Below are 69655 nucleotides of genomic sequence, written 5' to 3'. Positions count from 1 at the left end.
AAGGGGTCCAACCCGCTCCAAACCAGGCTGACTCCCGTGGTCTTCCAGGTGGCCGAGCTGCCAGCCAAGGAGGATGCTGAGAGCCGCAAGACCCTTCTGCTCCTGCCGGAAAGAAACCACAGTTTCACACCAGGTGCGAGCGTTTGGAGGCCAAGGAGGAGGAGAGCCGCGGGGGCTCGCCGTGCCCGCAGCACCCGGTGCCGTCCCCCCATCCCCGCAATGAGGGACGCGGCCCCTTCCCGCTGCCTTTTCCGTCCCCTGCCAGCTGATGGCTTGTCCCGTGGCCAGTGGGACAGAGCTGCGCTGCTGCCTCCAATTAATATTTTATGCCTGCAGCTCGGCCAAGTCCGACCAGGCGTCCGAGAGAGAGATCTTCAGCTGGCCACAAGCATCTCCCCCACTGCTCCAGCTCCCTGCATCACCCGCTGGGCTCCTGCCATCAGCCTGGGGCTGGGGGAGAGCAGGCGTGGGGACAGGGAGGATGGAAAGGGCTGAAAATGCTCTCCTGCACCTGGAACAACTCGGAGGCATCTCTGCCCCCTGTGCCCAGGCACCCCAACCCGGGGGGCTGCTTTCCACCTGGCTCCGGGGCCCCTTTGGACCATCCCGGCTGACGGAGGGGAACTGTGCCTGGGCTCGCCGGGACCCAGCACGCCGTCAGTGCTAACAATAGCGAGGAAGAGCTGGCTCCCGCTGGCGCCGTGAATCCTGGGCAGCCGGGCTCACCACCCACGGCACAAAAGCAATTAAAAGTTGCACACAGAGGCCACTGTGAAGAATAAGGGCACGTAGCCATGTCACTGCTGCAGCGTTCACGCCTGTCACACCAGCGGAGCCGGTCCCGGGGGACGCAGCCGGGCCGGAGATGCTGGGGTGTGCCGGAGAGTTGCTGGTCCGGTGGGGCCGAAGCCTGGGCAGCCGTCAGGAGTGGGTGCAAAGGGGGTCCCGTAACCCAGCCCCAGGCAGACCTTCCTCCTCCACCATCCTCTCCGTCAGCCGCGGCTCGGCTGCTCCCAGCCCATAAGACCCGTGACCAGCAGAGCATCCTCAGTGACCGTCACAGCATCCTCATGGAAAATCCCGCAGAGAGGCACAGAAAGCAAAGCAGCCGGCCAGGACGATGCACACTGGTTTGCAACCTGGGTGCAGGAAGCCCTCCCATGTCGTGTGTCCCCCCCGCCATGCAACAAGCATGCAGCGCGGGCCCCGGCGTGACCCATGCGGGGGGCTGTCTGCGGAGGGGGGCCCCGGTCCCCGCAAAACCCCGTCCCCCCTCCTCCCCGCCACAGCCCATTGTATAACATGGCCGAGCCGTCAGGCCGCATCTCGTCAGCCCGTGCGGCCGGTTCCCCCCGGAGAGCCGGCGGCAGCAGCTGCCAGCACGCATTAGGCAGCTCTGCCTGCACCCGCCGCGGCGGGGAGGGTGCAGGCAGGGGCAGAGTGGGGAGAAAGGGCTCCGCTCACACGGGACACCCTCCTTTGGTCCCCATGGAGCATCACCCGCTGCCCACCCTGCCGCCCTCCCGGCCCCAGGGGTGCCGGCGTGGAAGGGGGGCACCGGGGACCACCCCCAAGGAGAAAGGGTGAGTCGGTGGCGGAGTGGGACACGTCCCTGAGGATCCCCACGGCTTCCGCCGCCTCCCTCGCCAGCTTCGCTGCTACAGCATCTTCCCAGCCAGGAGGCTTCATGGGTGGTGGGGGAGAAACGCCGCTCGCTGCCGGCTGAGAGCTCTTCTGCCGCAGAGGAGCCCACCGCCCTCCAAAAAACAGCCGACCAACCCAAAAGGAGCCGTCTGTGGGAAGCGATGCTCCGAACCCCTTTTCCTGCCGGTGGGTTAAACACCTGGTAATGCACCAGCGCGGGACAGCGCGGGAGAAAAACCCACTGCCACAAGAACTGTCAAAATAACTGATTTGGGATTTCCTTCAGCAACCAAATAATGATAAAAAACAAATCATTTTGAGCAACCGGAAGCAAACAAGAAACACTGCAAAAGCAAACGCTGTTGTCTCCAAGAGGGTAAACAAACAAACACACATTAAATACAGCCAAAGAAAAAGCAAAGTTTATTTGGGGAAGGGAAAGTTATCTTTTAAAAAGTGTTCCATATAGCTTAACTTGATCTCCCAGTTTTGACTCCAAAGGCAAAGCCAAAATCCTATTTAAAAAATGTCAAAGTGAGACAGTTTTATATTTTTAAAAATCCATTTTTTTGGCCACGAATCCAGAATGTATGAATAGTTTAGGCCGGTCCAAAACTGCATATTTTTGTCGAGCAAAGCATTCATTGGAAATGTTTCACCCCGCTCTGCTAGAAACAAAAGCGGCTGCAGTTGAAGCCGCTTCCATCGTCCGTGCTGTAAGCGGGGAGGAGCTGGGCAAGGGAGCCCCAGCACCGGGCAGTAAATCGGCTGTTTACAGCCCCTTGCGCGTCCCTGAGCGAGGAGGTGGGTAGTGACACAGTGAAGGGGGCTGGTGGGAAATTTTAATATATGTGATTTATACGGCAAAAGCATTTCTTTAAAAACCTGCTGGCGGGGGAGGGAGGCGGGAGGCAGAAGGATCGCTTCGCCGATGGCCAGTTGCTTTCCCGGTGCGGAGGGTGAGAGCCGGCGAGAGCCAAGCACCCCGCAGAGCCCCCCCCACTGCCACTGCCCCAGCACCTCCCAGCTCCTGGGGTGATGCTGGGAGCGCTCCCGGCTCCCTGGTCCTGCTCTGGAAATCTGGCGAGACGGAGCCCACGCGGCCGAACAGCCTGCTCGCTCCTGCCAGCGTCCCACCCGCAGCGCGTGATGCTGCAGCGCCGGGGGGGACCACGACCCACCGAAATGCCCACCCTGGCTGGCATTTGCAATGGGTTTTCGGCACCGGCTTTGTGCGGCTGCCTGAGCCGGGGGGGAGGCTGGGGGCAGGCGACGACTGGGATGTTGAGGTGCTGCAGGAGGACGGAGCGGGGCCACCCCACCCGCAGCGGGAACAGCCCTGGTGCTGAGTCGGGATGCCGCAGAGCATCCAGCTAACCCACGCCAGCTGCAGGTCACGGGCCTCCATCTTCCCTTGCCCCTGCAAATTTTACTCACCCTGGGGCTCACAAAATCCCCTCTGTGCATCCAGCCATGGTACAGCAGGATGGCGGGGGCATGGGCCGGTGCCCACCACCCTGCCCGCACCGCTCAGGGGATTCTCCGTGGGCCCTGGCCGTGCAATGTGCATGGCTGAACTCCCTGAAAGGTCCTTTCTCTCCCATTGACGCCGGCCACGGCTGATTTTGTCCCGTCACCGCTGCACGCAGGCCGTCCCCACCGGGCACGCATCCAGGCTTGCACACAAGCCGGCAGTGCCGCGGGGAAGAGCAGAAGGAACGCGGGGTGCAGGCAACGCCGGAGCATCTCACCGAGGCAGGGCACGCCGGGAAACCCACTGCCGCTCCTGGGAAGACTTTTTGGCTGCTGCCAAGCCCTCTGTCCCATCCCCAGCCGAATGATGGGGCTGCCAACACCCAAACTGCATTCACGGGTGGGAGCAAAGCCCCCCAGTCCCTCTCAGCCTGCACGGGGGTTCCTGCTCCCACAAACCCACCTCCAGCAGCTGGGACCACCTGGGAAGGTGCAAAACCAATGGTGGCAACACATAAAACCCGCAGGACGTGGAACAAAATCCATCTTTCTGACCCCCAGGCTTCACTGCCTTGGCTTGAGCTGCAAGATCCTTACTGCCCGGGTGTTTCATTGGGGTGCAGGATGAGCCCCCCAGCCCTCAGCTGCCCCCAGGCACTGCGCACCCCACGGACACCCACCCCTTTGCACCATTCGGCATCCCCGCCAAGGCTGGCCGGGCTCATCTTTCCCTTTTATTAAGAGCTAATTATCCCTCTATTAGTTTGGGGAAGGATAGTGGCGATGTTTGTAAAATCAGCATTCATTAACCCTTTCACCCCAGCCTGGGATTAATTTCCTGCTGACCCCGTGCTGGGCGATGCGCGCCCAGGGGGAAGCGCGGCCGGCCGGCAGACAGTGGGGCTTTGTTCGGCCGCGCAGGCTGCGGCTGTTGACGGAGTATCGCCTTACGTGTCGAACGCTCCAGCCCCACTCCCGGCATCCAAGAGCAGCAAAACCCAGCAGGCACCGGGATTTATTATTGGAAGTCCGGGGAGGGTGAGGAGAGGCGTCAGGCTCTGGCAAGGCTGCGGCCGTGGGTTCGCGGGTGGGAGGTGGGAGCGGGCAGCGTGGGGAGGGGGACGGGTAGAGCCGAGGGGCAGCGGCAGGGCGGCGGGGTCCACGCACCCCCTCCCTGCCTGCCCAGGGCTGCCTTCTCCCGCTGGGACAAAGCTCAGCCCTCCCCATCCCTTCCCTCTAGCACAGCTCCGGCTTTACAGCTCAGCCCTCTTCGTGATCTGGCCACTCGCTGCTCGAGGTTCCTCCCCAGGCTGGCCTGTTAAGCACATAATTAATGGCCGACACCTTATTACATTAAGCAGCAGGATGCCAAAGTTTGTCACGCATCTTTCTTACAAGCTGCTTTTTCATTTAGAGCCAGTCCAAAGCAATCCAGGGACAGGAGCTGCCATCCTTGCAAGATCCCGCTGCCCTGGCACAGTACCGGCACATGGAGCGAGCTGGGCATCAGAGCCAAGGTCACACGAAAGGTGAAACTGGGCTGCCCACAGGTAATGGCTGAAAACCCCTGGTCAGGGTGCCGCCGGCACGCACCGAGACATCTCTCCTTGGGAGAGCACGCCACGCGGCTTCCTCCCACCGCCCTGCCCTGCGCCGTGCCCTCCTCTCCCCATCACTGCTCGTGGCCGCAGCTGCTGCCAGGCGCCGTCTGGCATTCATCCATCCATTTCTCGATGGCCCCAAGGCAGCGAGGAAGATTGCCCAAGGGGAAGCTCTGGCGTTGGCGGGTGATGCAGTGCTGGCCTGCAATATGCACAGGCAGCTCTGGGGATCAGTGGTTTGGGATGCTGCGGGCACAGACCTGGGTACCGCTGCCCAGGAGCTGCAGGTTCGGTGACAGGAGAGCACGGTCCCCGGCGCCTGCTCCTCAGACAGCTCCCATGCCCGTGGCCGAGCACCAGGACCACGGCTGCCCTTGCAAGAGCATCATCCCAGGGGCAGCCAGGGAAACGGCACCTTTTTTCTCAGGAGGAAGCCTGTGCCCAGATTTTCCCATCCGAGATGGGCAGCACCAGTCTTTGCCTTCCGCCCCAGAGGGAGCCCCGGCTTTGCTCGTGGAGAGGGACCCACAGCCAGCCAAACCCCAGGGGGTCCCAAGGTACCCGGGCAGGGCAGCGAGCAGCGCTGGGCACAAGCCACCTGCCAGCAGCCCGGGCAGCCCCCCCGCCGTGGGGCCAGGGTGGTAGGAAGCCTCCTGGTGCTTTCATCTCATTAATGCAAAAAGGAAAATAAACCCCGCAGGCAGCTGCCTTTGTGCTCCTGGCTCTGGCCAACACCGCTGCAAAAGGGCATTTCCCCGTATCCCTCCCGCAGCTCCATCCATGCCACAGCGGCTTTGCCTTGCTGTGAGAGGGGAAGGACAAAGACCCTGCGGAGAGGAGGAGAAGCCCACCTCCAGCAGGGACACGTCCCGGGCGCGGGGAGAAGCCCTTTGCCTCTTGCTGCTGGGCAGGGCTGGCACCCCACAGGCACCCCATCCCCTGCCCCATGCCTCGGGGCCGGCCCCACACCAGCCCCCCAGCAGGATTCAGGGCTTTTTCCACCCCACGCCAGACACCAGAGGGGCCACGTCCCCACCTGAGGTCCCCCGTGCCCCCGACCCAGGCAGAAGAGAGCAAAGCCTCCCCAGCCCCTGCCCTTTTGAATCACCGGCTCTCTTTTCTTTCTGGCTCAGCTACCTTACAAAGACCCCAGAGCCACAGCAAGAGCCAATTTCCAGCAGGAACCTGGCGCTGGGCTCACTCGGGAGGATTACACCAGGCTGCAGGAATTAAGGGGGGGAAGCCTGGCTGAAACCAAAGCCTCGCTCGGCCCTTCCCAGCCGGGGCAGAGAGTGCGGGTCCGAGGCAGGAGGCAATCGCTGGGACGAGGGCTGCAGGAGACGCGCTGGGCATCACCCCAACACACAGCTCTTTGTCGTGGCTCTGCCCAAATTGCATCCCTGTGCTCTGGGCGCTGGCCTTGGGGATGCGGGAGGTGGTAGGAAAGGCTCACCCGCATCTCTCCACGGGGCGGGATGAAGTGATGGGTGCATGGCTCACGTCACCCCCCCCCAGGACACGTCCACCCTGCAGTCACGGTGCCCTTATTCCCCTGGGTCCCTGGGGACAGGTCACTGCTATACAGGCAGAGGAGCAGAGCGACCAAATAAATGGGGTAAACCCCCCCGGCGGGGTCCCAGGCCGGCTGAGAAGCAGGATCCCCCCCAGCTCGCGGGGTGGCCGCCGCGCTGACATTTCACATTTACCTCTCATCCTCCGTCAAGACAAGAAAAAGGAAAAGCTCTGTGTTTCCTTCAGACCCTGTTCCAGCAGCTGGGGGACCCTCTCCAAGGGTTGTGTTTCAGTAACATTAAAACCTTGCACATAATTAATTTACGTTTGCTGTAGAGCAATACTTGTATTCATTCCTTTTTAACGAATGAAAAACTACTGAATTTGTCCCAAAGCTCCCTGTTTTGCTGGGCCTCATCCTGCTGGAAGAAAGCTCCCTCCCTCCTCCCTCCCTGGCTTTCCAGCACCCTCCCAAAGGTCCTTTGCTTTTCCCAGCCCTGCTGCCCCTGCAGCCCAGCCCTTTCCTCCTGGTTGTCCCACCAGGCTGCTGGCAACCCCAGGGGGAGGTCGTGCACAGGAGCCCCTGCACGGCTGCATATGTCCCGGCTGGCTGGCTCTCCCCTCCCCGTGCACAGCATCCCTGCTGGGATACGTCCAAGGAAGAGCTGTTTCAGGATGCTGGAAGCCCTGCCAGGGGAACAAGGCTGCAACCATCCCCCTGGCTTCGGGCCTGCCGGCAGAGAAAAAAAACCTTGGCAGCACGTGACGCCTTTCTTAGAGCACTTGAGATCAGCTGGTTTTAGCTACAGAAAACTGCCGGTCCTTTGTGTCGAGCCTGGGCTGGGCTTTTTCCCCCGTCCCAGATTTGCTCTGCCTTGGGGCACAGATGGCTTCGCTATCACGAAGGAGGGTGCTGCTTGCTGGTCGCTGCACATAAACACGGAGCAAGCGCTGCATCCCGACCCACCGCCTTGGCATCCTGAGCCACGTCCTCCTCCTCCTCCTCCTCTTTCTCCTCCTCCTCCTCCTCTTCTCCCACGCGGAGGGCCGCAGCACATGGTGCAGACCAAGCCAGCGGCAGCGGCCAGCCCTGGGGCAGGGTCTGCTGTCCCCCATGCCCCGGCACCGTCCCCACTGCCCGCGCGATGGGCCGGTGACAAACGGCCCTCCGGTGCATTGCCGTTATTGCTCTCATTACGGAGCCCGCGGGACTCGTTGCATACCACGACAGCCTAATGGATCTTCCAGGCTCCTCTCCGTGCGAGCGTGGAAACCAGGTGCAGCCGCGTCGGTGGATGCCGCAGAAACCCTGGCTGTGGGAAAAGCCCATCGCATCGACCAGGGGAACCTGTTAGTTATTTTGGATATACTACAGGGAAAACAAGGATAAACTTCCCAAACCTCATTGCAGCAGCTGGCCCAGCCAAGGTTTATTAAAAGGGATTGCTGTTATATAGCCTCTTACAGGCTGGGGTTTTTCAGATGCTCCCCTTGGAGTGGAAATGCCGGAGAAGGAGGCTGAGCGGGCTGGGAAGGGCGGCTGTGTCCGGGATAGGGCTGCAGCGAGGGGGGGGAACAGGGTGTGATAACGGAAAGGGAACTCGGAGCAGCCATAAGAACTGGGGCTCCATTGCCCTGCTTACCCTCGGTCCAGCCAAGACCCAGGACAACACAGCCGAGGCCGGGATGAGCAGGGGACTGGAGGCACTGGTGCTCCGGCTCTGTCCCTGCTGCCTCCCGGGGCCGGCTGATCCCATGGATGTGCAGCAGCAACCGCTGCTCAGGGCCTTGCAGGGAGAGGGAAGCTCCAGGGGAGGCAATGGCTCGACAGTGCTGGAAATAGCAGGAGGAGGAGCGGTGCAGTTGCGAGAGCACCCATCGAAGCACCAGTGCCACCGGCACAGCACCGGTGCATGGAGCCGCTGCTGCAGGCTCGGTCCCCCCAGTGCTCCTGCCTCCCCTGCTCGCACCCCCCGGCGCGCCGGGACAAACCGGACGATCCTCGGGAGGCGCCTATATAAACGGAGAGATCAGAATACACCAAAAACATCTGAAAAGCATCAAGTCTCTCTCTGCGGTCTGCTTTCCATTCGGGGAGGCTGCTGCCAGGTTACATGGACCCGCTGGTATGCACGTCTGTGGCCACGAGGCCAGAGGTGGCCCGGGAAGCCTTTGCTCTGATCTCCCCGTCCAAAACAGCCCGACCCTCCCCTGCAGCACAGGGATGCTGCGGGGGTGCAGCGTGAGACGTGATGCTGCAGCCCCAGCGCAGGGACCTGCGCCCCGAGCACGCATCTGCCCTGCATCCGACGGCACCTCCGGCAGCTTCAGCCGGTGTCCCGGGGGCTGCCCGTTCCCTGCCTGCCCGGGCTGCTCCTGCTCTGCGTTCCCCACGCCAGGGCTCAGCCCGAGCCCCGCAGCAGCCCAGCTTGATGCCCCATCTCCAGTCAAGCCTCGTCTCAAACCGGCGCTGGAAGTGCTGCAGATCTGTTATTCCCTGGCCACCCACCACCGCGGCGGTTTGAGCTTCCCATCATTTAACCAGGTTGTACAGGTGCTTCCCATACGGGCTGCCCCTTCCACGGAGCAGAGCAGGCACTCGTGGGGTGCCACCCTGGCCATGCCACCCCGCGGGTCGGCTCCTGCGCCCCAGCATCCAGCCTCCGCGCAGCCGCGGCTCGGGGTGCGCAGCCGTTGCAAACACTCCGGCTCTGCTGACCTGGCAGCCGCTTCAGACCCGAGTGGGATCCAGCCAAGGGCGAGTTAATAAACTTGACAGAAAGCTCCTTTATGTTAAATAATTAAAATAACTTATCCAGGCCTGATGGACGTCCAAAAACATCAGCAGCTTTGCAGCTGTAATGAACTTTCCAGATCTGGAGGCTCCCAGGCGAGATCCTGCCGATCCCCCTCGCTACCAGCCGGCCCTTGGGAGCAGAGCCACCACGTGCTCGCGTGCCCTCGGCTCCCGTGTCCCCGTGGGCACCGGCACCCGTGGCTCGATGTCCTCTCCCCACCACAGCCAGGCGCGAGGATGCTCCCAAGCAAAGCCCTTCCCAGCCCGGGTGCTTTTGCAGGACCTTGCACCAGGGTGCAAGCAGGAGGGGAGCGTGGCGGCTCCCCCAAGCTCCCTGCAATGGGGATGATGCCCCACGGGACCCCCCTCGGCAGCAGCCTCGGGACTCGCAGGGGTAGGGGGGATCCCGCGGGTCCGAGAGGGTCTGTCCCACCTGGCCCCGCTGTGGGTGTCCCTGAGCCCGTGCCGGGTCCCCGGCTGGACCCAGACGGAGCAGCCCCGGAGCCGGGGGAACCTGCTGCGCTCCCGCTCCCCGGCCGGGTGCCGGGTTACGGAACCTGTTAAAGTACTTTTCTCCTCCTCTGGCAGGTCCGAGCAAGTTTGGCGCTTACAGTTTTACCCTTTGGGCATCAGGGACCAGAGAAGCTGTTTAAAATTAAAAGCATTATTTAATTCACACTGGGATCAAAGCATGCAGAGAAGAAGGGTTTTCAAACCAGCAAACCACATATAAGCACGTCCGTCACACCCAAAGGCCCGCTCCCCCCACCCTGACCCCGATCCCAAGCAGCCCCTGCTCGCTCCTACAGACACCTTGGCATGGGCCCCGTGGCTCAGGCTGCGCCCCAAGCACCTCCGAACCAGCCTGCTGCGTTTGATCTCCTCGGCCCACCTTGTCTCTCACCCCTTGCACGTTGGCCAAGAAGAAGTTCATTCTCCACCCTCTCTTGGTGCCTCGGCCACATTTTTCCTCCGAGACCCCATAAACCCGACCCATCCCTTCCTGCATCCCCGCAGTAACCGTGCAATCCAGCATCCACAACCCCTGATGGGACAACCTGGCTTGGCGCAGACACGGTTTACACCAGGCAGGCAGAGCTTCGACTCCTCCGTCCTCTCCTAGAGCAACTGCTGGGCAAGCTAGAGGGAAGCTGGCCTCGCTCCCCTCCTCTGGGTGCCCTGGTGCACCCCCATTTTCCCCTTGCCTGTTTGTGGAGGAGGCTCATTCCTACCAGCAGGTCACTAAGAGCCTTCCTCCTCCTCTGGGCTGGAGACTGGCGAGGCCGTGGTGCCCCAGACTCCCCACCACCACGCCAGTCCCCTGGGATCGGCAGGGAGGGATACCCAGAGGCTGCAGCCTCCGCCCGGGACCTCAGTGGCCGGCACTCACGCTCCCGCATCATCTTGAGCCCAGCCTGGCTGGCAGGCGACATCTTCCCCATCATCCTGCTCCATCCCCGGCACACATCCCACCTCCCACGTCCTGCATCCCGCATCCCACATTCTACATCCCAGATCCACACCAGCAATGTAGACGACATGTAACCGCTCCACCACTGCCCTTCCCCGGGATATTCCTTCTTCAGCTGTCCCAGGCTCCCCGAGTTGCCTTCATGCTACTGCTATCCCATGCTGCCGGACTGCCGCCCCGGGAGAGGCAATCCTCGGACGAGGCGTCAGCTGTAGCCGAGGGAACCAGGGAGAGAGGGCAGGGGAGCCGTCCTGTCCCTGCAGCAAAAAGGTGTCCAAAGTCCACCTAAATCAGAAATACGGGCTCCAGGCCGAGTAACGCGTCCGAACCAACCCGTCGAGCGTTTCCCATCCACACCCCACTTCTCATTCATAATGTATTGCATTGCGTGGTACTTTATAGCAATGCAAAGTGCCCTATGAAAGCTGGTTATAAAAAGCAAGAGCAATGACTGTGGTAGAGCCCATTTTGGAGCCAGCAAAAGCACCATCTGTTAAGGATTTATTACCATCCCATTTCCTAAAATGACTTTTTAATAACTTATCAAATGAAGGTACATTGAGGAATGACTAAATAAATATCAGTCACTAGATGGGACGAACATCACTGTCCTGCCCCATCCGCACACAGCTCCTGCGAAGCTCTGCCTGCTCCCGAGCGCGGGAGCAGCCCCTCGAGCTCCTGGGGGACGGGGACCACCGGGCACACCGCGAGCCCGGGGGCCGTGCCGGCACGGCGGCTGGGCAGGCAGCTCTGCTCTTGGGAGCAAGGCAGGTGGGCATTCGCCCGGGGGGAGCTGGTGGCCTCCGAGAAGCCTCCAGCAGCAGGGACAGAGTCATAGAATCGTAGATCCATTTAGGCTGGAAAAGACCTTTAAGATCATCGAGTCCAACCGTATCCATCGAGTATCCAACCGGACCCATCTGTGTCCAACCCCAAGTCCATCGAGTCACTGGGGCCATGTGAGCTGCTGCAGGTATTAGACAAAAATCTCCAAATTTTTAACGCTGACCAAAACAAACTCAACAGCTCCGTCTGACACCAGCAGGAAAAGCCGGCAATGAACTGCGCCAGCTAACTTGTCCCAGATCTCTGCAGACCAGGCTGCGATTTCAGAAGACAACGTGGGGCAGCAAAAAAGCACACAGGAGACAGCCGGGTTTCCATAGGAAAAAAACCCTTTTATTTAACAATATATCAGGTTCCATCACGGCTCCATGGAGTTCAGATGCCACAGAGCTGGTTACCGATGCCGATGATATGCTACTGGGCGGGAGAGCTGGGGAGAAGGCGAAAGGAATCAAAAAGAGGAACATGACACGAAGAAACAAAAGTCTGCGGCGCCGGGGAGAGCGGCCGACGGGACCCCGGCGCCCGGCACCACCGGAGCCCCACCGGCAGCCGAGGACGATCAACCAGCGCGGGATTGCCGAGCCCTGCTCCGGGACGTGCCCCCTGCAGCGGCCCGGGGAGGTGCTGGCACAGAGGGTCCTCGCTCCCTCCGTGCCCCGGCCGAAGCCCCGGCGTCCCCCCGCACCGCCAAGCTGCGCGGTGCCCAAACCGCTCCAGGCGCTCGCCGGCGGCAATTCCCGGCCCTCGGCCAAAGCCCGCCATCCCGCATGCCCTGCACCGGCAGCAGGACCGGCCACATCCAGGCTCCAAGTCCGAATCCACCTCTCGGCTAACGGCAGCGGAGGACGGACAGGGAAAACCTCGCAGCCTGGATGTTCCGGCGGTGCCGGCACCGCGGCAAAGGCAGCCGGGCACGGCGTCGGGGCAGCGGCCCCGCGGCTGGTTGATCGCGTGACGCGGGGCCGCCCGGGAACGCGGGGACTTTTCCCACCTCGGGACGCGGGACCGTGGCGAGGGTGCGGATGCGACGCCGTGGGATGTAGACGTGGTCACAGCTCTGAAATGTGGGAGCGCGCGACGCGGGTGTGCTGGTGCGCGGTGCAGCCGGGAGGGAGGGAGGACCAGCCCTGCTCCAGCACCTCCAAATCCCCCCCCCCAGGGGCAGCGGAGGCTGCGGCAGCCCCCCCTCACCCTCTGCTGATATAATGCAGATTCACAGGCAACTGCCCGGCTCCTGCGAGCAAGTGGGACTACAGGGAGCTCCCGGCTGCCCACGGGGAAGTGCCAGGCATGCCGGTGACACCGGAGATGGCTTCGGTGGGCACGGCCACCTCCCGGGGGCAGGGACCCCTGGCACTGCCCTGTATAAAACGTGGGGGCTGCTGAAGAGGAGCGAGCCACCCCCAGCCCGGGCACCAAGCAGAGATCGGGCTACCGTGTGCTTGCGGTTGGCAACTGGAAGATGGGGAAAGTTGGGGAAAGGGATCTGCAACAGCAGCAGCTCCGCGGGTCTGGAAAAGTGGATCAGGATCTCGGGATGCTGCATCGAGTTACGCATCCCGAGGTTCGGGTTTTTTTGGTTAAAGACAAAAAAGGAGACAAATTTGATGCTCCTTTTGTTCACCTTGTGCTACTGAGCCTCTTGCCTGTGCTCAGGCTGGGGCTGAAAGCTCTGCCCGGACCCAGGACGGCCAGAAACTCGCTGGGAAAAAGCCAAGTCTGATCCTGCCGCGAGTGCCGGGGCTGTGCCGGCGGCAAGGGGCACGACCAGCCCCACTGTGCCGCGCTGGGGGCAGAACCGGTGCTCCCGGCCTCGATCTCTGCTTGGGGCCCGGCAGATCTTGCATTATATCAAGGGCATGGCCCCTTACCCCATCTCGACCCCCCCAGGGGGGACCGAGCCCCCCCCCGCAGCCATTCTGCCCGGCAGCACCCGCACACCAGCACAGCCCCGCGGGGCAGCTCCGGGGCTGAGCGCAGTATGACAATGTTTTACACCCGTTCTTGTGGTTAAAATTTCTTTTTTTTTTCTTTTTTTTTTTTAGTTCTCATTTGTTTTTCTAAGAAAAAGCAACCAGAAAATAATTCAGAGTTTATACAAAACATCTTTACATTATTTCTTCCAAAAAAGACTAGTATTTACACAAACAAAAGGGGGGGGGGGGGCGGAAAAAAAAGAAAAAACCAACCAAACCTCAATGCTTTCAATGAAAAGAACCGAAGGGACACACTCCGTTTCAGGACCCAGCAGACCGAGGTGCTCAGCAAAAACCAAGAGTTCGGATTTCACCCTTTCTTCACATATTTACAAGGTTTCTCAGCTGCCCCCAGCAGCAGGAGTGAAGCTGATGGGAGCTGCTGAGCCACAGTCCGGCTGGGGACAGCCACCGTGCCGGGGAAGAGCCACCGTGGGAAACCACCCGGGGCCATCAGTTTGCTTTTGGTACGACCCATGGCCAGACTCCTTCCCTTCTCCTCTAAAAACGAACCAAAACTAAATCATTTCCCAACCGCCTCCTCCACGCCAGCCGCTGCTCTCCGGGCTGCGGGGAGAAGCTCCCCATCGATAAAGCATCCTTCACCACTGCCACCACCATCACCACCGCCCAACTGGGGCTCTGCTCGCTTCAGGAACCGCAGGTCATGATTTTGCAGATGGAAGAGGGCACCGGTGAGGGAAAAGGGGGATTTTCTTTAAGACACAATTTTCTGTGATTTCTGAGAGCAGACCCTGTCCCCCGGCAGGGAATGGGGGTCCCGACTGGGGCGGCTCCCGGCCCTTCAGCAGCAGCCTGGGGTGGGCAGCGCTGGCATGGATGCCGTGGAGCAAAGGGGGCTGAAAGGTGCTACGCGGGGGGCCAGGGGAGCAGGGAGAAGGGCTGGGCAGGGGCGAGCACCCACCGCGGCTCTTCTCTCCCGAGGGCAGTAGCCGGTTTAGGACCCTGGCAGCCGTCCTCACTTCGGGATGCCGAGAGCAGGAGGAGAGCTGGGGCAGCCTGCTCCGCTCCAGCCCAAACTCCTTTTTAAAAAAAAAAACAAAAAAAAACAAAAAATACCCCCAACAACGCGACACCAAGGGATGCTCCCGTCCCGCTCAGGACCGCGGCCAAACCCCCAGTACAGCATCCGAGCCACCAGGTTTCACCGTCCCCTGCTCTGCCCCTCCTGCCCGCTCCTCGTCAAGGCACTTTTGCAGAGCAGCTCTCTCGCTCTTTGGGCACTTCCTAACGCGGGTTTCGAGGCCCTGGGGACAGGCAAGGACAAACCAGGCCAGGCCACCCCGTGCCACCGCAAACCCACCGCCCGGCAGCGCGGCGAGCCGCCCCGGAGGAGCAGAACCGCCTGCCCCACGCTTGCTCCCTGAGCAAAAGCAGCTACTTCTGAAAGGAAAAGAAAGCGAGGAAGGAGGGGGCGGCCGCCGGCCCCCAGGCTGGGACAGCCCGAGGACCGGAGGGCAGCAGGGCACGGCCGCGGGCACCGCCAGCCCCGCCGTGCTCACCGGCATCGGCTACGGCGCCGGCGGGTCCTCCCGGGGAGAGAAAGCTGGGAACGATCCCGCCAAAAGAGCCCAAGGCTCAAACCCCTTCCAGTTTTGGGCAGGAGATGGGCAAGGCAAGGGCAGGGGGAGCCCGGGCTGCGGGACCCCCGGGAGGCGGCACGGCCGGGCGATGCTCCTGCGGCGGGAGCACGGCCGGGCGGGCGGCAGGCGCTGCTGGGGACCGGTTCCCGAAGGCAGGTCCCGCAGAGGGGCACTGGGCTGTCCTGGGAAACCAGGTGGGTGGAGAAGCCTTCAGCTCCGCTCCCAACCAAGTCAAGCCCGGTGCTCCAGCCGGCCGGAGGGATACCTCCCGGGGGGCTTCCAGCTCTGAGCGCTGGCCTCCTCCTGGCACCCCCAGCTCCCCCCCGCCCGGCACGGGCTGTGGGTCAGGAACGTTTGTTTTCCAGTTTTCCTTCCCAAGGACAGCCACCCGCAGCATCGCCGGCCGGGGTCCAGGACCGGGGGCTGCAGCTACCCCCTGCCCTCCCGCCGCCCCCCACTTCGCTTCCAGCAGGCTCAGCCCCAGCCCGATGGAAACCTTCAGCAAAGGCTTTTCTCTGCAGCGGGGTGCCCTCGGGGGGTCGGGAAGAGCTGCCGGGCCGAGGCCGCTGCTCCGCGCGGGGCAGGAGGAGCACCCGGACTCTCGCGCACTGAATGCTTGAGACATGGTATAGATATAATTTTTTTTTTTTCTTTCTTTCTTTTTATAAAGAGACTAAAACAAGAGTCAACAGCTACGAACACAAAAGTTTAAAAGGGCAGCGGCGGGAGCAGCGGGGTCTGCCCCGCGGCCGGCGGGACGGCGTGCTGGAAGGAGGCGACGGCGTGTGCCCGAAGGCGGCGGGCGGCGGGCCGGAGTCCCGCCCGGAATTCACAAAAATAAAAATGTTACAAAAAATTAAAATAATTATAATAATAATAATAGTAGTAGTAGTAAATCGGGTTTGCCAGCTTCCTCCCTGCACAGTTGTCTGCATCTTGGCACCTAGGCAAAGCATCCTCCTCCTCCCCCCGCGGCTGCTCGCTCCTCCTCGGACCGAGGCTCCTCGCCGCGGCCCCGGTGTCGGTCCGGGCTCCGGGACCCAAGCGGCGGCCGACGCGGCGCCAGGCGCACGGGCACTTCACGCAAGGACGTAGGGGCGACGCAGGGAAATCCCAAAACGAAAAGGGGAGGTGGAGTGTCCGGGATTGCCGGCGGTGTCCGAGCGAGCACGGAAAGGCACGGCGCCCACCCCCTGGCCGGCCGCAGTCTGGAGAAGAAGAGGAGGATGCTGAAGGCTCACCCTCGAGTCTCGGGATTACAAAAGCTGAGAACTACAAAACTAAATACAAAGGGGAGAAATCAGCGCGCGAGCGTGCGAGCGAGCCATCCGCTCTCCGGCGCCGGACCCCGGCGCTCCCCGCGCCGTGCCGTGGGGTTCGTTTCGCTTCCTCCCTCCCGGCGCCAGACCGCCCGTGGGGAGACCCGGGGGGGCGGCTGCCCCCCGCGCTCGGCGCTCCCGCGCTCCTGCATCGGCGGCTTGCCCAGGCTGCTCCTCACACCTTGTAGTAAATGTTGGCTGGGCTCTGGGGGGGCATCTCCTGGACGATGTAGACGGGGTGCCCGTAGTCCCCGCTCACCTTCTCGTAGTGCGGGCAGTAGTTATTCTCTGTAGTCCGTAAGGGGATGATGATGTCGCTGGGCTCGGAGCCCGCGTTCCCGCTGCATTTCGGGCTGGCCAAGGTGCTGAGGGACAAGGCTGCGGCTCGCTGCTGCGTGTGCTTCCGGTGCCGCTTGCGGATCTTGATCAGGAGGACGACGAGGAAGATGATGATGAGGATGAAGATGACGCAGCCGGCGCCGATCGCCGCAAAGACGGCCACCTTGGAGCTCAAGAAGCCGTCGCTGGGACCTTGGGTCTCCTGGCCGTCCTGGTTGACGGAGCCTGCAAGGCGAGGGGAGAGGGGTGTCAGAGCCCGGCGGGCAGCAGCCTGCACCCCACCTCCGCGCGGATCGCATCTGCGGGGCGGGTGGGCGAGCCGTCCATCGGAGCCCCTCTCCACCCCCCAAAATCGGCGCAACGGCTTCCCTCCGTGCTGCCTGGGGAGGGGAGCAGCCCTCTCGCCTCCGAGGGGCCGGCAGCATCTCCCCACCTTCCCACCCCGTCCCTTCAGCCCAGCCTGCAGGCGCTGGGCAGGGCAGGCAGGAGCCCTGGGCATCCGCAGGGGAGGGACCACGCACCCTCTCCCCCACCCCGCATCGCTGCTCCCCCTTTCCATCTCCCGGCCGATGGAGCAGAGCGCTGCTCGTGTCCGGGTGACGACCAGTCCGGACCCCGGGAGCCTTCGCTCTCCGCGACAGATCTGGACGCTCTACTGAAAGTGGGCTCTGATACCCGGAGCCCCGCGATAGCCGATTACTGACCCCCCCACCTCCTCCTGACCCCCGGGCCGGGGCAGCCCCAGCCCCCCGAGGGAAGAGTGCTTGGCTGGCCGAACCGGACGAGAAGAAAAGAGCAACTCTTCCCTACTTCATCTGATTTCACTTTTCTCTCAGCAGGGTCAGGAACTCAGGAAACCACCTTCAAAGGGCTTTCGCACTGGCTCAGCTCAAAAACCCGAGGACCTCACCTCCTCCAAGCCCTCTCAGATGTACTGCGAGGAACAGATGGTCAGCGAGGAGGAGGAGGAGGATGAGGAGGAGAGTGCTGAAACAGCACTTCCCTGCAAAGCTCCTGCCAGGACATACCGGAGCTGGGAAAACAAACTCGAGCTGCTCCGCACTGCAGCCTGGCTGGCTGCACCGTGCCCTGAGCCAGAAGGCACAGGGCTGGGGCAAGGAGATGCTGCGAGCAGTGGGGACGGCAGAGATGGGCACAGGGCTTCCAGGAAACCCATCTGGATCCTTGCTCCGGAGCGCCTGGTATCCCCAGGATCCGTGGAGCAAGCCCGGCTTGGAGCTGCTCTGCCGGCAGCAGCTGCCTGCCAACCTCCAGCCCCGCCGGCAGGCAGAGACCCCATCCCTCCTCTCCTGGGGTGTCCCTGGCAAAACCCACCTGGCTTGCCAGGCTCCTCCACCGCGGGGACCTTGCTGCGCGGGCTCTGCGTGACGATTTTCATGGTGTTGTCAGACTCCTTGCTCGGCCGACTCGTCGTCAGCTGCTCTGGGATCACCGCGTTCGGATCTGGGGGGGGGGGAGAGGGAAGGGACGGATGAGAAACCTCATTCAACCTCGACGGCGGCAGCTCGCTTCCCCGCCTAAAGGACAACTGCCCCCAAAATCCCAGCCAGCCACCCACCACGGGGCGTGGGGAGACGCAGGAGCAATGGGAGATGCCGAGAGAAACAGAGCAAGGCTGAGCTGCTTCAGGGCTTGTGGGAAGCAGCCTCCCCACCCTAATCCCCCCCCGCTTTTATGTTTTCTGAGCTCCTCTGCGTGGGTTGGGGCAAGTTTCTCGCACGGGCAGCGGGAAGAACGGGAAGGGAGCCTGCCAAGGCTGCAGCGCTGCTTCTTCTGTTTATTATAAATACTGGGCCCAAAGTGAAAACACAATAATGAAAAGCAGCCACCAGGAGCTGTGCATCCAGGTCGGGGGCCGAAACGAGCCCGAGGCATCGCTTGGACTGGGAGGCAGCCGGCAGCTCGGGACGGGAGGCGTTGGGGAGCTCCCTCCAGGACCAGAGCACGCTCTGCCGCAGCACTACCGTCGGCGATACCCTTGGTGTCCCACCGCCACCGTCAGCCTGCATCGTCCCCAAAGCACGGTGGCCACCACCGCTGAGAGCTGCCGGGACCACGCTGAGCCCAAGCACTAATGCCTGCCCAGCTCAAACCCTTCCTTGGGTGCCTGGCAAGTCACGGGGGCACTGTCTGTGCCAACCCCCCCCCACCGAGGCACTCGTACAGTTCATGGGTCCCGCGCTGAGCTAGCTTCCCACTGGGACACCAACCACCAGGTTAACACAGAACAATTACTCCATTTTAATCCCAATGCACCAAACGTGTGCAAGTGTTGGAAAAGAAAAAAGGGAGGAAAAAAAGACCCTAAAAAGGAGATTCTGCTGAACTAACCGAGGAGGCTTCGTAGGCTCCAGGGACCAGCTGGCCTGGCCTCAGTTTCCCCAGAACCCCCACAGCACAGCAGGACAGGGGCCAACGTTTTGCTGGGCAAAGGCATTTTGGCGACGGGAGACCCCAGGGTGCAGAAGGACTCACCCTGCCCCACTTTCATGACAATCTTCATGGAGCGCGTCTGGCAGACCCCTCCTTCCCGGTTCTCCAGGCCATCCAGTGTCCCGTTGGAAGTGGCTGCAAGGAAAGAGAGGGAGCGTTAGGCAGGGTTCCTGGGAGCTGGAGTGGCACTGCTGGGCACGTCCCAGTTCCCCCCAGGCACCACAGGGCAGGTCCCCGCTGTCCCCAGGCACCACGAGAGACCTGGCAGGAGCTCAGCACCTCCCGCCACAGGGGCTTGCTCCTGACCTCCTGCTGCGGCCACTTCTTCATGCCCCAGTCCGAAGCCCACCACAAGTGTTTAATACACCAAGTTCTCATTTTCTGCACCTTCCAAGGCTGTTTGCAGTGGTGAGGATGTGATCCCTCCAGCTTCCCCTCACTGCCACATCCACACAAGCGAGCCATTCTCCGTGCCTGCACCCTCCTCCCCCTTTAATTCCTGGATAATTTCCTTTGCTCCTTGGTGTATAATAGGAACACATGCATATGCACAGTTTAAATTATACATATATAATTACACACTGTGCCTCAGTAAAGAATGTAAACTCAGAGCCCCAATAGGGTTGAGTGGCTTTAATTGCAGGGCAGAAGTCAGTTATATTCACATTAACTTTTTGCTTTAGCCGGCACAGATTTTTAAGCCCTTCAATCCTGCGGGAGCACAGGGAGCTGCACGTCTCCCACTGCCACCACGCAGAGGAGGACCCCCACCCACGCACCCACCAGCCCTCTGCCGTGGCAGGGACAGCTCGGGGCAGGGGTGGATACGAGAGAAAAAAACCCCAAACCAGAGGATTACAGGATTAAGAACCCAAATGGCAGATTCTGCTAAACATACTCAAAAAACTGGCTTCTGATCCCAAAAGGGCCCTCGTTGCCGGCAGCAGTGAGCACCCGGTGGATGCTGCGCCGAGATGGGTGATGCGTTGGGTGGCTCTGGCACGCAGCCGGCTCTCCCCAGCAAGCAGGGATGGTGACCAAGCCGGCACCTCCATCCATCACGGCAAATGCAAATCATCCTGGTGCTCCACCAAATCCAGGCACGGGGACTCATTCACCCAGAGAAGCAACAAAACCTGGGAGGAGCACGGCGACAGCATATGGCATGAGCGGGGCTTAGGAAAGGTGATGCAATGGAGAATCACGAAGCTACGGGGATAATTTTACAGAGACAAGGCAGTGAAGCAAAGCAGGATTTGGCCAGCACAGCACAGCCAACACCTACCCCGAGCCTCAACGCCAAAACTCAGCCCCGGGGTTTCAGATTGCCTGTGCAGCCCAATTCCTGCCTCCACCCTGCAAAAACTGGGGTTTGGGGAGGGGGGGTGACTGATGGTCGGTGGGGACGAATCCATCAGACGCCGCTGGGTGTTGGTGAGGAGGTGATGGGAAGAGGCTGAGTTATAGAGCAAGGTCTTTCTTTTTCTTCCGCACTCCCTGTCCCGCAGCAGGACCCTCGGGTGCCTCGATGAGGACTCGACGCTAGGCTACACTGGAAAGCGAGCCTGGATCACGCTGGGATGCAGGCTCAAAGTCCAGCAGCTCTGTCCAAACGCCTCTGTGCAATCAAGGCTCTCGTGTGAAACACCAGCAAATGTTTTACTAATCAGAAAGTCATTGGGCTGTTTGCTGAGTTATCACCTCTCTCGCGGCAGGGTTTCACCTTCCAGCAGCTCCCTGGAGCTCCCTGGACGGAGCCGTACATCCACGCATCTGGGATTCACTGGCAGGCGTTTTGACAGGAGCACTGTCAGCACAAATCCTGATGCAAACGCCTGGGAAACAGGATAAACATCCCCCTACAGCCTGCACAAGTTCCTCCCAATGTGAACCAGAGTCAGGGCCTGAGTAAAAACTCCCCATAAAAACATCTTGGGGAGATAACTCCGGCAGAAGGCTCAGCAGCCCGGTTCTCCCAGGCCAAAGGCACTGGTTGCGGATGAAATGAGCCGATACGTCCCAGCTCATGGCCCTGAAGCGGTTCCACGAACAGCTTCCCAGCACCATGCCACAGGTTGCTCCATCTCGAATAGACTTCACCCGTTCATGCTGCAACACAGCGGGGCAGGGGAAAACAGAGCAGTCTGTAAAAACCAGCCTCTGAGAGACCTCGTAAGGTCTTACTTATAAGGTAATAACCTAATTATATCAAAACGATCTACAAAGTGCGGCTCAAGTGTGGGCAACTAGGAGATCCTGCAAAGGTAGAGCACGCAGCACTAATGGGAGACAGCAGTTCCTCCAAAATAACGACAGAGACATTGCATTTGGATACGACAAAAATATTAACGGTTCAAGCAGGACAGAAGAATGGCAGCTGGAGTCACAGGGACGGACGAGGGGACGCAGCTGAGCATCCTTCCTCCCGCGCCACACACAGGACTTTGTTCAAGAAGCCTCTTCTTGTTCTGATCATCATAATGATGAGGGGAGAAAGTAGCTTTGAAAGGGAACCGCATGAAAAAAATGAAGCAGCTACTTGAGAGAACATAAAAAGGGGAGGCTAAAAGGGTAAAACGCTTGCAAAAACCATGGCGATCATCTCCGGTACAGCCTCTTGAAACAAGGACACACGCTGCCACGCTCTGTACAGATCCAAAATGGGCCAAACCAAAGCAAAGCAAGATGTTCCACACAGCTGGTGGGGCTTCCAAAAGTCAAAATCCCATCCAAACGGCTAAAAGAGAGAGTACAACATCTGGCGGGTTTTATATAAAGACGTAGGACAGGCTGACGCGTTGCTGAGCAGCAGGTCCGGAGGCGGGCAGGGGGCTGCGGCCGGGGGGGTCCCCACTGACCCACGGGCAGGGGGCTGCAGCGGTGGCGGCACTGCAGGCTCCTCCGTCGTGCTTTGCTCGGAGCTCAGAGATGGAGAGCTGATCCTCCCGCTCTGTTTCTTGCTTTCAGTGGAAGATTTACCAGCAGAAGGCCACAGGATCAGGCCGGCACCGCTCCAGCAGAGACGCGCAATCCGGGAGGCACCGGCAAGCAGCGAGACGGAAGCCCAAAGCGTCTGTGATACTCGCCGCTGCACTCATGGGAGAGCGGCGGAGGCACCGCCGATCCTCAACGGCGGACGAAATTCAGCGTCAACGAATGCGCGGTAACGCAGGGGAGAAAAAGGTTAAATCCACAGGCACAACAGCGAGCTGCAGGGAGAGGCGAGAGGCAGCCTTGAGCCTGGGGAGAGGTGGCCGCAGGGCGGTAGCACGAGGCAGAGCTGTAAAACGATGGACGAAGACGGGCAGGGAGCTGGGGATACCCAAGGGATTAGGAAACGGCAGGCCTCAAACGACGGCTGTGATCTCCACGCGCCGCATTTGCAACGTGCAGCTCTCGCATCAGCAAGGCTTGATCTGGCCAGCCCCAGCAGCACGGAGTGCGTGGGAGCATTTTCTTGCCCCCCTTCCATTTTGGAGGGACTTACTTACAGTTTGGCTGTAGGACCGGGAGAGCAAAAGCAGCCTCTGGACAGATGACTTCTACTCCGGCTTAAAGAAAAGGCAGCTCCCAGCCCAGAGAGCTATTAGATGCCTTTCCCTTAATGAAGCATTAAGCCTGAGGCTGCTGAGTGATGAGGGTTTAACATTGATACCATTAACCATGTAATTGCTTGTCAATTTAGAAGAGATGCTCAGCGTGCATGGAAGCACAGGCAGGACCTCCACTTGCTGGCACAACTCACCCCGGTCCTCGGGCACGAGACCAGCGAAACACCAAGTCCCAGCCCAGTGACACACGCCAGCCAACTGGGACAGATGCCTCCGAGAGCCCCAACAACCCCGGGTTTCCACCTCCAGCAGCAAGCGGTGCCACGTGCTGTCCCCGGTGCCTCACAATCTGCCTCCCCACCGCTAGCACTCAGAGTGTCACCATAGCTTTTCTTCCTCCCCTAAAAATATTTCAAACGAGAACTTGGGTTTTGGCAGATGGGAGACTCTGGAAGTAATACCTGGCAGCAGATGAAGGCAAGGGTCTCTTAAACGGTCAGCGTTGGACAGAGCGAGACGCTTGGTTTCTCTTCTGGATTCCCTCTAGCAGGACTCCGTTATGATTTGGGCCCCAAAGCACAATTAATGTGCTGAGACTGTAGCGAATCCAAGTCTCTTTCCTTTTATTATTCTTAATTACTCTTCCATCTGTGCACCGCAGCCCTGCTCCAGACCCAGCCAGGCGCTGTGTGGACGCAGCCCGGACACCCGCCCCGCGATCCCCCCCCCTCCTCGCCCCCAGACCTGTCCAAGATTCCCGTTTCCATCGCGCAGCTTTAGGCGGAGGCGGCAGCATCCCACCGGCACCCACCGCCACTCGCTGCCAGGGCTTCGGGAAGGCACGGACCGACCTCGCTGAGGGGCAGCTGGTGCAGAGCAGCCTCAGATCAGCCACAGCTCAGCCAGGACACCCACACCAGCCTGAAAGACCCTCTTGGCACAGGTGAAGACCCTACGGGTGGCCCTGAAGATGCGCCTCACACACCTCCGGTGTGCTCGGACGCTGCGCCGGCAGACCCTTGCACGAATCCACAAACAGACTCTATTCAAAATAAAAACCTAGCTCCTGCCACCTTCCCTCTCCTCCAAGTCTTTCAAGCTGTTTTAAGCACCCTCCGTACCGAGGTGCGGGTGTTGCATCAGCAGAGGTGCTGTACCGGTGCCCAGCTCCCTCATGGGCACCGGGGTCCTTCCTCCCCCCATCCCGGCCAGGGCTGGCACCCCAGGGGACCCCCAAAGCCACTCCAGGTCACCCAGCAGAGGCACCCGCCTGCTCCACCGCACACAAGTGCCCTGGGGCTGCCCAGAGAGCAGGGCTTAGTTGCAGCCCCTTCTCCTCCTCCTCCTCCTCCTCCTCCTCCTCCTCCTCCTCCTCTCCGGCTGAGCTGGGAGGTGGCAGGGGCACGCAGCCTGGCTACATGCAGCCTACACTCACGGTATCACCACCATTATTATTATTAACATAATAATAATAATAATTATTATTATTATTGTTATTATTATTATTATTTCCTTGTCAGGCCCCACTGAAGGGAGGTGAGCCCCCCCCTGCCCCTGCAGACAACCCCCCTCCCAAGCCCTTTCCATCAGCTCCGGCACATTCGCTGGGTCGGCTGCCAGAGCAAGGGCAGGGGCTGCGTGGGGGGGAGCCGAGCCCCACGCTGTCACGCTGCCAGCGAAGCCGGCAGGAGCCTTCCAGCCCAGAGGCAGCTGCACCGGGAAGGGGCCCTAAAGCCCCAGAAATGCGTGTGCAAGCCAGCCCAGCCCTGTCCCGTCCCCGAACGGCTGCAGGAGGTGCAAGGCTTGGGTTTCACACACCCTCCTGGCAGCTCCAGAGCTGCTCCAGCCTCCCAGTCTGCAACCGAAAGAGAAGAGCCGAGCAGCTAACCCTGAGGGTGCCCGGGGGGTGCAGGGGGCTGCCCCCTCCCCAACTCGCCACCCCAGTGTCGAAGGGCACTGCCGGGTCCACGCAGCCAGCCAGGACCGATGCCACGGTGCCAACTGGGATTTCTCTGCCCCCCACACCTATACTGGGCATGCAAGAGAGCCCGTAACTGCAGGTCAGCCTGCAGACAGCCCACGCAGCCCCGGGTCCCTTCTCCCCACCGTCCCTGGTGGGCACCAGGAGACGACCACCACGGGCGGGCATTCCCAGCCTGGCAGCTGCCACCGTTACTCCCCGTTACCCCAAAAAACCCTTCTGGCAGGAAAAAGCTCTGCTCCAGGCTGCTCTGTGCACGGCGATGGCAGTTGCCACGGGGTGGGAAACACGCAGAGATCCTCGGAGCTGGGGGCAACCACCACGACCTTCCCGCTCTGCCCTGCCAAAGCACCCTAAGACCCAAACCTGGGTTTCACAAGCAACACCTTCCCTGTTCGTTATCTGCATCCTCCTCTTTGCTCCTTGGGGTTTACTGTCTCAGGGTCCCACAAACACAAGCAACTCAGAAAAACGCGGGTGTTTTCTAGAAAACAGCCCGTCCCAGGAACTGCCGCAGCCGGGGTTTTGAAGCACCGAACGGCGAACCCTCCTCGTGTCCCAGCGATCGGTTTCGGGTTCCCTCTGCCTGCAGCACAGCAACTCTGGGGGTCTGGGAAACGCCACCGAAGGGACGCGGAGCTCATCTCCTCCCCTCTGCCTCCGCAGGGGACGAACGGGGGTCCCGGCAGTCTACACCCACCGAACCGAGGGCTGACCACCGCAGGCTGCTGGAGGAGCGGCGGCGGGACCCCCGCCAGCGCGCGCTGGGCGATGGCGTGCCGGGGTTCACGGCCACGCGTACTCCTCCAGCGTAGCCGTAAAGCCTCCCACCGCCACCGCTTCACGCGCAAAGCCAGGTGTGGGCGCGCGGTTTGCTTCCGCGGCTCCTTCCAGCCCGTGGCTCCGGTTTTTGCTGACGGCATCAACCCCTCCGGAGCAGCTGGGAGCCGCGAGCGGAGCAGCAGGCTCCCAACCCAGCTCCCGCAGGCGCAGCCCATCTGCCGGCGTACGCCCACGCCGAGCGGGGCGAGGAGCTGGAGGGGCACACGGCAAACCCAGTTGCCGGCCGACACAAAGGTCCCATTTACGGCTGTGGTGTTTGCCGGGGATTTCGGCTCTCTGAAGTGCTACGTCTTCCCGGGAAGCCCTGGAGCAGCCGAGTGCGGCTGGAGGGAAGGGGGATGCCAACACCTGCCAGCACCATGCGCCCAGCCATGGAATTGCCTGGCTAAATAAATAGATTTTATGTATAAAAACACGTGACTCTCCCTGCACTGGAGAGGGAAATGCTAGCCTCCCCGCCGCAACCTCGGACCAAGTCCTTCCACCAAGGGGGAGCAAGCAGGTATGGCCAAGAGCTGGTGGGTCTCCAAGCCAAGGCAGGAGGAAATGACCTAACAGTGCTGATAGAGGCTGAATGGGTTATAGTAATAACTTTGTCTTGTTGAAAAACCCTACAAATTTTCACCACCGAAGGGAGAACCTGGTGTGCTGCTCTGGTCCGCTCCCGCCAGCTGGGGCCAAGGCACAGCGAAGGAACTCGGGGCTTCACCTCCATCCTCCCCACGCACATGGCAAGCAGGGGACAGCCGGGGTGACCGCAGAGGACGGACTGCTTGCTGCGTGCCCTGGGGAACCCGGACATCCCAGCCCACGCTTCTTGCTCCAGCGAACAGCAAACGCACCGCAATGTGAAAATCACCAGGCTCAAATATGCTTCTGGAAATAGGAATGAAAACGATAGCAGTGGGTCTGGTTGGGACGGAGTTCACCTCCTCCTGGCCAGGGTCAGCCCCCCCACAAAGACAAACAAAAATGTTGAATTAGCCCCATCCCTTTTAAAGGGCAGCAGCTACGTTCGCAAAGCACAGGTCCAGCAGCGCCGGCCGGGTTAAGGGGTAAGAAGGGAGGATACCACGCGCCCACACTCATCCTCGTGTGCCACAGCACTGCTCCCACACCCAAGCGCTGGTTTGGGACTCTCTAGGGTGCTTTCCTGGGGCGAAGGGAGAGCAACAGGCAAACACCGAAGTATTGCATAGAAAAAGACACTTTAACACAAGTAATGCTTAAGTGAAAACCTAATTTCCCATTAAAACAGCTTTCTGATGGAAAAATTATAATCAACCCCAATTAGCATCATAATTAAGAGCCACAGCTACATCGCAGGTAACCTCATCAAGGCTGGAAAGCACTTCTTGGTTGCAAGACCACTGCTTGCTTACTTGCTCGCAAGCCCTTTTGCACGAACGCTGCCCAGACGTCCGTGCGGAAAAGCCTTGCAAGCTTCCCGCGTCCCTGTCCCGCGCCGGGGAGCATGCGCGGCCTCGCTTCTTGCGCGGCTCAGGAGGACCACGGCACTAAATAAAGCCTTTGTCTTCAAGTCTATCCACCCCCTTCCAAAAAAAGAGAGCGTCGGTGGAAGAGAAAGGTTATTTGCACAGTCTCTGCGGTAGCCCCAAGCAACTGGTTATAGGTCAGGAAAAAAGTGCCATGTAATTCTCCACCTGATGCTCTGCCAGAGTCATTTGTGGGCCCCGCTGGGAGCCGGAGAGGAGGAAAGCACTTATTGCGTTTTAACAGGGTGTAAATCTCTTCGGTTGGGTAGCAAAACATCTGCGACTGACTGAGAAATCTGTCGTGAAGGGGACAGAGAGGGACGCGCAGGGGGACGGTGCCCCCCCCCGCCTCCGCCGCCGGCGAGGCCGATGCCAACGCCAGCTCGTCCTCGCACGCGAGATGCTGCACGGAGGGATGCGGGGATGCGGAGCCAGCGCTGCTCGCCGAGACTGCAGCTGCAGCAGCCGGCTGAGCTTAGGCTACACCATCACTGCCTGGGTGCCGGGCTGGAGGCGGCTCAGAGAAAAATCAAAGTTATCAGGGACCGGAGAGGCTGATTCACGTGCAAATCTTCTGCCTGGGAGAGCGTGGGGAGCCGAGGAGGTGCAGGGCAGCAGGGAGGGACAGGAGCTCAGGGTGCACTGTGGGACAGCCGGGAGGAAAACCCACTGATATTAAAGGTAAATTTTGCATAAGCATCAGGAATCTGCAGGCAGCAGGGAAGCTTACATTGGTGCAGCTCCTGGCCCGGAGTTGCAAAGAACCCCCGCGGCCGGGACAGGAGTCGGCCCAGGCACCGCTTCCACGGGGGGAGCAGCCGCCGCTGCCGTGCACCCACCGGCGTTGCACCCACGCAGGGACTGGAGCCCGGCCTGGAGCAGGATCACCCTCGGCTCCCAGCGCTTCATCCCACGTCAGCCGGCGCAGGAGCTCGCCGACACCTCTGCGCAGCCGTGCCCGCGGCTCTCCCAGGAGCAAGCACGGCAGCACCCGCGCTCGCCCAGCGGGAAGCCACCGGCTGCAGAGCCCAGACGTGACCCTGGGGTCCCAGCAGGACCCCGGGAGGTGGTCTCAGCCCTCTGCTCCGGGAGGATGCCAGCACACGGATCTAACGGTCTCCAGCAACGCCCTGACTTATAGGATGTGGACGTTTCCAATAAATGCTAAAGAAGCTTCTGAGTATCCAGACGAGGACTTGCCCCCTCACCGAGCAAAGGATGGAGGGAAGGGCTCTCTGCCCCCCAGGTTAGGGCCGACCCCCATTGCAGAGGGACCAGCAGCCACCCCCCCCCCGACCCCACTGCTCCCCACCAGCCCACCGCGGCCGGCTCTCAATTAGCTGTGTTAACACCCGCTCCGCGCTGCCAGGCGGGATCAAAGAGGACAGTCATTACACAGCAGCAGCAGAAAAACCATCATTCCTAGGGCAAAAAAAACTTCAAATAGCAAGTAAAACCAATTCTCCCCAGAAAGGCAAGCTTTTAAAGGTGCCGCATGCAACCTGGGCAGCCCTCCCCAGCACAGCCAGCCTGGTCGAGAAGCGTTCAAAACACAGGTCGTTAGAAATTAGAGATGGAAAAGGGCTGCGCGTCGCAATTCGTTAATGTCAAACCTGCTTGCACTCTGCATGTCTCATGGTCCAAGCATGGCATCAATTCTTGGAGCCCCCCCAGCTTGCTCTTGGTCCGACAGCCAGCGCCCACCCCAGCACCCACGGTCGAACACGCACGCCCCGGGCAATCGCCCAGCATCCCAGGTTGCAGCCAAAGGTACAACACGCAGCCTTTCACACCAGGTTGGAGCTGCGGTGGTGCCTGCAAGCCTCTTCCCTGTGCCCCGGCAGCAAGAAAGCACCATAGGTACAGGAGCAGTAGGGGATCCCAGGGGAAAAGCCCAGGGAGAGGGTCTCGATGAAGAAGTGGTTATTTAAAAAAAATATGCCAAGGAAGTAGTTGCCTGCACTTATCTACTGTACGCCCTTCCCGGCCACTGCTGTATGCTGGGATTTTTTTCAAGTCTTCGTCAAGCTGAAGGCTTCTTCTGCCTTTCAAGTCTCTTACTGGAAGTTTAGTCCAAAAGGAACCAAGTTTTAATCTCTTCCAGCGTTCCAGAGGAAGCCCTCAGAGGTGAGCGTCACTGGAGAGCAGGGTCCATCAGGGTCCGTGCACCTGCAGCTCCAGAGGATTCCCTGGGGTCCCCAAGCCCCGCTGCTGCCGACGTGCCGGGGGGAGCAGGGGCTGGAAGGGGGAGGAAGAGGACGGGGGCAGATGCGTGGCCACGGCGTGCACCACAAAACGCCTTTAGCGCTGGCCCTCCACCACAGCTGCCAAGGGAGCACCTTTTGGGGGGTGCAGGCAGAGGAGCAGCGTGGGGGGGCTGCAGAGCAGGATCAGGCAGGCGATGCACGGCTGCCAGCTGGATGTCACCTTCCTTGCTGCCATCGCCCCGGCTGCACGTCCTGTCCGCACGTCACCTCGGTTTTCAGGAGCACCGGGGAGTCGGACGCGTTTTATTTTGTACTAACGGGTCGCGCCAACGTTAGAGAGTTGGTCTTGGAAATCGCTTCTCCTGGGGAAGAGCATCCTCGGATGCAGGCAGCCTGGTGCCCAGCAGCCAGAGAGTTAAGCGGCACCGGCACCCCTGTTGCAGGCAGGGCCCCCCTCTCCCCGGCCCAGGAGCAGATCAAAGCGCTGGGTATTTACCTCCTGGCTGGGTGCGGGACACTGGCCCTTTCTGATAGGGCTTTTCATCCCTATTAGGGCCGTGAAAGGCTGAGCTATGAGATCAGCTGCCAGGGGCTGTCCGTGGACAGCGCTGAGCCGAAAAGGTCAGGAGGGAGGAGGAGAAGAGAAAAGAGGCAGAGGCTTAAGGGACAGGGCTCAACAAAATCGCATTTACTGTGGTCACGGTCTTCAGACAAGCCTCCAAGACAAGGAACCGCGTGTTGTCTAAGGGCCATTATTTGGGTTTGACATGTCCAGCGCCCGGGCTTTGAAGTTGGGAGTGGGACACCGTTAGAGACCCGTTTGTCTCCGGCGCAAGCCCGCCGGCTCCCACGCGGCATCTCCTGCGGGGAGAGGGTCTCATCCACCCTCTGCCACCAGCTCCCGGCAGGATGGGGATGGAGGAGGAAAGCCGGTCCCCAAAACCAGACGGTTATGCCGCCAGGACGGCTTTGCTTCGCCCAGGCTTTCCGCGTTGCCGCAGGTATGTCGCAAGCTGGTGGGACGAGGACGGCGTCGGCCCATTTGGGTGAAGAATGAGGAAGCCGGTTAATTGGGTTTTTATCAGCAGAAGTTCATAGCGCTCATCACGGCATCAAACGGCACTTTTGCTTTCAACTCATCTTCACCAAACAAGTTGTGGGACGGAAGATGAGGAGCACATGAAAGTGGCCACATTCAAATGCAATCAGCAAAGAAAGCCACCAAAGAGCTGGCGGGCTGACAAACCGCCCCGGGGGGGCTGTGCCCGGCCCCCCCCCGGCACAGCACCCATCAGAGACGGGCAGCCAGCGCGGCACTTGCCAGGGCAGAAGGAACCAGGGAGGAAATTATTAAATACCAAGGGTTGCAGAAAGGAGCCAAGCGGCTCTGCAGACACTCTCACACATGCTGGCATGGGCTAAAAGGCTTCCCAAACCAATGGCAGCTATTTCAGAAGCTGGAGGAGCACAGACAGAAAAGCAAGTAAGGCAGCGTGTCCCAAAAAAAAGAAGGAAGGATGATCCTGGCAGTTGCCAGTATATAGGTGACCCCCTTCTCCATGCTGAAGCGCAAGCCATAGAAAAATGCTGATGTAGAAAGGCCCAGGGATGAAGCCCACGTCGCAGAGGCAGCCGTGGTTTACAACAAATAATTCTTGCCAGGTTAAGTCTAATTGCATCTAAAAACAGAAATGCAAGACAAGGGGTTTAAAGAAACACTCAGGGTAATATATCTGGTCTCGCTGAATCCTGCTGCCAAAAAGCGTTAGATTGGATTACGAACATTATTACATCAAAAATGGATTGAAGGGCTTAAAGACTAACAATAAACAGCAGACGTATTAGATTTATGGGGCAAACATCTACCGGGGCCTCACTTTTACTTTAGCATTTTCATCAAACAAGGTCTCCTTGCCTTAAACAGGCTCACAAGAGAGGCGGGACACCGTGGCCGCGCCCAGAGACTTGGCAGAGGGATGGGCAAGAGATCCCACCTGGAAAAACACCGCAGCGCTGGTTGGCCGAGGCGCTGCCCATCACATCTGCAAACAGCAGCCTGGAGAGCATCGAAAGGCCGAGCGAGGCTTCGCTTGGGGGTCTTCACTCTCCCGCAGCCCATCAAACACAAAAAGGGCTGCAGGGACCACCACCACCACCGTGTCCAAGGATGAAGCAAGCACCGAGGCTGAAGAACACGTCACCCGAGGCAGCTCCCTGCCAGCGCACGGTGGCACCGGCAGCAGGCAGGGCACTGCTGGGCTGCATCCCGAGCTCCTGCATCTGCATGGCAGGGAGCTGCGCCGGGAGCTCCTCCTCACGCCGCCCCGCTGCCAGGACATCGGGATTAATGCATCTCTATCTAGGCACCTCATTACCGGAGATAGTAAAACTGGAGCAAGTTCAAAGAGTAGCAGCAAACGCAATTAAGAGCTGCAGTGAATTAGGAGGTGAGGTGGAGAGAGCCAAACCTGCGCGGCTGGCTAAGCGGTGGGGGGGCCGGAGCTGCCCACAAGCATCCCAGGAGCACAGACACCAGGGAGATGGGGAAGGCTACTTGCGTGGGACACCGACAGCCAAGGAAGCAGAGAAAATCATCAGAAATTCATAAAAAACAAAGCTGAGGAGAAATGCTGGTATGGTCAGGCTCTCAGACCTGGTGCAGATGACCCACGGGCACAAAGCAGGACCCCCACCCCGCCTCTAGGACAGCACCTTCACAAAACAGTCTTCAGTTTCCACCTTCCTACAGCCTTTTGCTCCTGCTAGCCCAAAAAGCAATCGGATGGATTACTTTTAAGTACTTGGACACATTCTTCCCTCCCATTTCAGCCATTCACAAGCAACCAGCTTCTCTACCAGCTCAGCGGGGATGAAGGGAGGAGTAACCACACGCCTGCTAATGAGCCAGAAGCACCTTCTGCCTTGATGAGGACGGTGTGAATGATCCAAACCTCGCTGCTGGCCCAGGGAATGGTGGCAGCAGTAGCATCCACACACAGGTCTGCAAGTACAAGCTACCCTGGAGTCCCCCTCAACCTTTCCAGCAGCCTGCCCGCAGCTTTGTATTTGGCCGAGGAAGCCCCAAAAGTACTTTCTTTTGGGGCAAAAAGCAAGAATTCATTCCTGTTGGACCTCACCTTCCTACCTCCCACGCAGCACAGCAGGAGGAACCGCCTGGGAGAGCCACCACCGTGCGCTTCCCTCTGTCTGCCCGCGGCGTACGATGGTTTTGCAGGGAGGGGACAGGAGACTCCCACCCAGACACCAAAGGCAGGCAGGGAGGCAGCCGCAGGAGACCAAGGGCAGAAGAAACCACAGGCTGCCCTGAATCCGAAGCCTGCCGCAGAGCAAAACACCCAATTCCCAACTTCTCCGCCCTCTCAGGGCCCCATCCCGGGGACGGTGCCCCATGTCCTGCTGGAGCCCCACGTCCTCCACCAAGGACCTGCAGGCAGGAGCTGCCGCATCGCATTCTTTATGAAAAGGCTTAGGAAGAAGCATCACCTTCCCCTGCCCAGCCCCGGGAGAAAAGATGCTTTTAACGAAAGCCTGGGGCTGGCGCGGAGGGGCTCGGTGCAAGGCTTTGGAGAGGACGGGGAGAGGTTACGTTCTCTTTCAAAAGCCTTTTTCATTGCTAAGCCGAGGGCTGGGGCCGTGTCCCTCCGTGATAAAAGTGGCCCTAAACAAGGCTTGGCATATCCAAGGCGAGGCCAAGGAGGGGGGAGCAGCCCTGAATGGGGAGAGACCCCGGGAAGCCCCCCGGCTCCGGCGGGGAGGTTTTCCAGCCGCCTGGGGAAGGTGGGGGCCAAGCGGCACACGTCCCGCTGCTGCCTCGCTCCCCTCCGCTTCAGCATCGCTTCCCCCAGCTTAGGGCCGCCGGCAAATGAAAAGGAAGAAAAAAACCCTTTTGTGCGTCAAGGCAAAGCTTGGGGAGAGGGGAGGGGAAAGGGGAAAAAAAAGGAAAAAAAAAAAAAAAAAGACAACACGTGGGTGGTCTGCTCAGGAGACTTTTGACTTTGTTTTTTTGGCTATTTTATTTCTTGGCAGAAAGAGCTCCTGGGGCTGCTCGGCAGAGGGTACAGCCAGATCACAGGAGCATCCTCGGCCCACCCAGGGGCCAAAGTTCAGCTGGCAGCGGCCGCTCGCTCCCAGCACCGAGGGGGCTTGCATCAAAGCGCGGAGGAGTCAAGAGAAATTAAAGTCAGAAACGGTCCGAGGAGGGGGCAGAGGGCACTGTCGGCCCCCCGAGGAGAGAGGGAGGGACCCCGCAGGGATGCTCTGAGCACCCCGCTCACCGCATCCCTATTCCAGCCCTATACAGGCTCCAAGATGCTGCAAGAGGAGACTGGCAAATAGAGGATAAATAGGATTTTATGGCAGTCTCTTTAGAGATCCCCCCACCTTGGGATGAAAGCAGGATCGCATTACAAATACAGAGAAAAATTCTAGATAGGGGAGAAGATTCCCACTGCCGGCAGCAGAATCAAACCAAAAAAGGGGGCAAAAACGCAATGAGTTTGAAAGCCTTAGCCAAACCTCCAACGGGATGCACAGTCAGGATTTTGCAAGCTGCGCAAAGCCGGCACGGCGCAGCTTGCAAAATCCCGGCTGTGCATCCCATCGGAGGTGCAGCCAGCCGGAGTCAATGGTGACCCAGGTGTGCTGGCAGCGTCGGAGGGGAGCTGGCACCGGCTCAAAGCCATGGGGGCCCTTGGGGAGCCACGTTTGTACTCGGCAGCGCGCCGTCGGCCGCTTGTGAAAATGCCACCAAAAGCTACGGGCAGTTGATTTAACTTAAGCAAGAGCTTTCGTGTGAAATGCAAAGCAGCTCCTTAAAACTTGTGCAATTCAGAGCCTGGTAAATCCCTCTGCCTGCCCTGCCCGCACCTTCCTGCCGGACTGCGTTGCAATGCGAGGCACCCCACGTTTCTCCTCCCCAGCGCTTCGTTAGGCTCCCGAGCTCCTTCTGGGAAACGTATTTGTCTTTGGGGGCTATTTGCAGCCCCGGGGTCCCAGGCGACATAGCAGCGGGGCACGAGGCAGGACCCCGCTTTCAGCCCTCATTAGCTTGACGACCGTGCCACTGCTTGAACTTGACCCCCGAGCACGGAGGAGCCGCTGACCGAGTGCTTCAAGATGTTTGCCTGACGTACAAAAGGCAGACTCACGGCTGTGCATCCAGCCCCTCTCCCCCCTCTTTGCCCACTGCAGGGAAAGCTCGCTGTTGAATTAAGCCTTGCATCAGCTGAGGGACAGCAGAAGGGCTGACCTTTCGGGGTCCCAGAGCCACCGGCCACGGTTCCTCGCGGAAAGGGAGACGGGAGCCTGCACGGGAGCTGTGCCAGGGCTTTTGGCGTTCCCAGCCCATCCCCGCGGCGCCTGGGCTTGCAGCCAGGGTCGCCTGCACCCCTGACGGCTGCAAAGCTGGTGACCCCACCTGTGCCCCCTGAGCGACGGCAGGCAGATGGCCCCAAATCCCGAGAGCGAGAATGACCGAGCGACGGCAGCTCTCGGCAGAGACCGGCCCTGCCAAACAGTGACTCAGCCCCGCGCAGCCCGCGGTCTCTGCCGGCACCACCGCCACGCCGAGCAGGCTGAGCGGGTTGTTGCGCCAGGTCCCCCCCCCGCCATCACCCCCTCCTACGGCCACGCGGTGCCGGTGACCAGAACCCCCCGCGAGCCCCTTCGTCACCACCCGGCGCTCGGCCAGGCGTTAGGAAGCACTACACAAAATTCACCACCGAGGAAGCAAGGGTGGGCGCGGGGATGACCTGCCGGAGCCCGTCCCGGCTGCTTTCTGTGCACCGGGTTTAGTCAAATTATTCTGCAGCAAAACCACAGGCAGCCCCAGCCCCAGGGAGGACTCGCTGGGGAAATCCAGGCTGGCAGCATCACCGTGGCACCGCGCTACGGCAGAGCATCTCCTGCCCCCAGCCGCCTGCAACGTCCTCGGCAGCCCCTCCGAGGGCAAAGATTTCAGGCTAAAAATACATTGTTTACCGACTGGAAAGCACCAGCTCCCACAGCTCGGCGCTCGCCTCCCATGCAGGTAGCTGACCTCTGCGCCGGGCGGCGAGCCCGCGGCATGCGACGGCGAGGGGAGACACGAGCCGCGCGGCCACCGTGCCCTTTGCCGGCCGCTCTGCCGCGGGTTCGCGTGCGATGCGCCGAGCCAGGCGGGAACAGTGAGGTTGAGGAGATGATGAGCAGGAGAAGAGCGAGCTGGCAGGCATCGCCGTGCCCAGCGCTGCCAGACCGGCTCCCGAGGGACGGCCGAGCTCCCCGGAATCCTCGCTCCATCCTGCCAGAGCCGGCAAAGGCAGATACATCCCTGTGCAACGGTCCCCTACGCACACAGACCACGGGCTCCAAGAAAATTCAGCCCTCGTTTCCCTCTCCCCTCCCTAAAATCACGTTATACCAAGAAATAAGAGGAACAGGCCGCTACGCAGAAGTTTTACAGCCATTTAGACCACAGCAAGCCCTGGGCACCGCCGGCAGCTTCCCGCTGCCAGGGCTGCTCTCGGTGGCAGCACCCAGGTAGGAGGACGAGCGTCTCCTCTGTCACCGTCCCTCCCCATCCTGACTGCCCCACCAGAAGCTTCCCAGCCCCAAGGCGAAGCCCTACGAGAAATGCCCTGCAACACCTCCAGCAAAGACGGCAGCAAAAAATAAGCTCCGGGCGTGATGGTGCTCCAGACACACGCTGCCCCTCCTTGCCAGGGCTGACCCCGGCAGGGGGACATGCTCGTGCTCCTGCTCCCGCTGCGGGCAGGGCAGGGGACACGGCACAGCAGCCACATACAGGCCGGTGACACATTCCTCCCCCTTCTCTCATCCAGCGGGGAAATATTTTCCGTACGTGTCAGCTCTTTGCACCGGCCAAGTCGCGAACAAAGCGCCTGGCGACACTCTCCAGGCCCCCGCCGCCCCCCCCGAGCCAGGGACGGCGGCGAGGAAGAGGAGGGCAACTCACATGTGATGAAGTAATCCTGCTGCCGCTTGAACTCCAGGCCCATGTAGTTGGGGCTGAACTCCTGAAACTTGATGGTGAAGCGGATCTCCTGCTCGGGCCGGTTGCACGTCACCAGCACGTTGGGGTCCATGACGGTGCTGCAGGCATCTGCCTGGTCCTTCTTCACCAGGTACAGCTTGTAGTACTCGTAAGGCTTGGACGGCTCCGCCTTGGGGCAGATAATGTCCAGTTTATCCCCAATCTCCGGGTAGATGACCAGCCCCTTCCCAGTCATGAATCTGGAAGAGAGGAGGGCGAGAGGTTAGCCACGTGCAGGCAAGCGGGGGCCACGCCAGCCCGTCCCACCCCCCGCAAAGCCCTGCTTTCACACCGTTTATTTTGTGCTTAAACTCTGCTGCTTTCCCTCTGCAAGATGTTTTTTGACACCAGAATACAGCTCTCCTCTTCCTTCACCATCACTGCACGTGCAAGGAGCCAGCGTCGGCTCCCACCAGCAAAAAGAGGGGCTCGCTCCGTTCATTCCCCCTCCCCAGCCCTCCTGCCGCGACAAGGCTGAGCACCCTTCCCAGACCCCAGCCTGGCTCCCAAAAGGGAATGGAGTCTTCCCACAAAGGGCTGCGGAGCGGGCGGGCTGGAGACGCCGCGGCTCTGCCCGACGGCCAGGCAAGGAGCTTCCTGCAGGGACAGGCGATAATTAGGCACGGGGAGAAGTCCTGACAATGGGGTGCAGGGAGGGATCCCTTCCACGCCCCGGCTCCCCGAGGAATTCCTGTCCTTAAATGGAAGGGAGGGAAGCATCCTGCAGGACAACTTCTACCAGGCCAGGCTCAACAGCGTGCCCAGGAGCGTGGGAGGACCGGATGGAGAGGAGTGAGGAGGGCGGAAAGCTATTTGGGGCTGGAAGGCAGGGCATTGCGAAGGGAAGGAAGGCAATATGCTGATAATTAGCATTCAGATTTCATTATTGTGGAGCAATACCCTGACTACTTTTTTTTAAGCATGAAGTAGAGGATTAGGGCAACAAGGAGGGAAGCAGCAGATCATCTACTTTGATGTAGGCAACGTAACGCGTTCTTGATGGAAGATAAGGTGGGAATGGATGTTCCTGCAAAGTTATCTCTGCTGCGACTCCCTCGCGTAATGTGGGCATGGCAAAAACCGAAGCGTGTGCTTCAGCAGGCTCCGCGTCCACGGCTTTCCCTTCCTGCTCTCGGACACGGCGAGTCCCCGTCCCATCCCACCCCAGCAGTCGGATGAGGGGATGGGACACCTTCTCCCCCCCCCAGCCAGCTGCACCGGCTGGGGCTGCAGGCACCGCGGAAGGAAGATCAAACACACAAGACCAACCTGCTCCGTGGCTCTGGTACAAGTCTTAGCAAGAAGCCACGGAGCTGAAACTAGCGCCTGAGCAGCCCAGGCTCCAGGCCTTCGGCTGCAGGAGCCCCAGCAGATCTGCACGCCGACCGGCCGGGCTGGGAGGAGGCAGGCAGAGCCGGAGCCCACGCATACCCCGATGCCCTTGGCAAGGGCTCCGGAGCTCGGTGCCAGCTGTAACAGCGGGAGGGATGGCCAGGACAGACAGACAGACATCAGCTGCACCTCTCTGCCAGGTCGCAGCCCCGGTGCTCGCCCTCGCCCAGCGCCAGGAGAGGAGGCAAGGCACAGGGACAGGGGGTACGGTCCCCTTCACCCACGCTGCTCCGAAGGTGGGAGCTGAGTTCAGACCGGTTATCTGCCCCATCCTCCCTGCCGAGCCGTGGCACAGCCTCCACCACCCCAGCTCCAGCGGTACCCGGAGAAGCACCGTGGCCATGGGGGGGGACACTTGGGATCATCCCAACCCCGGCACCACCGGCACAGCGGCTGCACCTTCGCCGTGCAAGCTGGCGGGGAGCAATTCAGTTCTACCAAAGTCATGACTTCTGGAAGAAGGCGAAGGCAACAGCCTCACGAAAGAATAGGAAACTTGTAGGAAACTTAACCCCTGAACGTGCAGGTGGGATGCCGCACCGCTGGCACGGCAGAGCCCGGCTCCATCCCCGGCGCTGCCGGCAGGTGAGCCGTGCTTCGCCTGAACGTTACCAAGTAGGTCAGCTGGCCCCCGGCCAGCACGCCGCTTCCAAAGCCTTGGGAGCGATAAAGGCTTCCCCCACCCACAGCCGGAGCCCTGACGCAATCCCGGGAGCCGTGCAGCAGGAGATGCAAAGGAGCCCCTGCCCCTCCCTCCCCACCCCGCGCCGGGCCGCAGACATGCAGCGCAAGTGAACACTTGCACGCTCGCTCACGGGTTCCCACCCCGAGAGGCAGCTGGATCCCACACTCGTTTCTCCACGGTTGGGCTGAGTCAGAGGCTTTCTGGCACAGGACTCACGAGTGACTCAAATTCCCTCCTCCGGCCCCTGCCAGCTCCCTCCTGCCCAGAAGATGCCAAGCAGGAAGCCACAAACAAGTCAAGCAGATGTCTTGCAACGCCGGAGCAGGAGGAGAAGGCTGCTATCCGTCCCCCATCTCCATACCAGGAGGACCTATCGCACCTCCTCGGCCAAAACCTGCAAACCGACCGGTCCGCGCGACACCAGCCCGCGCTGACGGCACGGCCGTCTGGGATCAGGTCAAGCTGATTTTTAACCGTAAAGCAATCAAGGGAGCTGAGAATGTCCCAGCACCACAGCCTGCTGGCACTTCTTCATCCCAGAAACTTCAGAAAGAAGGCCGATGTTTGTTTTATTTGTTTCACGGATAAAATGACGAGCCCAACTTCTTCTGCGAACGCTCAGTCTCAGCTTCAGAAGCACCCAGCTCCTGCCTGGGAATTAGCCCAGGAACGTTTTCCAGATCTACACGAACATCGAGCATGACAGAGCTACCAGCCGAAGCAGGCAGCACTTTTGGGGGTGCTCCCTCCGACCGCTGCTCCCTGCCAGCCGCATTCCTGCCTGCGCGCACAGCATTTTACCCTTTGTCCTCCGAGTTCCCTGATTTTTTCCTCCACCGTTTCCCCCTTAGCGTCCTCCCTCTCTTCTCTAAAAGCAGGGCTGTTTCCCAGCCGAGAGGCCGGGCAGCACGAGCGGTGAAGATAAACCCCCAAAGCATACGCCTTCAAAACCCCTCTCACGGCTCTCTGAGCTCTTAACCACACATCGAGACTTTTTTCCCCCAAAAATTTTGCTTTGTCGTAAGCAATGGCTTATGAGGGCCACGCTAGGGAAGACTGACAATGGTTCCCATCATGCAAAAGGCCCGTTCTCCAGGAAATTCTCCTTTAAAATACAGAAGGTGAAAAGCAACATTTATCACAGGAACAGCAGAGAAAAAAGTGTCCAAAAATTGTCACAAGTTGCCCATATGCAGTATTACAGCAAGTTCTGGGTATGAGAAATTTTACTTCAGAAGGACTGTTGAAGGCAAAAAAGAATTACACTCTTGACTTGTCTTTACAAGGACACATCTTCAAATTTATCTTAACTGGGAAGAATGAACAGATCTCCTTTTAAATTAATAGAGAAATTCATTGTGCCCTCAGAGCACATGCTGTATCCTCCATACCTTACAGTTTCATTTCCCCGTTTTAAGGTGGGGAGGGAAAAAAAGAAAAATTAAAATTCAACTCAACCTTAACGCTGGAACTAAGATTGACACCTGCATAATAACATGCTCTGGGACACGGCCCCAGACACGCACTCTATTAGACAGCTTGAATTTGGGTCCAGCAGAGCAGCAGGGCACCAAGAGGGAACACAGCTGCTGCTCAGAGCCGTAACCTCCCAAAAGCCCAGTTTCCGACCCCGTTCCTGGGACACGAGCAGACCCCTGCCCACAATCCGCCCCGGCGAGCCCAGGCTCAGCACGCCCCGTGCAACGGGAGGGGGACGACGGACCCACAACCAGTGACCCACTGGCGAGCGCCCAGTGCTTTCGGGGCGAATCCTGCGCAGCACGTGGAAGCCCGTGAGCCCATACCCGGCACCCCAACCACCCACGGCACTCGGTGGGGTCCCCCCACGCATGCACCTTCCCCCCCCGACCACCCTCCTCCACCTCTCCCACCACTTGGGAGGAGGATGGCGGCTCAGCTCACGGATAACATCTCAGCATCCTTCCTCCTGATGCCAAAGGTGGTGGGAAAGACTAACTACAGCCATTAAAGCTTAAAAAAAAAAAAATTTTTTTGCGGGTGCTGCAAACTGCACCCAGCTGAGCAGAGCCTGCCCGGGGGGAGCGCTGGCCTCCACTCCCATTATCGGCAGCTTCATCACCTAAGGCCCCTCAAGCTGATTTTTGGGTGGTGGCACCTGCGGTTGCCCACCCGCAAAGCCGTGCCGGCTGCCGAGGAGCATCCCGGGCAGGCGTCCCCGCCGCCGCACCCCCGGCCCCCGGCTCCCGGCCCCCACAGCCCCCAGCTCCCGGCCCCGCAGGTTCCTTGGGAGCGATCAGGTGGCGGCGTCCAATTTCCTCATTGTTTCGGGAGGTGTTTTCTGATGGGAAAGGTGAAAAGGGTATTTGTGAGCCTTGTAAACCGATTCCTCCGAGTTGGGTAAACAAGGGGAGCTCTGTTGGCAGCGGGATGCCGGGATGCTGGAGCAGAGAGATGGGATTAAAGAGCAGCCTCTCCCCTGCCCCGAGTTGGGGGGCCACTGACGGGGACCCCCAACCCTCTGCGGACCAGGCAGCCTCCCCCTCTCACCAGCAGGGAAGCTTAGTCTCCCCTCAGGGGTCCAAAAACCTCCAGTGGGACCTGCTGGAGTGACCTGGGGGCTACCAGTGGGACCTGCTGGAAGGGCCATGGACTCGGCCGGTGCCCAGCGTCAGAGGCGGCCGCCCTGGCATGATGGAGGCGGTTTGCAGGGAGAGGAAGAATGGGGCAATAAGAGATGCTAATCCCTTGAAATACACGGGAGGGCTGCCCAGGGTTCAGGGAAGGATCGCAGCCCTCGTGTCCCCAGGCTGCGCCTAGGCAGGAGCTCAAGCCACTCCACGGCACCGGCGCGTTCCCCGGGCGAGCGCAGACCAGCCCCGCTGCTCCTTGGGTTCAACCCCAACACGGCTGGGCACAGACCCACGCGACGGCTGCGCACACCGAGGATGACCGGGATCCCCGTTGCAACCACAGGCAGAGAGACGCCGTCCTTCCAACCGGCAGCCGAGAGGCTCACACCTCGGCTTCAAGGAGGAGCAGCCGCCTTGGAGGGTGGCGGGGCTCCCGGCAAACCGCCTGCCAAATCACGAGCCCACGGCTTCCCCGGCTGGCCCACAGGGCACCAGCCACGCCAAGGAGCGCCGGCAGCACCGCGGTTCCTGAAACCGGCAGACCCCGCCGGGCATCGCGCAGGGATGACCTGCTCCATCCCACGGCTGCTAGAGGCTCGAGGAGCCCAGGAACACAGGGGTAAGAAGGAAAACCATGCAAGTTTGGTGGGAGCAAGCTCAGGACCCGTGTTGGGCATGGTACCTCCCTCCTCCACACACACACACACATACCATGCAGGCTCCTCTTCTCCACATGGGCATGCACGGGCTAGCAGACTGGGTCATGGTTAAACGTGGACAAGGTAACACGTTCACAGCAATAGCTGCAAACACAAGTGTCCTGCAGATAAGGTATCCGGCACCTTTACAAACATGCTAGCAGTCCTTCAGCTCTTCCTTAGGGAGAACGTGACCAGTAAATTGCTTGAAAATACAATTTTTTAAAAGAATGGGTTGACACGCTTCCAGCAACCTCTCTCCCCCCGGCACTCCTTGCACCACGTGAACCACAAAACCTTTGGGGCAGCATTGCCTTTCCCCATGTCCAAGAAACATGATGCACCTCACCTTATTTCATGCTTTGCAAAAAACAGAACAACATTTAACAACAATCTCCTCCTTGGAGAAGAGGCTCTAAAGCATTAATGCTGACACACACACAAGATGACATATGCTAAATGCTGTTTTCTTCAAAGAAATCCAAAAATAACTGTATCGTACAAGCAGGACATCTACTTCTGGCAGTGAAGGCTGCAGGAAGGCTGCCGATACCCGGCAGAGCGAGAGGAGGGCAGCGATAACTGAGGTGCATATGGCATTTTCTAGTATGCAGGAGCTGTGTGTCTTCCTGGTGCCTGGGCAGCTGAAGGCCACATTGGCACAGCTCTCCGTACCAACAGAGCATATGGGTCGTCCCAGCAGGACCACGGCTCCCACGAGCCACCGCAGCTCACACCAGCTGGGAACCACCCCAGAAAAGGGATGGGAAACGGCTAGCAGCTCCACAAGGTAAAGAGAACCAGTAAAAAAAAGCCAAAACTCCATGTGCAAACTGGGTGTGTTCTCCTGGAAAACACTTCTGAAACCTGCGAGAGCTTCACTGATGCCCAACGGCACATAAAATTGAACACCTGCCTCTCTCTGCCTCATTCTTACTTGCTTTTCTAGGACACAGCACCACTGTTTCACAGCAGCCGCCCAGGTTCAGGGGACTCTCTCTGCCCAGGGCACTTGGCCACCACCTAGAAGAAATCAGTCCTGTCCCTGGAAGAGTTCTCCAGACCCCCCATAGCCACAGAGCCAGGTCACACTCCAGCCATCGGAGGGGTCCCTCCAGAGCTCACACTCCGGCCGTCGCTCCAAAGCTCCTCCGGTGACGCCCAGCCACCTCTGCGTTTGCCAAAACCCGTATTTTCACCGAGCAAGAGACATCAAGGGGTTGGTACCAAATACTGGGACCTTACTTGGGCCGTGTCTTCACAGCACCGCGGCTGAAGTCAAACAGCATCGTCGGACAGGGACAACCACACGGTCCCCTGGGAGCTTGAACCGAGAGCATCAGATATCCCGTTTCATGGGGACGGTTTTCCTGGCGATACCCCAGGCAGGGCTGGGCTGCCCGCAGACACTGGCACATCAGTGGGGGTCCCCAGCCAGCCCTGCGGGACACCACAACCCGCCACCCAACTCACTTCACCTCTCAAGAGCCGAGGACAATTAAAACGACGAAATTACAGACTTAACCCAACGGCCCACCTCATCCCAGTACAACAGCAGCATCCACAGCCCTTTCCCGGAGCAGTGCCAGCACCTAAAGGCACAGGACCCTTTCTCCTTTTTGACTCTCCTTAAATTCTTGGGAACAAAGATATCCCATGGAAGGAAGTTAATTACAACTTGAATAAAAAGGTTCCCCGCTCTCCTCTGCCTCCCATCTGTATCTGTCGCCTTCTCGCTTGTTAAGTCAAATTATTTGTTACCGCAAGAGAGGGTAAATAGGAGCACGCGAATCCCCACACTTTTAGATCCCACTTCTTTTATGTGCTCTTCTATTATTAAGTCTCCTCTAAAAAGAGCCTTCAATCTTTCCCCCCCCGCTAATCTATGCATAATTATTTTCATTGCCCTTCTGCAGACCTCTTCTATTTCTGCTGCATCCTTTCGGAGCCGAGGTGGTCAGCACAGAACCCAGCAATTCCAGGTAACTCTTTCCGAAAACAGCCTCATACCTCCTTCACTCCTTCGACCTCCGCTGCTCAAAGAGATACTTTTCAGCTACTCACAAAGGCACCTTCCAGCCCCCCCAGCATCTTGCCATCCCCGGGCAGGGGGAACTGCCTCCGCTGAGCCCCCGCGGCCGCCCCACGGGGCCGTCCCGTCCCGTTCCCCTCCCAGATGCACTCTAAGGCCCTTTTTCCACATCTCGGGTTTAATGAGGCCCTTTCAACCCTCCCAAAGACAAAAGGCCCTTCTCGTTTCCAAACGGATTTACACGACGCATCAGTGAGGCATAAACGGGTCGCCATGGCAACCCGCACCCTGACACCCCCCCCCCCCAGCACGAGGATGCCATTTTCTAACTCCGCTGCTCCCCAAAACCCCTTTGTTGCTTTAATGTCAGCTGTAAGGCTCATCACAGGCTGGTAAAAACACCCACCCACCCAAAAGTGACCCCCCCGGGCGCCAGGGATGCCATTTTTTGAGATGAAGTTAAAAGACGCTCAAGCCCCAGTAAACTCTGCACCGTGACCGACTCCAGGTCATGGTCAAGCTGGGGTTCAAATTAAGCAGAAGGCAAGGAAACACCAGCTGCAGGGGGAAAATGAAACCAAAACACCCCTCTCTGCCCAGAAAGAGGTGTGATGCTCAAGACAGTGCAGGCGAGCCCGTGCTCAAGTGCCAGCCCCAGCCCTGACTCAGCTCCCAGCATCTCTCCATAGGGAAGCCGGTGGCTTTGGTGATGCCAGGAGGCCACTCCAACGCCTCACGCAGAGGTTTAGTAACCATGAGCCTCACGTTCAACGCTTCGTACCGTAACTCTCCCTAACCAGTTTCAATCACTGAAGGCCGAGTGAGCATCTTGTTTACCCAGCGCAGAGCTCCCTGCTCCAGCTGGGAAGCAGGAGAGATCCCATCACGCCTCTTCAAGCTTTGTTCAGAAGTTGCCCAGTTGCTGCCGTAACTCTGAAGACCAAGCCCTTACAAAATGTAAAGGGGGACGGCCCAGTTGTACCTGATTAGCAAACGGAGAAAGACCAGAGAGAACCTACTTTACCATGAAAACACACACAACTGCAGTGTCTTTCCGCAACGGGAAGCCAAAAGGAGAACCCAAGCTCCCGCTGCAAACCTGCAGCTTGGAAAAGGGTCTGATCTCCCCTCCTCTGGCCCAGACTCCTCGCCCAGGGAAAAAGAAATCCAGAGCAACACTGGGCAAGGGCTGACTCAAAACTCCACCCGCTACCACCACCCAGCACGTTTCCACTAGCAGAGGTGCTCTTCAGCCAAAAAAGCCACCCACCAAGCAGCAATGCAGTCCCCCCGTACAGATTCTGCTTTTACTGTCCCTGCACCAGATGCCCCGGCAGGAAAAGTCCAGATGAGGAACACCTAGCAGAGGTCACCAGGCCAAAACGACGATCCCACAGGTCTGACTCTGCCCTCTGCGCCGGCTTTGCTGCCGCCAAGCTCAGGAGTCTGCTCTGCTCCCGAGGGCTTCTGGACCAGGCGGTTCCAGCAGCGGTTCCAGCGAGGTTATTGCCAACCGAGAAGAAAACCAAAGCAGAAGAGGGCTCCAGCCATCAAGGATGCTGCAGAAAACGGCTCAGCAGCCAGGTTTCAGGAAAGCAGGCACGGGTGCTGCAGGGTGCCGTCCACACCTCCGTGCCCGTCACCGGCAGCTGCCACCGCAGCCGGCGACGTCCCCGGTCCCACGGCCACCGGCAGCCAGGGCCAGCCCTGGTGACTCCGAGCCCGCGGCAGGGCTTTCTCCTCGAGCCATCCACGAAATTGGAGAGAGTGGCGAAGGTACGCGCCGCCGGAGAGCACCCGAGCCCCGGACTCCCCACCAGCCCCAAGGAGGATGGGCGATGGGAGACCCACGGTGCCGGCTGACCACGGACGGACACCAACGCATCCAACCGGGCAGGGAGCCCAGGGAGAAAGCTCTGCCGTCCCCTCCCGCGGCAGGGACCGGCAGGTTCACGTTTCCAGCTGCCTCTCCTCCTGCCCCATCCCGACCGCAGCCCGGCAGCCACCCACAAACACCCAGCAGAGGTGGGGTGGCTTCGGGCTTCGTCCCGCAGAGGCCAGAGAATGCACTAGCGATAGCAGAGCCGCTGCAGAAACCACCGGCACAAGGTCCTGTCGTGCCGGGGCTTGCCGGAGGGGGGGTCCCGTGCCAGCCTTCTTGCTGCTGGGTGCCCCCTGCTCGCTGTCGATACACCCCCTCCCCTCGGGATGGGGATCTCGGGGCTTTAATTACCTCCGCAGCATCCTGCCTGGATGCTCGCTGCCTCCCCTGTGGCTGGAGAAAACACGCGTGGGCGGTGGGGGATGAGCTGGGACCCCCAGCCCGCCGCCATGCCGGGGCCGAGACCCGCCAAAGGCGGGTGGCAGCACCCACCAAAAGGCGGACGTTTTCCTTTGTCCCCTCGTGGGCTCGGCCAGGATGCCTCCCGATGGTCATCCACCACTTAAGGGGACGGCTGCTGAGCACCCCAACGCCCCGAGGAAGAGGAGGAAGGCTCACAGCCCCTGCAGAAGCCAGGCGCTGATGGGAGCAGCCATGTGCTCTTCCATCTTCCCACCTCCGTGCAGCACCCCGTGCGTTCAGATGTTGCACTCAAACCATGCAAGCAAATGATATTAATCCAAACCCTGCGAGGGGGGGGGGAGGGGGGGTTAAAAAAAAAAAAAAAAAAAAAAAAAGCTGGTAATTGAGGGAGTTTGGAGGAGATTTAACTGGGGCCAGAGCACTGGCGCAGGCTGCTGCTGCCACCTGCAGCGCTCTCCGCAGCCGGTGGCGTGCGGCTCCGGGGACCCCGGGCTCCCGCCAGCGCCGGCATGGGGTGCAGATGCCGTTTGGGCAGAATAAGGAGCACTGGGGGTCCCCCGGGCTCGCCCCCCCACCCCACACGCACTCCCGCAAACTCATTATTTTTCAGCACAATAAGCAACTCTGCCGGCGATGGAACCAAGGGCTTGGCCAAGAAAATAAAGAGGAAAAAAGCCATATTTTCTCCCTCAAGTAATATCGTCCCGCACCTCCCCTCGGAGAAATAAAGACGAGCCGAGTTATCTAATTAATGCTGGCAAGAAGCGGGGAGGCCGGGGGCCGGGGGGGGCTGCCGGCGGCCCACAAAGGCAGCGTGGGGAGCGGTCTCCCCGCCGCCGCCGCCGGCATCTCCCGTCAATGGGGCCCCACGCTGGGAGTGAGGTAAGAGGGGATTCAAAGGGGGGTTTGTCAGGGGTTTTGTTTTTGAAAACGGGGGAGGGGAAGGGGACAGGGCTTGACAAGAGCTGACAGACAACTGAACAAAACCATAAGGGCCATGAATGGCAACGCGGCTCTTTAATTGGCGTAGGAATGGAGAGAGAAGTGAGACAATGAGGCGCGGGCAGCGGCGGCGAGGGCCGAGGCGTGGGCCCAGCTGCCCGGCCAGAGGTTGGCAGCTGGATGCCGCAGCCGCACCACCATCCCCCCCCCCCCAAAAAAAAACCCCAACCAAAACCCCAAGGAAGCAGGAAAGCAGTAAGGAGCAGAGCCCGGCACCCCAGCAGGCATTGCAAAAGCCAGACGGCACCAGAAGCGGCACGAACCCAAACCCCAAGTGCTGGATGCTGCAGATATTAAATGATCCAACGGAAGCGGATCAGGTTCCCCGCTCGGCCCCGTGTGTTTTTCGGCTTTGCTTCGGTTTGGACGCTCGTGCCCTGGCTGCAGCCCCGCTCATCCGGAGGACGGGGGGCCGGGAGGGGGAGAGACGAAGAGGCAGGTTAAAAGGGAACAAGGTTGGATCAGCGGGGTTCCCACTCCTTCCCTGACCCCTCCAAAATAAGACGGAGGAGATTTTGTCTCCCGGTTCCAAAGCAAAGAATTACTTTGGCAGGGGACGCGGCAGCGGCTGGGCGCCCACTTGGAAGGGAAAGCGGGAGCGGCAGGAATATGCCCAGGGAACCCAAGACCAAGACCTCCCCGCCAAGCCCCGCTAATTGTCATGCAGATTAATCCCCAGCCGGGACAGAAAGGAGGCAAACTGCAGCCCTCCACAATGCGGGGTTGGGGGCGCAGGGAAAGGCAGGGGGGGGAAGCTCAGCCCACCAGACCTGACACCAACTCCGGTGTTTTCCAAAGACCCCCCCCCTGCTTCCCACCTCTCACTTTTCCAGCTCGGTTGGAAAAATGAAGAACTGAAAGCAAACAGCCAAGAGATGAAGTTACAGCCTGCGGTTAGTCCTTGGGCGAGAGGAAGCCCCTTCCTCCCTGCACCCCCGTACCTGACACCCCGGCTAACCCTGCACCCCACAAACCCAGTTTGCAGCTGGGACCCCCAAAGCAGCCACCCCCCGCACCCGGCCGACACCAAGTGCTGCAAGTTGCTGCTGCTGCATCCCCAGGGGTACACGAGGGGTCCCCAAACTTCTCGGCTCCCCGCTTCACACTACGCCAGCCGCACACGGCCACGCGGCCGCCTCCGAAGCAAGGGAGAGGAGGCAAGTAGCCTCACTCGTTTTTCTGAAGACTTCCACAAAAATAAAACCCACGGCTGCCTTGGGGAGCAGCAGGGAACCTCCTGGCCTCAGCCAAGTCACCGGGAAGCCCCTTCCCCCGGCACCCGGGAGCCCCCCACGATGTGCCAGGGCTCGCGTCTCCATCCCCGGAGATCCCACCGAGGGCTGGGTGACAGCCCCCACGCACCGACCCCACTCGTGAGCAGATCCCCGGGAGGGCTGGGGCTTAGGTTCGCCCCGGGGAAGCGATGCTGTGGTTTGAAGGATTAATCCCAACATTAGGAATTGGGCAGGGAAGAGGAGAAAACCCCGCGGATGGTTACCCACAGCCCAGCTGCGGGATGCCCTGCCCTGCACCAAACAGGTCTCCCGGGTTTCGCCAGCCGTGCCGGTGGCGGCTGCCAGCCCCTTCGTCCCGGGGGAGCAGCGTCACCCCTCGCCACGCCGCCGTGACTCACTGCCGGGCCCTTTGATCTCCCAGATGTGGCCAAACGAGTTCTGTCATTCTGGCTCGGTCTGGAAGTGCCATCTTCCCAGGCAGCTGCAAATCACCGATCCCCCAGCCCTCGTGTCATTACCGGGAACTCGCTCGACTGCAGCCCGCCTTGTAACTTATTAAGACCTTCTTAACCACCCCATTATAACGAAGTGCCTGCGTACAACAACCCCAACAGCTGTCCACTACAGCCGTGCAACCACTGCCCCAGTAACCAGGTCACGCAGTATTCCTCACCTCTGAGTCAGCCCTATCGTCGCGGCTCTTGGCCGTACAGGACCTTCAGCCCCACACCACGGGGGTGGATGGGTCTGGTTTAGGTCTGGGAGAAAAAGCTAAAGATGAGTCATAGGACCTCAAAAGATTATTTCCCCCCACACACACTCTCTTCCTTCTGCACACAACTGTGAGCGATCACCAAAGCCTGGTGAGCAAGCTCGGCAAGAAAAGCGTGAATCCAGCCTCTGCCTCAAGCCATGCTCCTGGACGTGACTCCGCCGGGGAGAAAACTGCCCCTTTCTCCCCAAAACCTCTTCCTAGGGCTGCCCACATTCCCTCTTCACGGAAAGGTCCCGTTCAGGCGCAAAAGGCCCAGATTTCTACATGTCTACAGGCTGCGGCAAAAAGAAAGACCCTCCTAAAGGCTTCACCACTGGAAGGGGCTGGGACCCCCTGTGCTTCCCCGTGCCTGCCCCTTCACTGCTCCCAGTTTACCCAGTTCGGGGCTGGTCGGCACAGTGGCAGCTGAGAGAGGGGCCGAGGGAGACGCCAGCACAACACAAGAGTGTCAGGTTTAAACCTCTCCTCCTGCTGAAAGAGATCTGGCTCATGCTTGCTTTTATTTTTAGGCCAGATACACGTACAGCTGAACTTTAATAAAATGTACAACCTCCTGCTGGGAACAGGAGGAGGAGAGGAACCAGAAAGCCCACTGCTGTCTCGGGTGTCGCAGATGCTGCCAGACCCAGAGACCTCGGGACTGGTGCTCCTCTCCGGCCCCTTCCCCAGGGATGTCCCCCCAGACCCTGCCGGGACACACGGCCCCTGCTCCCAGCGGGAGATTTAACAAGGCGCTAAGAAAAGCTCGGGTTTTAAACCTAAAAATAAACCAGCCCTTGGGCCTGGGGAGGAGGAGGAGGAGGAGGAGGAGGGCAGAGCACCCAGCCTGCCACCTCGCTCCCCGGCCGCCCTCGCCAGCCCGACGCGTGGCAGTTCCCAATTGCCCGCGGACGGGGAGCGTTCGGAATCCTTCCCCCCCCGCCCCGAGACGAAAACCTCCGGCTTGCCACCCACGCGCATGGAAGAAAGCTGACGAGATGCCGCAGGAGAGACCAAAGTCTCCCCCCAACCACTTCCTCCCCTCCCGCTTCGCTGCCAGATGCGATTCCCCAGAGCCTTGCCCCAAAAATCCCGCTAGCTCCGGCATTCCCGGCTGCCGTCCTCGCCCCGCCGCGCGCCGTGCCACCGGCTTGGGGACAACGTCCCCGCGATGCCACCGTGCCGGGAGCCAGAGAGGGCTGATGCTGCAACCCTTTTATTGCAACGGGGAGTTTATTGCAAAGCGCCCGCTGCATGCGTGGGGACGCTGCCAGCAGCGGGGTCTGCCCCACTCCGGTGCTGGCACCCCATCATCCCCCCCCCCGGCATCGCCCCAGCTTTTCAGGGCGCTGCGAGGACGCACGCTGCCGGCAGATGTTTGCGGAGGAGGGCTGCAGCCTGGGTGGCACGCTCGCTGCAAACCCCTCCCCAACGCGGAACACGAGCACTCGAAGCGACCGGAGCTGCGGGAGCAAACAGAGATCAGACGCTCACCTTGCACGCGGGCGGCGATGGTTTCGGGGCATCCACCAGGGAAGGGGGTTTATTTACCATCCCTTAAAAAAAATCCCAAGTGAGCACGGGTGCTGCTGCAGAACCGCCCCAAGTCCTGCCCTGCAGCCCCCGGCATGCAGGCAGGACTCACCCCCCCTCCACACAAACCCCACGACCTGCTCTCGCTTGCCGGGACCCCAAATCGCCCCCCCCGGGACCTTCAGCTCCCCCCTCGCTTTCTGCCTCCCTCTCCCAGCTCAGGAAAGGCCCTTCTGAAGGGCTCCAGCCTCCAACCGTCCTGCTTTACTCCGACAAGCTAAATGCATTTTAGCCTTGCCTTCCATTTAAGGTGCTTTTTCTTTTTTTTCCTAACTTAAGGAGAAAGTTCAAAATGTTTGCAGTGACTGCGACGCACTAATTTGTAACTTACTGCAGTGTCGACATTGCATTAAGTATTTCTGTCAACCGTGAGGACACACCATGTCTATGTAAGAAATTACACTAGCAATTATAGCTAAAGAGGCATGTAAAATTTCAAAAAAAAATTTAATGTATTCAGAAATGATAACTGACATTCTTATTAGGATTAATCTAATTTTAGTAGAGTCATTTATATCCTGCCTCTGGATAAAAAATGAATTTCAATTTTAAAACCTGGATAAAAACTGGCATTTAAAAAAAGTACTTTTAGAAGTCACCCTGCATGATTAAGCATGATGATAATACGAGAAAGCTTAACAAAAACCCTTGCCATTAAAGAAGATATTTGTTAAACAAAATGGAAACCGAGATATTTATCAACCTGAGCAGACTATTTCAGGCTAACTCAGGACCCAGCACCGTCGGGTGTTGCTTGTGGTCGCAGGTTAGTGGAGAGCAAATTGGCAACTGCAGATAATGGGGAAGGGCCAAGAAGATGCTCAGGGCTGGAACAGAGTTTTGGCTCTGGATGTGGGGACCATGGGATGCATCCTGCACCCACGAGCAGGGAAACACCAGGCAGCAGCGAGAGCGATACTGTGCATCCATAGCCTGGACGAGCAATACTGCCCATCCATAGCCTGGACAGTCCCCATCGGACATGGACGGGGAACAATTGCAAAGCACAGAAGCGAGTCAAAGACTGGAAAGAGAGTGGCAAAAAAAAAAAAAAAAAAAAAAAAAAAGTTGGGTCGGGTCGGTTTAGCTTATCCAAAAGAGGGAAAACAGGAGATTTAACACCAAGGTCCTTCGCAAGGAGAAGCTACGGGGCACTGAGGGCTGCTTTAACACCGAGCGGGGCTGCGGGCACAGCGGTAGCAGAGGGAGGACAGCTCAGCATCGCCCGTGCCACCCAGGGAGCAGCGCAGGCTCCTCTGCGGCGCTGGCATAGATTAGTTGTCTTGTAGAAAAATGTGCTGTTGGCCTTGTGCATGGGTCTCAGTACCGTGGTAACTCGATGGAAATTGATAGTTTGAGTGGTAAAGGTCCTGGCAGTCTCCGTTTCCCCGAAGCAGTAAGGAGGAGGAGGAGGACAGCCTCCATACGCATCGCCGGGCCAGCAATGGAGACAAGGAGCTGCTTTGCTCCCTTCCCCGACCGACCCAAGGAGGATGCCCTTCCACAACTTATGTTTCCCATTACATACATCTTTAACAACAGCGAAATAAACCCAAAAAGCACATGACATTTGTAGGACCCAGCTACCCCAGGCGAGAAACCAGCTGAGACTCCTCCAGGCAGGCGTATTGCTCCACGTCCCCCGTGTCCACATCGTCCACGGCAGCGGTACTGCCACGGACGTGCCCACGAACACCGCACACCGTGGTACACTGACTAGATGTTCAGCCTGCCCGGGATGGGGAGGACGGGGAGGCAGGAGAGCGTGCGGGGACGGGAGGGCACGGGGAGCCTGTTCCCGGCCAGGGATGGGACCTGGGGTGCCCAGCACCGACCAGGGCTGCATCCCCCTCCTCTCACCCACAGCCCCCCAGTTAGAAAGGCATTAAGCATGTAGGCAAGACACAAAATGATTTAAGAATATGTGGAAGGAGTCAAATGCCAAAGAGGAAAAAAAAAAAAGTCCCGGGCTGATTATTTTATTTTCTACTGACAGTTTCAGCCACAATGGCCAATAAATCCTGATTACGGATTTTAAAAATGCTTCCTGCAGACACTTGGACCATCAAGGCAATTCTGGGCTCCCATAACTCCTGGTTTATGATGGTCATACATGTCAACTCTTCGCAGAGCCCAGCATTTCAATAAAGATGACCATAAACCTAGATCAGAGATTAAAGGACTGACTCAGAAGTTTGTCAGAGGAAGAAACAAGTTTCCCTGCAAATGCCTTGCCATTTTTACCGACTAACAGTTCAGTTTTTTGATGGTTTTAATACCGGCAGTAAATTTTCAGACTGCCAACAGCTCGGTGCGCAAGACAACAACTCAAAGACGACGAACGTGGCAGCGGGGAGGTGCAGGGAGGACACGGGCCCAGCCAGGGGCTCAGCCGACAACACGGAGATGAGAAGTGACAGGTCTCCTCCTGGGCTACCCATCGCCTGCGACGGCACGGGGACGCGGACGCCAGCTCCGACCGACCTTCCAACTTCTCCCCTCCCAGCCCCCCGACCTGTCAGACTTCTCTCCGGGGAGCAGCTCTGTCCTCATTTCTTCTCCTCTCGCCTTGGCAGGGTCAGTAGCTGCCAAGCAGAAGCACACGAGCACGTGGGAAGGCGACAGGAGATCGGTGACACCCCCCCCCGAGGGCTCCCCGCCGCCGGGCAGGACCAGGGACCCCAAGTGCGATGCGTACGGGGAGCATCCCCGGCCCCCCACCGCCGGCAGCCGCCTCTCGCCCCCAGCTTGTCAAAGCAGCAGCGACAACCACGACGGAGACGCCTTTTAAACTATAAATGCCGTGTGTTTATTGTGCTCTTGTTTCCTGGATGAATATGCTGCTTCCTTTTAATAAGTGCTCTCTTAGGAGAAGGAAAAGGGAAAAATAAAAAAGCAGCAGAAAGGAAGGAGGATGACTCACGGCGAGGCCACATCTCCACAAACACAGGAGAGCTGCCGAGACGGTGCCAAGGACGAGGGCTGGGATCAAAAGGACGAGAGCGGATCAAACGCGCGCCCTCCCCGGGGAGGGGAAAGTTTTGCGGGAGCTGCCGGGGGGAGGAAGGTGGGATGGAGCCGTGCCCTCCCGGCCACCCATGGATTGCCTGCTTGGGTTGCAAGAAGCCACCTCCCTTTCCCAAGACTCAGCCACTACTTTCCCATTTTGAACAGGACTCTCCAGTTCATCAGATTTCGTGATGATGTGCCCATGGGGCTGCCCCATGCCAGGACGCGGGTGGTTATGAGGATGGGGAGGACCAGTACGAACTGTGGGTGCACCCAACACAGATGAAAAAAAAATGCCCTTTTCCCGTGCAAATGAAAGAGCCGAGCCCGGAGCTCAGCACGCTGAAGGGGGCCTGTGCCCTTTCTGCCGGTGTCTCTCAAAGTCTATCAAAAAGTCCCATTTACATCAAAATGCCCTTCCAGACATGCTTCAATTTTACTTTTCCCCTTTCATCTCCTTCCACCCTCCCGCCCCACCTCGCAGCCCTATTGTACTCGCAGCATCTCGCGCGGTGGAGAGGGCCGAACGGGCTGCCAGAGTGAAAGAAACAGGAGAGAATGAAAAAAGCTTTAAACTAAGGGAGAAGCCGGAATCGCTCCTGGTCCTGCTCCAGCCGGAGCTGTGACCCCCCCCTCTCCTCCCACCCGCTGCTTGGCGGCCGCCCCGGGGGGACGGCGCTGGCCATGTCCCCAACGTGGGGACAGGGGACGGGGACTCGGGCTGCCCCAGCCTCCGCTGCCGCCCCGGCTTTCTGGTCAGGCTCCGGTAACCACAGATGGTTTTAATGAGCTTTAACAAAAGCCTCGGGCAAGGGTTGCAGAATTTGCAGTCCTGCACCGCTCAGCACCCTCCCCTCGGCACCCTGCACGCCCCGCTCCCAGCAAGGTGGCTACTGGTGGCACTGGGACAAGCTCGACAAAAGCGCTTTGGGCACAGCACGACTGCGCATCCCAGCTGGCAGATCGAGTTTAAGTCCCTCCCTCTCCAAATCAGTCCTAAAAAATGCCAGAGGAGCTGGAACATTTCCATCCCGTGCCAGGCTCTCCTCTGCCAAAGCCGTGCCCCACCTGCCCTCCTCAAACAATTAGGATTTAATGAGCTGCCTTCTTCTCCCAGCCCTGGCCCCGACAGCACCGCATCCTCGCTAACAAACTTTTGCAAGACCCTTAAAAACAGAGGCACTTTCTCCGGGTTGACTGACTGACATCCAAGCCCAAGAGTGAAATCCGCTCCAGGTTATGACAAGTGCAAATGAGGTTTAATTTCAGTCTAACCCATTAAAGCCCAGCTCTAACAGTGCAGCGTAATCCTGATGCCTTTCACTGGGCTCCGTCCACCTCCCCTGACACGGAGCTTTTCCAGTCCGCCCTTCCTATTGTCAGCGTCTATTTTTAACCCCAAGCATTATTTCTCCCTGCGTGACTTCAGACACTCTCCGGGGACGAGGTGGAATTGCTGAGCTAGTACCAAGCAAAGTGACTCAACTCTCACCTTCAGAAGCACTACAGGAATCACAGGAGTAGTAAGTTTTCCTCCGTTCACATTTTCCTTTCTCCTTCCCACCAAGCTTTGTCTGGGGCTAAAAGCAGGGGAAATTGCGGGGAAGTAAAACCCATGTCCATCAGCAAGCAACACGCCAGCAAGCCATTTTGCTCCCTTTTCTTGGCCGGCACCTTTACCATCAGCTAGATTTACCTCTATAGCAGTTACCTTGGGAAAAATCCTGCACCGACACCCATTACCGGTGTAAATCAAGGTCAGAACCGTAACCTTAAAATCGGTCTTATGAGCTGAGGCTCCGATCTACCAGGCATGGGGAACCAGCTCGATAAATATGCAGAGAGAGGCACACATCCCCGGTGCAAAAGGGAGGAGGCGTTTTCCTCACGGGGCCCTGGCCGGGCTGAGCGCGCCGGATGACAACGCTTCATTACTCCCTTTCAGCTGGTCCTCCCGGCGCTGCAGAGCAGTAATTAACAAGAAGGTCAGCAGCGAAGCCCTTCAAGAATCTCTACCTTCAGGGGAGTTTATCAAAACAACCCACCATTTGCCGCCTTCTAATTCATAAAGCGCGTAAACCCAACGCCAAACACTCGGAGATGTCTCATTGCGCGAGCAACATGTGCGCTGCGTTAGCCAGATGTTTACATTACTTGGCATTAAGAACCAATAAATAATCATTAATCTATTGCTAGCAACGATGCTCCCTGCAAGAAAGCCCGGATGCCAAAAAACGCGGTGTTTACAGCAAAAGCATCCCGAGCCGCGGGGAAGCCGGGCGCAGCGGAGGCAGCCTCCTCCGGCACGGATCCGGGAGAGCCGCCTGCCGCGCACAACGCGGCCGGCGCTGCCAATTCCGGATTGCATCCCCAGGCCGGCAGCACTCAGCATTTCTCATAAAGCCCCAGCTCGGGGGCTCGCAGAACCCCAAGAGCCGCAGCTCGCGAGCCGGCCTGCTCCCACATCCACACAGGACCGCTCCGGCTGCCAGAAGATGCGGTGAAATCGAGAGCCATCGCAGTATGAGCTGTTTGAAACCGCTCGGGTCAGCCCTGTTTTTTGGGCTGACTCCCTGGTTTTGCTTGCTGGAGCTGGCAGGGTGCTGGAACACACACGGCTCCGGCGACGAGGGGAGGCAGCATCTGGAAGCAATTATCCCACCGCTCTTGTATCTGTCACCCGCTCCCCGTCCTTGTGTAAGGAAACCATTCGTACTATCAACAAATCTCTTTAATAAACTAGGATTCTCGCCCCGCTCCCCGACAAGAAGTAGGCAGCGGAGGCTTTCCCATCGGAGGGCACAGGGTAGACGGGCAAGGTCCCTCCTGCCAGATCTCGGGCACGCGGGGTGAACCAGGCACACCAGGGACAGGCACCCATAGGTACCTTAAGGAGAAAGCCCTCTCGGATAAGAAATACAAAAATTTCTCTGCTCCGTCTGTGCACTGGTACGAAGCTGCAGCACGTTAATGCTCTACTTGCAAGTCTGACGTCCCTCAAACCTCCAACACTGCTTTACAGGCAGGGAGGAACTCCTGGGAGCACTGCGAGATGGTCCATGTGCCTCCATCTTCAAACCGCACATCTCCATCCTCAACCCATGCGCCTCCATGCTCGAAGAGGTAAAAGGAGAAGGAAAGGGCCGTGCCTGGGAAAGCAGGAGCCAGGAGGACCCCGCAGCTCTCGCCCACCCCTGGCTGGGGACAGCAGCAGGAGTCCCTGCGCTCTCCCTGCCACCGCCACCGTCCCACAACGCGTCCAGGCACGACGTGCAGCCTGCACCCCGAAAGGAGTAAAATCCAGCCGAGAAGGGATGCTAGGCGGGCACCGGCGCTCTGCCGGCCGGGCGGCATGACCGGCAAACCCCCAGACCCACTGACTGGTTGGCACCCTTAAAGGGGGGCAACCCCCCACCCGCCTTCCCAAGCCCACGGGCTCCACGCGCAGCAAAGGGAGGCGGTTTTGGAAGACTTTCGTGCCTCTCCTGGATGTTATGAAACCAGCCAAGGAGCATGAAACTGCCTGCCGTGGGTGGGAGCACCCAGGGCTATATGAAGAGCGCTGTAGGATTCCTGCGTGGTATGGGAAAGCACGCTGCGCTCCCCCACCCCGCACACACCCTTCCAGGGTATTTTTTTTTTTTTTTTTTCTTGAGAAAGAGAGAGAGAGAGACCGGGTAAGCACAAACAACCAGCGCAGCCCCACATGAAGGGGGTAATTAGGGAAGCAGCGCCCATCGCTAACCAAGTCAAGGCAGAGATCAAAAGCATCATCAAGTGTTAAACCTCCCGGGGATCGGGAGCCGCTCCTGGGAAGGGGTTTGCATGGGACTCCCCCCACCCCGGCCACGCGGGATGGAGGCAGTCCCTGGAAGGGCACTGGCTGCTCCCCACCATTACCCCGGGGTGCCATCCTCTCCCCGCCTTTTTGGGAACAAAGTTTAATTCTGCAAAGAAAGCCTGAGACACGAAGCCGGCAGACTGGCCTGTGCACCATTCCGTGCCGTCCCTGCAGAGCCACCCCCCGAGCCCCAGCACCCATCGCTCGTGGGGAGGGAACACCGAGCCGACAGCCTCCAGCATCCCGCCAGCCTCCGGCATCCTGCCAGCCTCCAGCATCCCGCCAGCCGGCTCTCCTCCATCCCCTATCCCCAACGACGAGTTTTTCTGTAGCTCAGGCATGGGGAAAAAAAAAAAAAGAAAAAAAGAAATAGGAAAAAGTTATCCTAGTGCAGCAACACCAGCAACAGGCACAAAGCCGTGCCGGTGCAGGAGGGGTGGGAGAGGGCTGGGGGGGGCCGGGAGGCACAGCCATATGATGGACCCTCCTCTCCTCTCCCTCCGCTGACCCCGGCCCAGCACTGCTGCCCTGCCAGGCTGTTGCTGCCCCAATTATTTCAGCAATTAGCTACAGCTGAGGCACCGCTAACGGGGGTGCAGGGGAGGGAGGCACACCACCGGAGAGCACACACCGGCAGGGATGCGCAGGCAAGGGCGTGCAACCAGGCCGTGTCCTCGCGGAATTTACACGAAAGAAGAATAATACAAATTTAAAACCAAACACAGCTGAAGGGGAAATTCCAGCCGCCTCCAGCCCTTCGCACCTCCGAGCGCCTTCCTGAAACCCCAGCCCAGCCGGGTCCCCCCCACTCCCCGGTCCCCACCGGGCACGGCCGCTCTGCCCAGCGAGAGGGAAGGGGGCTCTGCACCCCCCCCCCGACGGGGCTGGGACAGCCCTTCCCCACCTCCTGGGGAAACATCTTCTCCTCCTCCTCCCGCTGCGAAGGAAGCTGGGAACAATGGGATGCACCAGTGCCAGCTCTGGAGGGGATGCTCATGGACCACCCGCCTGGCTGCCCGGGGACAAGGGACATGCTGGGGGGGGCACAGCCGAGTGCAGGGGACACGGGCAGCGAGCCAGAGTGCAGGCAGCTGCCAAGACCCCATCTCTTGCTTGGTACAAGGGGCAGCACCCCGTCCCACCAACACGAGGCGGGGGGACACGGACACACACGCCCGAGTTCAGCGACTGCAGGGGCTGTGCAAAGCCCCCCCCCAGCTCGACCCCACCCCAGCGCTTCCCACGGGAGAAAGGCTGCCGGCTGACGCATTGGCCAGACCTTCCCCTAAAAAAAAAAAAAAAAAAAAAAAAAAGATTTTTTTTTTTTTTTTAAATTTCTTCTTCTAAAATAATTGACTAATTGGCCGAGCCCCAGTTCCATGCTGGGAGTGGATCCCAGGTTCGCTCTTGCATGAAGCATTTATTAAAGACATCAGAGGAGAAGAGGAGGGCAAGGCAGAGCCCGGCAAGCCGGGGGAGCGGGGCGGTGCCCACAGCCAGGTGGAAATTTCCCATCGCGCCCAGAGGGAGGAAGCCCAAAAATTAATCCCGGCCATCCCCCGCAGCGCACCTCTGCCCCGGGCAGGGCCTGAGTCAGCCGGGGCGAGCATCGCGGCCCCCGCGCCCTGGGGAACGTGCCGGAGCGAGCGGGAGCGCGCGGGGCTGCGAGCACGTGCGAGGGAGGGGGTCCGCAGCCCCCGTCCCCGCGGCCGCCCCCTCCTCTCCTCCCTTTAATCCCCAGCCCCAAAGCAGAGCCCTTTTAGGGGAAAGTGTAACGCAATACCTGGAAAATTTCTCCCACCCGCTCTCCGCTGCCGGCTGCCAAATTTAAAACATATTTGCTGCTCGGCCTTGAAGAAACGTAACCTGCTGCTTAATTCCGACACGTTTATTCTTTGGGGGCAACGAAAAAATTCGCGCTGCCGCTAGTGGCTCCTCTCCTTACACCCCGCAGCCCTCAGGGGTGGGAGCTGCCAAAAAGCTGCCTGGGAGCCGTCCACCACCACGCCAGCACCGCAACGCCGGGCAAGGGCAGGAACCTCGCTCTGCCCATCCCGCCCTGCCCGCGGCACCGGTGCGGGCAGGGCAAGAAGTTTTTGACCGGTGAGTAGGTGCCCTTGAGCCCCGAGCATCAGCTGGGGGTGCCACCGGCCCGAAAGAGCCCTTGGGATGCGCGAAGTCCAGGGCAACGCAACGCTCCGGAGGACGGGAAGGGGCAGGGACCACCACCCCCCCCCCCGCAGGGAGAGGACCCCCTCCTCGAAGACGGGTCCACTCCATCCTCCCCTCGCTTTACGGAGCCCCTGGGGGGGGGGGGGGAGGCCGGGTGGGTCCCCAGGCAGCCCCCCCATCCCTCGCCCCACCAGCCGGGCTCCTCGGCAGGAGGAATTTTCCAGCGGGGCTGGGTTTGCGAAGGGGAGGCTGGAGCGGTGGAAAGGGGCCGCAGCAGCGCGGGGCTGGGGGAGGGCACAATGTGTTTAGCAGACTGAGCGATCCGACAGGGCCCATTAAAGGAAACAATTTGTAATACAATAATTATTATGTCGTTTCTCTGGACTCTTTCCTAAGCCTCTCTTTAAACAGTTAGGGGCTTGTCGTGCCTGTAGAAAGCAGACACGATCTGTAGGGCTGAGGATGCTTAAGTGCCCACATGTGCCGAGACGAGGCAGACGGGGTGGGGGCACGCCGCGCGCCCGGCGCTTGCCCAGAGGGACGGGAGCGCATCCCGGTTTGCTCGCGGCCCTCGAGGGATGGCAGGGGGATCAACCGGGAACGCGCGGGGGCAAGGGGAGCCGACGGTCCCCAACCGCAGGGGGGAGATGCGGGCGTACCCCCAGCACCATCAAATGAGGGGTCCTCACCCCGCACGCTGCTGGGTCCGGAGCCGCCTTCGCTCAAGATGATGGCGGGGGCCGCATCCTGGCAGCATGGCTGGGACCTGCAGCTCCTCCAGCTCCGCTGTTACGCTCCGACGTTCTCGGCCGCACATCTGACGAAAGCGGCGGTAGCCAACAACGGAGCGAGAGCGCGCAACACAAATCCCCGGGATAATGAGCCCGGAGGAGGGAGACGGTGGGCTCCGTCTGAGGAGGGAGCCATGCTTTTATTGGAGAGGCCTAAAAGGGCTATAAATCCTCAGATTCAAAGGCGAACTCGAGCTCTTTCAAGTCCAAGGAAGGCCTGGGATGTGTCAGCCGGGAGGACTAACCACGCCGCGTCCCCTGCTGAAGTGGCCTCTTCAGCAAAGCCGCGCTGCAGCCCGGGATATTACACCCAGATCCTTTCCATATGCTGCCCGCCCGGCGGCAGGCAGGGCACGCCGTCATCCCTGCCGGCATCGGGGGGGGGGGAGCCCACCCTGACCCTCCGCCCGGGCAAAAACTGGCCACCCCCCGCTTTAAGGGGGGAAGCGCCTTTGCACCCATTCCCCCTTTCCAACGCACATCAACAATTTGCCCCCCGAAACGCCGGTGGGAGCCGGGGGGGGCCGCGGACCTCCCCCTCGCGTTCGGCTGCGATACTACAGCGAGCCCAGACAAAGAACGCCGGAGCCCAGCACCATCACATCCCCGAGCATCACCGCATCCCCGAGCATCGCACCGCACTGCCGCCAGACCCGAGGCTGCCATCCCTGCGTGCAAACCCACGCACCAGACTGCGCTCGCGCGTTTCGGAAACCCATTAAAACGTTAAAATCGGTGGCATATAGAAGACAGCGTCGAGTCTCAGCCTTGCCACTAATGCATGTGCAACCACAGACGTTTCCTAGCCTTAATGAGAAGGAAAACATGCAAACGCTCCGTGATCAATATTAATGGTGTAAGGGTATTTCTGGCCAATAAGCCGTGAAAACGCATTTTGTTTTTTCTGGAGTACCTGCTCGGAAGCCGTTGGATGCCGAAAGCCAGGCGGGGCAGACGGTCCCCAAGGCTGGGCTCATGCTGCAAGCCAGGGAGCCACCAGCCGCTGCCGCGTGCAAGGAAAGGGATTGCCGGGAAATGGGACGCTCGTGTCCCATCACCGCACATGGAGCGGCGAGGGACACCGGCCACCAAAACCAGCCGGGACACCCCTCCCAGGGACGGCACCCACCCCAGGCCCTTGCAGGGGAGGGGGTCCCGGCCACCACGAGGAAGGCACTTCCAAAACTCCGGCCTGAAGGAGCAGGGGCAGAGAGCTCCTGCAGTGTCCCCTGGGCATCCCACCCCCAGCACCTCCGTGTTGGCACCAGCGAGAGCCAACCCACGTCAAACCGCGTTAACACGAAGCCTCCCGCCGCGGCCCAACCCCGCCGACGGCCGAGCCGGCAGACGCGGCACACGTGGACGTAGGCGCAGGCGCAGCATCACGGCGGGACGGAGCCCTGGGAAAACACCGAGGGAAGTTCACGGTTGGATGCTAACAAGCCCCCCCCCGCCCCGCTGTCTCTCGGCGCAGCCCCCACGGCAGCCCCGCTGGCAAAGCCCGGTCCCACGGCCTTGGAAAGGGGGAGCAGCCCACCTGGGAAGGGCCGGCTGCGGGTAGGGAAAGGTTATTCCGGAGCAGCCGAGCCAGGGTTATAAATAGCTGGCATTTTTGAAGTGCAGCTGCTCGGCTCGGCCGGGGCGGCACTGCCACGCCGGCACCTGAGCCGGGTCGGATCCCGTCCGGGGGCGCCGGCGGGGAGAGCTCAGCGAGGAGAAGCCACCGCTCGCTGAAACACCACGAGTAACCCCCCCAAACCTGTCCCCCCATCCTCTGGCTGGAGAGGGCTGGAGGCCCCCCAAGCCCCCCCTCCGGGCATCACCCACAGCCTCTGCGGGGTTTGGCTCCAGCCCCAGAGGAAGAACCCCCGCTCCCCGAAAGCGAAGCAGCCGTGCAAACCCCACCCCGTCCGCAAATCCAGCCTAACCAGGCAGGACGTTTAGCCCCGGCTTGTCCGACTCAGCTGGGACCGAGCCTGGACAGGCTGGTGGAGCCAGCCGGGAGCGCCGGGATGCCGAAGCTCCAGCACAGCCGTGAGCAGAACACCAGTGCTCCAACCGGAGACAAGACACGAGGGGCAAGAAAAACCTCCCCGAAGGATGCCGGGGATGCACGGAGGGGCACCGAACCTCTCTGCGAGCAGGCGATCCACCACCACCACCCCCCCTGCTCGCCCGAGGAGGTTTCTCTGCCATGCCACCCGCCCCAGAGCCAGGGACGGGAAGGAGAAAAGCGTCAGAAAGCAGCAGAAAGGACCCCGGCTCTTTCGGCTCTTTCGAGGCGAGCACAACAAAAGCCCCACAGCACCGCCGCCACATTCCTGCCCAGATGTGACGCCAAGATAGCGCCGAGCCCAGAGTCCTCCTCCTGCTCTCCCGATACAAGCAATCATTAATTAGACACAGAATGGATTTCAGCTTTGTTTCTCCCCACCCTGTTTCAGCTGCCAGACTCCAAGTAGCATGTGCTACTGATCGGTACAAGATGTTTTCCCACCGGACCCCAGTGCTCCTCGGGTAGACCGGCTCCCCAGCAGCACTGCCACCGCTCTGCTGATGACGGGGTGCCCTGCCAGCGGGGCAGGGACCGGAATGCCACTGGGAAGCTGTGGGGCAGGCGGGACCCAAAATATCCTACATGGAAAGAAAGGGGTCACCCCTACAGCTAAGCCCCCAGTTTCCAGGGGACAACCCAAACACCTCCCGACGTGTGTCGTGCAAGGGGCCGCACGGGCATCGCCGCTCTTCGCGATCCCCGTGACCCGTACAAACACGTGCAGGGCTCGGGGGGGACCCCTGCCCGCCCAGTAAAGCTGCTCAGAGGGGACCCCTGCCCACCCGGCCAGGACCGGGCTGCGCGAGGCCACATCCCACCCTGCCGCACGCAGCCGCTCTGGGACCAGCATCCAAGGAGCGGCTTCAAACCAAAGGCGATGAAGCCGCTCAGGTGCGGCGGCGGGGGGAAGCAGCCCCCCGCCAGCTCCCACCCAGCCCTCCACGGTCAGAAACGGCACAAAAGCCCCGTCCCGTCCCCGCTGCCATGCGGCCCCGAGGAGCTGCGGCAGCTGTTTTGCTCTGGAGAAAGCTACGGCTCCTTTTACAATCAATCAGCCACCCCATCACGGCTCTTTTTTTCTTTTAAAGGAAGCAGTTAAATCCATTTTATAGAATCCAGTGGTATTTACCCAGCTACTGCAATAGCCGCAGCCCTGCCTTCGCTTTTTTTTTTTTTTTTTTTTTTTTTTAATTTAAGTTAATGAAGTCATTCCCAAACGACACGCAAGAAGCCCTGGGTGCTCCTTTCCCCCAGGCACAGCAAGAAGGGTAACCTGGCCGCGGCAACGTCGGCCGGGCACCGGGCTTTCTGCCTTGGCGGGGAGCGAGAGCCCTCCATGCTGGGAGGGTGCTCAACAGCCTGGCACCCAGCAAAGGGTCCCCCCAGCACCGGAGCGTGCAGCACCCTCCCAGCCGCGACCTCCTGGCACGCTTGGAAAGGGCTCCTCCATTCCAGAGGGAAACTCCAACTGGGATGCAGACCGTCCAGGCTCACCTAACCCAAACCAGCCTTCGGAGAATAAGCAAAGCCCCGGGGAGGCAGAGGGGTGTGCGGGGGGCCATCGGATCCCTTACGGGACCATCCGTCCCCCCCAATCCCCCGGGGAGCCCCCACCTCCCGGCCCAGCGCGCTCCCCAAGAGAAGGGAGTCTCCGAAGGCTCCGTGAGCCCAACGGGGCTTTTAATTAAAAATAAGCAGCGTGTTTTCACTATTTCCCAACTCCTTATACTGCAAAGCGCCTCATGCGCCCACTGGTACGGTAATTAAATTACATCTGCTCCGACAAGTGTGAGCCCACCGATGCAGAGCTCCAGGCCAGCCATTCCCCTCGGAAACAGCCTTCCCGCAAGCACTTTGTCCCTCGTAAAAGGCATTAAAAAAAAAGGCAAAGATACGCCAGGCTTCAAACTCAAGGCTTACAAAATTCAATAGGACACCATAATGTCATTAAAGACAGAATAAAAATACCACAAAAGATTAGACTTCTGTCTGGGTTTTTTTTCCCCTCCTTTTTTTTCTTTTTTTTTTTTTAAATGCATGCATTTATTTTGTTTTTAGAAAGTTGCTGGGCTGCTCTGCAGAGCTGGTGAGCGAGTAGAGCCGAGTAAAACTTTATGTAGGGGAAAGAGAGAAAAGCAGAGCCGAAAGGACCGGTTCTTCAGAGCTGCGCGGATGATGTGTCCCATTTCCCCCACCTCCTTATTAAAATACTTTCTGGAGAGGCGAATTCCAGCCTGAAATGAATTTTCCAAACCATATTTTACTAGGAATGCTTCCTTTTAACGGTCGGCACAGGAGCCCACCAGGGTCAATATTTCTCCAAAATTACAGCCAAGGGAGTTCAGAAAGGATTTAGCCAGAATTTCTCCTGCAATTCCCGGCTGTCCAACAAGAGCACACTCCCACCAGGCCCCTGACTGAGCAGCAAAAGGGCCGATTAAATCCCAAAAGCACCCTCCGGCCCCCCCATGAAACCCCCTTCGGACACGATGGAATAAAATTAAAACCATATTGGCTCCCCGAGACCCCTTCCAAGGGGCTCCGCAGACATCCCGGGGAAAGCTCGCTCAGAGGGGATCTCATTTAGGCTGAGCTTGTCCCAAGCACGGGTTTGTGACCATCATCACCTTTTATCCAGCCGAAAGCATTTCTAGGCCTATTTTTTCCCCTTTAAAGACACAGAATTATTCACACTAGGAAGACGGTGACGATTTCACTGCTGGCTTTCGGACACGCGCCTAGGAGCCCAAGGGAAACCTTTCCCCAGCGCAGCATACAGTGCTGCAGCTTAAGCTAGTCTTAACTCGATTAGGAAATCGTTCCTTCCATCAGATGCGTTATCAGCGTCCCTCTGATAACCACCACGAGATCAGGAACCCGCCGGTGACGCCCCGGTGAAGTTACAAGCCCACACTTAGTAAGCGCAGCCCCGAGCTGCCCAGGGGAGGAAAGGGCAGAAAAATATTTTCATTATTTACAGTGACACCACCAAGGCCAGACGGCCCAATGCGCGACGCTTTCTCCTTCTATCTGTTGGAAAATTCCACTTAGCGATGTTATTTTTAAAAGGCTTTAGCTCTCTTTACTCTAAAAACAAGAGTTAAAGCTCAGCGGAGCAGGGCGGAGGGCTGGCACAGACACGGCATCGCCCGCGGAAGGCACCTGAAAGCCCAAAGTACGGTGGCGAGCGCGCATGGGGGGGTTTAATGCATCTATCCAGGAGAGTAAGCCCAGTCTAACAAAGAGCACGGCTTCTCCTCAAACTGGAACCAGACTTCCTTGCAGCAGGCGGTTCCCCAGACCGGTTTGCTCAACTACGTTTGCAGGCAGGAGCGGCCGCGAAGAGGCTCTGCCCAACGCCATGCAACCCGCAAAAATCGGAGGCGGGAGCATTAAGGCGCACTGGAGCATTAAGAAAGTGAGGGACCCCCAAAGATGGACCCCAAAGACGAGGGCGCGGGGTCAGGCTGACGGGGCGCGAGCGGGAGCACGGCCGGGCACCCACAGCCCCCACCACAGCAAAATCCAACCATGGCTCCTGCCCTGCCGCTGGGATCCCTCCCCAGCGCCCATCCCGCCCCGGCAGAGCCGTTTCTGGGTGGTAACGGTGATATTTCGGACACTTCCCACCTTCTCCCATCCCTGTGGGGTCCCGGGGCTGGGGAAGCACCGGCGTTGCCCCCGAGCCCCCCGGGCTGCTGCCCCACGCCAGGCATCCCCGGGAGCAGTCCCCGCGCGGGATGGCATGCAACCAGAAAGCTGCGCCGAGAGCGGACAACCACCGAGCTCCAAATTGGGGGAGAACCCAGAAACACCCCGAGCTACCCCCGGACACCCCACCGGGAAGGGACATCTCCAAGCCCACCGCACCCGGGGCCGGGGGCCGGCGCAGGCAGCCCCCCCGGCAGACTGGGAGGATGGTGGAAAACCCACCGGTGTGCAACCCCCCCGGCTTCCAGCCTGCCCACCGCATCGCCACCGCCGCCTCCCAACTTCCCAGGCCTTGGCAATTTAATAAAAGCCAACGCTACGAAAGCGGACTGGGGCGACGGGGGCAACATGGCGCTCCCCGACACCACCGAGCCGAAGCGATTTCTACCTCCAGCTGCCTTTTTTTTTTCAAAGAAAAAGGTATTTTCCGGAACCCATTTGCCTCCCCTTCGCCGACGGAGCAATTCCCGAGGGTAACGGCTCTTTCTGCTCCCAGCCAACGGACACATCTCCAAAAAGAAGGACCAAAAAAACACACCAAGCAGGAGAATTAACTTACAGGGAGCCCCTGCAGCCGCCGGAGCCTTCATCCCAACATTTCCAACGCGCTGGGCTGGAGCTCGAGAGCGTGTGTGCACACGCGTGTGCCCACAAAGTTGCCTTCCCACCCCAAAAAAAGAAATAAATGTTTGGTTGGAATAGAAGCATCCAAGCGCGGAAGGCTGTCCAAATTGTTTCGGTTCTCTCCAACCCTCAAAAACTCTTTTTTTTTTTTTCCTCTTCTTTTTTTTTTTTGTTTTGAGATATGTGGTGGGAAAGAAAAAAAAAAAAAATCAGGCTAAAAGCAGGATTTTTTTTTTTTTTTTTTAAACCGAGAAGGGGCTAAGATAAACAAACACTGTGTGATCTACAAGATAAAGCCCAGCGAGAGGGCTACCAAAACCATCCTGACACCACATCCCCAGGTCAGCAGCGACTGCGGCCGAGCACCTTCCACTCCTCCTCCTCCTCGCCCTTCATCCCGGCGCGCTGGAAAAGCCCCTTCTCATTGTTCCTGCACCTCAGCCGGGGCAGAGACACGTACGCAGCCATACAACACATACATATATCTAATTTAGCTGTATATGTAGCCGGAGCTGGGCTGGGGAGGAGCGCCGCAGCCCCGTCGTCGGCTTTGTTCGGACCCGGACCGGGGGGGTCCCACCGCGCCCTCCGCCCCCCCCCCCGCCTTCCTCCGTGGCCTGCTTTTAGAAGGGAAAAAAAAAAAAAAAAAAAGAGAAAACCCAGAAAAAAAAAATTAAAAAATGATAGTAAATCCAACTCTAGCGTCGGCGTGGTACAGGGGAGCGGCGATCCGGCCCGGTGGCGGCCCCCCCGGCGGGCGACCAGGCGGGGGGCGGCGGGGCTCGGTGGAGCCTCCCCAGATCCCGGTGAAAAAGAGAAGAAAAAATAAATAAAAATTTAAAAAAAAAAAAAGGCATTTTAAAATGTCAAAAAAAAAATCTGAAGAAAATCTTTAAAACCCGAAAGAATCGTTAAAAATCGGGGAAAAAAAATTAAAAGTACATTTTAAAAAAAAAAAAAACCAAAAACCCGAAGGTGAAAGCCCGCAGCAGCCGGGGCTCGGCGCGGGGTCCGTACTCCAGCCGGGGGTCGCTCCTTCTCCGTCCGTCGACCGCAGCCTCCAGCCGCTCTTCGCGGTGCCCTCTCCGCTTCCCGGGGAGGGGTTTTTTCCCCTTAAAAATCCTGCCGGTTTGGTTAACCTTTAATTTTTTTCAATTTTTCCTTTTTTTTTTTTTTTCCGCCGGGGTGCGGGAGGTCGCCAGACGGGTTCACACACACATTGCCTCTCCTCTCCCCCCCCCCCACCACCGCCGCCACCCTCCCCGGTTCCCCCCCCCCCCCCCCGGCCGCCTCACGTACTTGGGGTTACCGGCGCTCCAGGAGACCGGTTCCAGGCTCTTGGCGAGCGGCGCGGCCAAACGGCACAGGGCGAGGAGGACGCCCAGCAACCACCGCCCGCCGCGGGGCCGCGCCATCGTCCCTCGGCGGCGGGACGGGCCGGGCGTCAGGCGCCCATACCGCTTCCCCGCCGCCTGCCTCCGTCTCCCGTCCCGCCGCCGCCGCCGCCGTCCCCTCCCGCACAGCGGCACCGCCCGCCGCGACGATCCCTCTACTCCTCCGCGCAGGCAACGGAACGGGCAGCCCTGAGCGAAGCGGCCAATCGCGGAGCGGCGCGGGGGGGGGGGGGGCGGGGGCCTTGCGGTGAGGGGACACGCCTACTTTCTCTTCTTAAAGGGCCCGCGCAGCTTTCCTTTTTTTTTTTTTTTCCCTTTAAAAAAAAAAAAAATTTTATTCCCGCCTCCCCCAAACGGGGACCGGCATCCAGCCGCGATCCAACGGCGCCCCCTAGCGGGCGCCGCTGGCCCCGCCCCTGCCCGGGAGCGATCGGTGAGGAGACGCCGGTTGGACCCGGCTCGGGCCGCGGCGGGGAAATGGCCCCGGTCGAGGACCGAACAAATTCACCTTTTGGGGAGATCTGGGGAAGTTTTATGGAGGTTTTCTGAGATTTTTTTTCTTTGGAGGATTTGAAGATTTTTTTTTTTGGAGGTTTTTGGCACTTTGTGGACTGGTTTCGGGGGGTTCGGAGGGGTTCGGAGAGGGGGTTGGACTTTTTTGGAGGGTTTGGGGATGTTTGGGGGATTTTTTTTTTTTTTTGCTTTTGTTTGGGAGGTTCTGGAGATTTTTGGTGGGGTTTGGAGGTTTTCTGGAGAGTCTTGGGATGTTTCAGGGATTTTTTTGGCTTTTTTTTTGGAGGTTCTGGAGATTTTTGGAGGGGTTATGGAGGGGTTTGGAGGTTTTTTTGAAGTTTTTTTGGAGGGGTTTCAGAGTTTTTGTGAAGTCTTTTGAAGTTGTTTTGGAGGGGGCATGGAACTTTTTTGGAGGTTTGGGGGAATTTCTCTGAGGGGTTTGGGAGTTTTTTGGAATTTGGGGGGAGGTTTTTTGGAATTTGAGGGTGGGAGGGAACAAACTCCAAAATCAGTTCACTTTCTACTAAGAAAATTTTTTAAAAGCCTCTGGAGTCAGTTCGCTTTCTATTACAAAAATAATAACACCCCCACCCCCCCCAGAGTTTGTTCAATTTCTATTAATAAAATTTAAAAAAAGAAAACAATGCTGGAGCTAGTTTGGTTTATATTGCAAAAATAAAAAAACCCAAACCTTTGGAGTCAGTTTTGTTTGTATTAAGAAAATTTAAAAACAAACAACTCTGGAGTCACTTCACTTTCTATTACAAAAATACTCCAGAGTCAGTCCTCTTTCTATTAAGAAAATGTAAATTAAAGCTCAAGTCAGTTCTCTTTCTATTGCAAAAATTGAAAAAAAAACCCCTTCTGGAGTCAGTTCGCTTTCGGCTAAAAAAGCATTGAACGCCCTCGTTTTGCAACACCCCGAGACACATTTCTCTCCGTTACTTTTTTTATTTCTCCATTTCCGCCTTTCTCCTCCGGCACCTTACATGGCAAAACGCTGCCGCCAAATCGGGGCGGCGATTTGTCAGGTTTCTGCTTTTTAAAACGAAATCCCCAGGC

The 69655-nt window shown here is 59.2% G+C and overlaps 1 protein-coding gene across 1 annotated transcript; it reads right to left on the bottom strand.

Annotated features, from left to right (window-relative positions):
• Positions 1 to 11658: 11658 nt before the first annotated feature.
• EFNB1 (ephrin B1) lies at positions 11659 to 68231 on the bottom strand. The gene is made up of 5 exons (XM_052813623.1): positions 67986 to 68231; positions 36097 to 36374; positions 19085 to 19177; positions 17924 to 18052; positions 11659 to 16813 (listed from the first exon to the last, which is right to left on the bottom strand). The coding sequence occupies exons 1-5, from the start codon at positions 68099 to 68101 to the stop codon at positions 16425 to 16427; spliced, it is 1005 nt and encodes a 334-aa protein (XP_052669583.1). The 5' UTR covers positions 68102 to 68231; the 3' UTR covers positions 11659 to 16424.
• Between the last annotated feature and the right edge of the window lie 1424 nt (positions 68232 to 69655).

Source organism: Harpia harpyja, chromosome 18 (assembly GCF_026419915.1).
Source record: "Harpia harpyja isolate bHarHar1 chromosome 18, bHarHar1 primary haplotype, whole genome shotgun sequence".
NCBI lineage: Eukaryota > Metazoa > Chordata > Aves > Accipitriformes > Accipitridae > Harpia > Harpia harpyja.
Note: the sequence above shows the minus strand (reverse complement) of the source record. Positions and strands in the feature narration are given on the sequence as shown.

What these genes read in the sequence shown, in the direction of transcription:
- EFNB1 (XM_052813623.1), bottom strand. Translation starts at nt 68,101, where the DNA reads ATGGCGCGGCCCCGCGGCGGGCGGTGGTTGCTGGGCGTCCTCCTCGCC. An exon ending in TGGAGCGCCGGTAACCCCAA is followed by an intron (nt 36,375 to 67,985) that starts GTACGTGAGGCG and finishes CCTCTCTTCCAG; the next exon opens with ATTCATGACTGGGAAGGGGC. An exon ending in GGAGGAGCCTGGCAAGCCAG is followed by an intron (nt 16,814 to 17,923) that starts GTGGGTTTTGCC and finishes CTCGCCTTGCAG; the next exon opens with GCTCCGTCAACCAGGACGGC.